This window comes from Pyrus communis, chromosome 13, assembly GCF_041283825.1.
Source record: "Pyrus communis isolate YQ-2024b chromosome 13, ASM4128382v1, whole genome shotgun sequence".
NCBI lineage: Eukaryota > Viridiplantae > Streptophyta > Magnoliopsida > Rosales > Rosaceae > Pyrus > Pyrus communis.
This window is the reverse complement of record NC_142577.1, coordinates 28,403,927-28,464,874: the sequence shown is the minus strand read 5'-3', so window position 1 is coordinate 28,464,874 and position 60,948 is coordinate 28,403,927. Positions and strand designations below refer to the sequence as shown.

At 38.5% G+C, this 60,948-nt stretch overlaps 9 protein-coding genes across 13 annotated transcripts; 5 read left to right on the top strand and 4 right to left on the bottom strand.

The window, feature by feature from the left end:
• Positions 1-1,035: 1,035 nt before the first annotated feature.
• LOC137737667 (P-loop containing nucleoside triphosphate hydrolases superfamily protein) lies at positions 1,036-3,494 on the top strand. Its single transcript, XM_068477209.2, has 7 exons — positions 1,036-1,487; positions 1,697-1,840; positions 1,958-2,032; positions 2,126-2,319; positions 2,409-2,580; positions 2,660-3,079; positions 3,200-3,494. The coding sequence occupies exons 1-7, from the start codon at positions 1,251-1,253 to the stop codon at positions 3,329-3,331; spliced, it is 1,374 nt and encodes a 457-aa protein (XP_068333310.2). The 5' UTR covers positions 1,036-1,250; the 3' UTR covers positions 3,332-3,494.
• LOC137737666 (protein CHUP1, chloroplastic) lies at positions 3,483-8,962 on the bottom strand. The gene is made up of 10 exons (XM_068477208.2): positions 8,769-8,962; positions 8,040-8,657; positions 7,728-7,816; positions 6,788-7,558; positions 5,018-6,400; positions 4,773-4,904; positions 4,376-4,557; positions 4,167-4,278; positions 3,908-4,051; positions 3,483-3,760 (listed from the first exon to the last, which is right to left on the bottom strand). Exons 2-10 carry the CDS (start codon positions 8,146-8,148, stop codon positions 3,665-3,667), a joined length of 3,018 nt encoding a protein of 1,005 aa, XP_068333309.2. The 5' UTR covers positions 8,149-8,657; positions 8,769-8,962; the 3' UTR covers positions 3,483-3,664.
• Positions 8,963-10,432: 1,470 nt separating this feature from the next.
• Positions 10,433-14,217, bottom strand: LOC137737906 (uncharacterized). Its single transcript, XM_088682164.1, has 11 exons — positions 13,786-14,217; positions 13,613-13,699; positions 13,267-13,426; positions 13,042-13,135; positions 12,574-12,662; positions 12,372-12,475; positions 12,182-12,281; positions 12,032-12,107; positions 11,801-11,918; positions 11,068-11,599; positions 10,433-10,792 (listed from the first exon to the last, which is right to left on the bottom strand). Exons 1-11 carry the CDS (start codon positions 14,036-14,038, stop codon positions 10,696-10,698), a joined length of 1,710 nt encoding a protein of 569 aa, XP_088538290.1. The 5' UTR covers positions 14,039-14,217; the 3' UTR covers positions 10,433-10,695.
• Positions 14,218-14,713: 496 nt separating this feature from the next.
• On the bottom strand, positions 14,714-16,778 carry LOC137738212 (Cytochrome b561/ferric reductase transmembrane protein family). The gene is made up of 4 exons (XM_068477843.2): positions 16,452-16,778; positions 16,277-16,328; positions 15,833-16,029; positions 14,714-15,190 (listed from the first exon to the last, which is right to left on the bottom strand). The coding sequence occupies exons 1-4, from the start codon at positions 16,605-16,607 to the stop codon at positions 14,861-14,863; spliced, it is 735 nt and encodes a 244-aa protein (XP_068333944.2). The 5' UTR covers positions 16,608-16,778; the 3' UTR covers positions 14,714-14,860.
• A 4,656-nt stretch (positions 16,779-21,434) lies between these two features.
• On the top strand, positions 21,435-23,190 carry LOC137736630 (clavaminate synthase-like protein At3g21360). The gene is made up of 3 exons (XM_068475868.2): positions 21,435-21,961; positions 22,478-22,731; positions 22,820-23,190. Exons 1-3 carry the CDS (start codon positions 21,596-21,598, stop codon positions 23,163-23,165), a joined length of 966 nt encoding a protein of 321 aa, XP_068331969.1. The 5' UTR covers positions 21,435-21,595; the 3' UTR covers positions 23,166-23,190.
• A 507-nt stretch (positions 23,191-23,697) lies between these two features.
• On the top strand, positions 23,698-24,685 carry LOC137736350 (uncharacterized). The gene is made up of 2 exons (XM_068475634.2): positions 23,698-23,831; positions 24,211-24,685. The coding sequence occupies exons 1-2, from the start codon at positions 23,698-23,700 to the stop codon at positions 24,683-24,685; spliced, it is 609 nt and encodes a 202-aa protein (XP_068331735.2).
• A 19,229-nt stretch (positions 24,686-43,914) lies between these two features.
• On the top strand, positions 43,915-45,633 carry LOC137736757 (clavaminate synthase-like protein At3g21360). The gene is made up of 3 exons (XM_068476015.2): positions 43,915-44,300; positions 44,816-45,069; positions 45,158-45,633. The coding sequence occupies exons 1-3, from the start codon at positions 43,935-43,937 to the stop codon at positions 45,501-45,503; spliced, it is 966 nt and encodes a 321-aa protein (XP_068332116.2). The 5' UTR covers positions 43,915-43,934; the 3' UTR covers positions 45,504-45,633.
• Positions 45,634-48,307: 2,674 nt separating this feature from the next.
• On the bottom strand, positions 48,308-52,924 carry DCP5 (decapping 5). Of its 4 annotated transcripts, none has more exons than XM_088682897.1 (9): positions 52,647-52,924; positions 51,635-51,735; positions 51,159-51,230; positions 50,118-51,047; positions 49,493-49,588; positions 49,001-49,192; positions 48,784-48,891; positions 48,536-48,708; positions 48,308-48,405 (listed from the first exon to the last, which is right to left on the bottom strand). In XM_088682897.1, the coding sequence occupies exons 1-8, from the start codon at positions 52,792-52,794 to the stop codon at positions 48,541-48,543; spliced, it is 1,815 nt and encodes a 604-aa protein (XP_088539023.1). In that variant the 5' UTR covers positions 52,795-52,924; the 3' UTR covers positions 48,308-48,405; positions 48,536-48,540. The 4 variants fall into 4 exon arrangements, with proteins under 4 accessions (XP_088539023.1, XP_088539024.1, XP_068332114.2 ...); XM_088682898.1 differs by having other exon boundaries at positions 49,013-49,192; XM_068476013.2 differs by having other exon boundaries at positions 48,308-48,708.
• An 848-nt stretch (positions 52,925-53,772) lies between these two features.
• On the top strand, positions 53,773-59,800 carry LOC137737382 (nuclear matrix constituent protein 1). Of its 2 annotated transcripts, none has more exons than XM_068476836.2 (8): positions 53,773-54,305; positions 54,427-54,636; positions 54,715-54,968; positions 55,141-55,411; positions 55,510-55,593; positions 55,857-57,964; positions 58,988-59,192; positions 59,302-59,800. In XM_068476836.2, exons 1-8 carry the CDS (start codon positions 54,009-54,011, stop codon positions 59,521-59,523), a joined length of 3,651 nt encoding a protein of 1,216 aa, XP_068332937.2. In that variant the 5' UTR covers positions 53,773-54,008; the 3' UTR covers positions 59,524-59,800. The 2 variants fall into 2 exon arrangements, 1 of the variants encoding a protein (XP_068332937.2); XR_015954867.1 differs by having other exon boundaries at positions 53,792-54,305; positions 58,993-59,192.
• The last annotated feature ends 1,148 nt before the right edge of the window (positions 59,801-60,948 follow it).

The window sequence follows — 60,948 nt, the reverse complement described above, 5'->3', positions numbered from 1 at the left end:
GCAACAAGGCAATTCCACTCGTCTCCAAAAATAAAGGGGAAGAAGTTGAAGCAGTGGATGATGGGTTTGGAGAAGGAGGGGTGTGGCAGAGGTCAATTTTGATGGGAGAAAAGTGCCAGCCACCTGAATTTTCAGGTGTGATATATTATGATGAGTGTGGAAAACAGCTTTCTGAGCTGCCACCAAGGTCACCTAGGGTCGCCAGTCCCTTGCCAAACTTTTTCTCTCCTGCGGCTAGAGATATGCGACCTTGCTAGCTATAGGTGATCAATTCAAATCCTATATGTACAGTACCATATATATGTTTCATATACTATAAGAAACTCAAACTTTATTGGTGTTTCAACTTTATATTTGCACATTTTGACAGCTTCATTCTTTAGTTGCACTGTGTAGGATTGGAGATTGAAGACGATAAAGGCATGAATGGGAACTTGGTGGAGGCGGCTAAGCAGCTAAGTAGAAGATTTAGAAGTTTTGTATGTCGTTGGCACTTGGATCCTCCGTGGCTGATGCCGTTTTTGGAGGTGGAGACGGAGCCACAGAGTCGATGATTTCTTGTGATGGCAAGTAGAGATCTTTTTTCTTTTCGATGGATTTTTCCACCTTGGAAATTTTCAAATCAAAAGGTTTTTTTAGTAGTCCATGTTTGTCATATTTTCTTTTTCTTGTTGGTTCATACTACATCTATGTATTACTTTTTAATGGTTGGGAATGAAATTCATCTTTAACGATATAAAAAAACTGTGTAAGATTATTTTCTATATGTATGATATCAACAGCATCGGGAAGGTGTGAAATGTAATAAAACCATTTATTATGGTAAACATGTTTTTTTCCCTTTTAAACAGTAAGTTTAAATGTCAAAATGGTCTCTGCGTTTTGTTCTATAGCCAATTTAGTCTATGTGCTTTCAATTTGACAAAATTACTATTCGTGTTTACATCTACTAGCTAATTCAAGATAATTCATTTAAAGACCGTTAAAATTAACATGTGCATGACATATAAAAGAATAAAAACGTAATTTTAATATGGAAGAATAACCGAATCCGTATTATTAATTCTATCCGAGCTGCCAGACAAGACCCGTTAAAAATAGGGAGATGTGCACATGGAAACCAAGTATCATCCATTGATGATGGCAAGTAAAATGTCTCTAACAAATTCACCCTTCTCTCTGATGCTCACTCATAAAAACCAGCTCCCACCCTTCTTCTTCTGTCTGTCTCACCTACTTTGACTCCTCCAATGGCTTTGCTTCTCCTTCCTAACTCCTTCTCTTTGTCCCTTCTTCGAAACCCTACTGCTCCGCCGACAGGACATACAACAAGAAGAACAAGACACCGGTTTCTCGCATTGGCAGCGTCTTCCTCGGACTCGGAGGATGACAAGAATAATGCTTCTTCTCAGAAGTCAACCAAGTTGGTCACTTTCTTGGGGAAAGGTGGGTCCGGAAAGACCACCTCCGCCGTTTTCGCCGCCCAGGTATCTCTGTAATGTGTCTGAGTTAAAACTAAAGAAACAAACGATGCCCAATTTAACGTTAATGTGAAATTTTGTTGGAATTATGGTTGTGGGCAAAGTTTTAATCATGAAAAGATTGAATTTTTTAATGATTTGAATGCTTTTCAATTGGGAAATTTGACCACCAAGCATATGAATTTAGCTGATTGATTATATGTTGGGTTTTTCAGCATTTTGCAACGGCAGGGTTTAGCACATGCTTGGTGATACACACACAAGATCCCACTGCTGAGTTCCTTCTAAACCGAAAAATCGGAACTTCTCCTACATTGTGCAGCCCCAATCTTTCTGCTCTTAGATTTGAAACCACCAAAGTATGTTTTCGGAATCCGTTTTTGGTTTTTTGCATTTTCCCTTCCAATAATTAATGTATGTCAAGAAATATGCTGCAAGTTACCTAGACCCAAATTGGATCTTTCTTGATAATGTAGATGCTTCTAGGACCTTTGAAACAGCTAAAGCAAGCGGATGCGCGCCTTAATATGACACAAGGAGTTCTCGAAGGGGTAGGTATGTAACATCGGTTGAGGGGTTTAGTTACACATTAATGGTCTATCTGTGGGGGGATTGGTGATGCTTCTGTCTTTTCGATTGAGCAGATTGTCGGAGAAGAGCTTGGGGTGCTCCCTGGGATGGACCCTATTTTTTCCGCATTAGCGCTTGAGAGGCTTGTTCAATTCTTTAGGAATGTGGCACAAAGATACCGCAACGAAGATAATTTTGATGTTATAATATATGATGGTATGAGCTCTGAGGAAATGCTGCGGATGATTGGTGCAGCTAGAAAAGCAAGGTCAATGAACACACCCCACACGCGCACGCTCACACACGCACATGAACAAACATTCATATATTGACATGAATCACATGATCTGTGCATAGGTTGTACTTGAAATACATGCGGAACACGGCTGAGAAAACTGACCTTGGGAGGTTTGCCGGCCCTTCAGTTCTGAGACTTGTGGACGAAGCCATGAGTATAAGCAGCAGTACTCCTCGTCTCAATGGGAAAATGAGTGCAGAAATATGGGACAGTCTGGAACAAATGTTGGAGGTAAGTATCAGCATATTTCCTGTAACTGCAGTTTGTTTGTAAATCCAATGAGATCCTGCAATTGTTATGTGTTGCGCAGAGAGGGTCATCTGCTTTCTCAGAACCTGAAAAATTTGGCTGCTTCCTAGTGATTGACCCAGACAACCCAGTGTCTGTTCATGCTGCATTACGCTATTGGGGTTGCACAATCCAAGCTGGTGCACAGGTTTCCGGAGCCTTTGCTATTGCTTCACGACATAAAAACACAGAATCAGAGGAAAGACTCAAGAAAAACTTTTCACCCTTGCCTTTTGCTAGCATTCCAAATATTTCCTTGGGTTCCCCTCTAGATTGGAATGCGATCATACAGGACATGTTCAGTGAAAGTGCACGAAATCTGCTTTCTATGACAGGAAGTGGCAGTGGTAACCTAACGCCCTCAGTAAAGTTTGATGCAGCCAGAAAATCAGTAACCCTTTTCATGCCAGGTTTTGACAAGTCAGAGATCAAGCTATACCAAGTATGCTGATAACCATTTTCATTTTACTATTATGCTCAATTTTTTTTTTATGGCTTTTGACGTGCACATTTTCGGCATCTTTGGTGTGATATTGAACATACAAAAATCTGTGAAATGCAGTATAGGGGAGGATCTGAGTTGCTGGTGGAAGCAGGGGATCAAAGACGCGTAATTCATCTGCCTTCGAAAATTCAAGGGAAGGTTGGAGGTGCCAAGTTCATGGACAGAAATCTTGTAATCACAATGCGATAGCGTATTCAAGTCCTAATGATTTCGTATATTTTATAATTAATTGAGATGTCTCTGTGAGAGAGTAGGGAAGCTGATTTCATTACAATTTCAACAAAGGTGGTTCTGACTTGTGTATTTTACCAAGCATATGAAATAAAGCTCACACAGCAACTTCCAGAAATAACTCTTCGTATGATTGATCTTTCTAACTTAACTTCCTTTTGGCTTGAAATGGATTATTGATCGTAATACACGCTTGATACATATGAACATACATTCTACGACGTTAAGCGGCCAAAGATGAAATTTACAGCAGAAAATAGAGACGAGAACAGAGAAAGAAATTCGAATGAATCATGATTCCTGATTAGTTTCTTCTGTTTGTCCATGGACACGGCCCCTTAGCTCTTCGAACGCCTTCATGCTCTCTGCATCAAAGCCTCCAGCAAACTGGAAACAGTTCCAAGTTAGCATTCGAATTCTATATGTTTTTCACTAAGATTTCAAATCCTTCACATTTGAAAACTCTTGAGTAATGGGAATTTTCTAATTCTACCGTCTATTTTTACATAAAGAATGAGAAAAAATCAGTTATACCTGATGAACTCGGAAAGCAAAACGCACGCCTTGAAGTAGTATAAACTCTCTGTTTGGTTCCTTCTCAGGTCCACTCAATGCATCAAGTTCCGAAGCTACACGTTTCATATACTTTCTTGCCAATTGCACAGATGAGAGCTTGATCTGCAGTGGTAAAAATCTTACATGAGCTCAAGTTTGCGAGATGATACATAACATAATCATACAAAATATTAGCAGCAGTAAGCACAGTATAGTTTTTTTGAGTTTTGAAGCATACCTTGCCGACAACCCCTGAATCCAATAACCAATCGACTGGAATTCCAAACTCCTTGCACCGTGAAATAGCCATGTCTCTTGTACGCAAGAGAGCATATACACTCTGTTCCACCCTAGAAGAAAAATAATAGATCACTTGAGAATAAAGAAAAAAATTGAAAAAGCATTTCTTCTAAGCAGCACTTCCATGCATGAAAAGAAAGTTCATACTTCTCAAGCAACGAATACATCTTCTTCAGAGCAGCTTCACATGGGAGTTTGGGATCATCAACAAAAGTGGAGACTTGCTTCTCCAATTTCATCAAGTCTTGGTACTCAAAAGCTGCTTCTCTTAGCGCATCCACTTTTCCTTCAGGCCAATCAAAGTGCTTGAGGACAGCCCTTTCGTCAACCTACCAAAGGCAGCAAGAGATGGCTAAGTGAGGGTGGAAGGAGGTTTTGTGAGTATACAATATCGAAAAGCATGCAATACAGAAGGAGTTCAGATTTAATGGTTTAGCAGTTGAGCCTGCTAGCCATCTGATGAGTGAAATGTTATCCCTTGTTTGTATAATTGAAAGGAACCTTTGAGGGGAATATATGATCGAGTAGAACATTAATGGCATACCAAGAAGGAGAGCTCTTCATCTAGCCAGTTCACAAATGCTACAAGATCTTCTATGTTTGTGAAGGAAGCTGCTCGAACTTCTGCTGCCAACGACATGACAAAATCACCTTGAGCTTCTACATCAGCTTTCACCTGTATCCAACGCATAAATTTTCAATCTTTGAAACATTTGAGTACTAAGAACCATATTTCATGCCTCAGATAAGAAGATAAAAGATATAAAAAACAAACAAAGTTCTACTCACAGCTAAAAGGAATGATGATTTATTCTCAATCTCCCCAATCATATTGCTCCTCGCATCGGATACATTAGATGATGAAGATATTAAAGACGATGTATCCTTCTTTGCTTCACGTTTCATCAATGACTGATAGAATTCAACCAGCTCAGGAGCACGGTGTACTTTATCACCACCGCTTGCCCCCTTAGGCAGGCTTCCTGGTGGAGGTGGGGGACGAGGTGGTCCACCAGGTGGTGGTGGCGGTGGCGGTGGGCCACCAGGTGGAGGAGGTGGTACTCCACTTGGGGGACCGGGAATTGTACCAACAGGGGCACCTCCAGATGCCTTAGGAGGCGGGCGAGGTACCCGAGGAGGCCTTTTCTCAATTTGGGCAAGTTTCATCTTGGTTATTGCTTGAGGATCAACAGCATTACCATCGGCGTTACCATCATTACTTTGGTTGCTTGAATTGCTAGAAATAACTGCCTTTTCCTTGATATGGGCAAGTTTTGGTGGTAAAGCTACTGATCTCTCCTTTTCAGCCTTGGCTCTGGGCTCGTAGCTCAAACTTACACTTGATTTGTCACCAAACTTCTCTACCCTTGCTTGCTCTGCCCTTTCCTTAATTTGCTTCTCTCTCTCTAAGGCCAACTTATGCCGGTCTTTGTAAGCAGGATATTTCTCATCTAAAACTCCTTCAACTGACTTCGACATCAACTGGAAAGATGATGCCACAGAATTAGGTGAGTCGCTAGAAGACATCTGTGTTCTAATGTTCGGAAGAGTGGGAGTTTGAGGGGAGTCATTTTCCTGATCCACCTTTCCAAATGTGGTGATGGCAACACTGTCGCTTGCATTCCTTATCATCAAGGATTCCAACGGACCCCTTGGTCGAACGCTCATACTTGGTCTACTTGGAGAGCCTCCAGACAAAGATCTAGCTGGTGATGAACGAACACTAGAATCGTCTTTGCTTTTCCCCCACCTTTTCAGCTTTTGCATTATCCCAGGTTTCTTGCTGAGACTACTATATCGACTCGTGGAACTATCAATAGAAACATTGTCAAAATCTTCACTTCCAGGGGAGGACGGATGAGAGAAGTTGCTCTCAAGATCTGTATCCCCTTGCCCACGTTCTGATCCTGCATACTCCAACATCAGATGTTTGGCCTTCTCCTGCGATTTGGGGCTCAGATTCTTGTTTAGATCACGAGCTGATACCTTTCCTTGGGGTGTCTGATAGTTCCGGAGCTCATACCTCAAGCATGCATTTACCCAACGGAGGTACACTAGCTCTTCAACTTCGCTGAACCTATTCATTTGAAGACCTTCCACCTGCTTCGATAGGTCCTCATTCGCATGCTTTAAATTATTAACCTCCTCTCTTACATTAGCAACCTTTTCAGTCTGAAACATGTGAGGGAAAGCATTGTAAGTATGAAATCACACGAACATGTTTACAAGCACTGAAGCCACTTGATTAAAACTTGTTTCATTCATAATACTTGCTAAATCGCCGGTGCAATTTCCACCAGCTTGCTGAATCCTTTTTGATAAACAAAGAAACTATTCAATCTTGGCATCTCTAGGTTTCTAGTCTCAAGTTTCAACTCAGAATAGTCAGGGGCTAAGTCCTAAACTGAAATAGCCGACGCCAAAAGAGAAACTACATGTTTGGAAAAAGAAAACAAGAAACTTACATGCCAATGTTTTAAATCTTCTCTCTTCTTCTCATATGAAAAACGTAAAGAAAAGAAAGACATGCACGTAATCCAAGAAAGCAGAAAGACTGACCTCCGTCATGTTGGAGAGGGTTGCTACTCTTGCTTCAGCAGCATTCAACTTAATAGTTAGTTCTCTCTTTTCGATTTGAAGTTCTTTGTTCTTTCTCTTAAGCTCCACGACTTCCACCTCTAATTGATTCGCAGCTTTCAGCTTCTTTTCAATTTCAGCATCTTTCTTGACGGCTTCTTCCTCTTTTGCCTGCAAATTAGTAACTTGTTGTTTGAGCAACAGTAACTGGCCTTTTGTCTGGTTAGCATCGAGCTGAATCTGCCTCTGCAATTCCTTGATTTTGTACCTGGCTGCCTCTAGCTCCTTCTTGGCGGAAGCTCCCCGTGTAAGCTCTTCTTGAAGCTTCTTCCTCTCAGACTGCAGAGAGTTAATAGTAATATTGAGCATGCCAATCTCCACTGTCTTAATCTTGAGTTGCCGTTGTAATTCATCAACGTCTGATTCTTGTTCCTTCAATCCATAGTACTCAAGTAATTCACCTTCAAGCTTTACTTCTCTTTCCTCCAATTCCTTGACCAGATTACGCAACCGTTCCAGCTCACTAGCATTATTTGCCATCTCAGCTTCATATATGTCCTTCTCTTTTGTATCTGTCTTGTTAACAGGTAATGGGATTTCAATCTCCCCAGATAAAAGATCTTCAAATTCAGGTAAAATATCTTCATCTCCGATATCACCAGGTGAAATATCACTAGCACGGTTAAATACGCTGCTAATTAACTTAACCTCTTCCTCGTCTTCCTCCTCCTCCTCCTCCTCTTCTTCTTCTTTCTGCAATATGTACCACTCTTAGTTAACTAAAAACAGATTTTTTTTTTTTTTTTTTAAACTAAAAGAATTCTAAAACCTATAGGTAAAGGAAGGGAACATAAAATTTGCTGCCAATTTTACGATGTTGCAAAAGAGATGGGACTCTGATAGAAGTTTGTTATGCACTTACATGCTTTTCCCTGAGGCTATCATCAGAATATGTAAGTTGCTCTTCGTCTTCCTTCTCGCTTTGATGGTTACTGTTTGCTTTACCATTTTCTAAGTTACAATATCACCAGAAGAATTATAAGAACTAAGATTATAAAAATTTTGCAATAAGGGGGCGTAAATTTTAACTCGTCTCTGAAACAATATTTACTAAATATGGCTCAGTTGCACTATATCAACGGATAAAAGAGCTGTAACCATTTTTGTACAATATAATTGTGTTCCAATAAATTAATAAACAAGTGACATTTCTGGAACTCATAGAGATGAATACCTGAATGCCTGCCTGTTGAGGCTGATGAACCAGAGTTTTTTATGCTGTGCTGCCTTGCTGCAATCGCTGCAATGGTAGCAGCAACCAGGAGGCTTAACCTGACTATCATGAAGGTATTGCAAATGGGGAAAACTCAAGCTCTCACTTATCTATAAAGATAACCAAATTCGGAAACACCCCACCGCCTGCTTCCAACCCACCCCATCGCCGATAATTCAAACCATTTAAGCCCCTAAAATGCAGAAACAGCAACCCAAAATCTGTAATTCCCAAGAGAGATTAAGAAAAGAATCCCTTTCCGATATCCATATCCAACTGTACACATCCCAGACCGTTCAAAGAACTCACATATATAGGTATATTAGTAGGCAAATCTAACTATGAAGTACAAACATTCCCGACATCATCAGCTATCATCTTCTGAGGTTTGTAGACCAAACATTAAAGAAGGCTTGCTTGGGCCGGAAGTTCTTGATAAGTAAGCATTCCAGCACAACTCTTAGTGCTAAGAGCTATAGCAACCACCAATAACTAGTGGCCAATCTTCTCCGAAAGGATTGAAAGTTCACAATTTGGTGGGTCCAAACATGTCACCGCAACGATTTTAAGGAACATTAGCTGTTAAACAAGCCAAAAACCAAAGCTGAAAAGTCAGAAAATGTAAATTTTAACTGCAGTTACACTATTTCTGTTAACTGTTCTTGCAGCTAACAGTTTGGCTTTGCTCACCTAATTGAGTCAGGCTTTAGATTGATCAGAAGCTCAAAAGACAAAATATGACCAATCATTGCCACCTGATCCATTTGACAAACTTGGTATATGCAGAAATCAAACACTGATGAAGAAATCAATTTGATATAAGGTGGTGGGTCCAGAATTCCCAAATCAAAGGACTCCTATTTCAAGTAAGCAATTTTTTGTTTGGCCGAAATTTTAATCCTCAGAGGTAGCCAAATACAAAGCAAACTAAACCATACTTTTGGGGGTGATTGACCTAAAAACCCACTTGCTTTCCTTTTTGGCATATCCCAAAAAGCTTGTATCTTTTTGATTGGTTTTGCGTGCAATCGGAAGCAAGTGTTGCATATCATGGGTTGAGCATGCAAGACATGATTTTTTATCAATTAGCCTGTTCACATAGCATAAAAGTATACTCTTTTTAAGGGCATGTTTGGGATTGCTTCTAGGAAGGCTAAAAGTGTTTCTTGCAACCAAAAAAGGCTTTGCTTATGAGTCATAGAAGCGCTTTCTAGAAAAGCACGAAGCATGAGAATTCTCAATAAACATTCAACATGCTTTTACTAAAAACACTTATAGCATAAATACTAACAAAAGTGCATCCGTAGAAGCACTCCCAAAGCGTAAAATTATGGCAGGATGCCCACAAGAACTTGTAGATAAGATTTTGGAAACTGAGATTTGTAGTGGGAAGTGTGGCCAGCAAAGTTACCCACAACATAACAAAGAATCATCCATTGAATTGAAAACGAGTTGTTTGGCGGAGGAATTTGAGATTGTGAACTTATCAAAGAGGATATAATATTCGAGAAGAAAATTGCAGACGTGCGAATGAAAAGCCACGGAAAATTACAAGAAAAATAGTTTTCTGGGTTATAAATTATGTGGGCTCCACAACTTACACCAGAAGCCAAATTCCATTATCCAAACATGGATTTTGGGGCTCTAGTTGCTCCATATGCCTCAGAGAAGAGGAAGCTACAACATACGTACAAATTCTACTGTGCTCCGGTATATATCAGGATTAATGAGCTCCGATGTATTTTATATACCAGGGTTTTCGGCCTTTAAATATTGCTCATTGGATCATTGATGAAGAATTTAACGGCAAAAAACCTGGTGCATACTAGAAGATTTTCAAGATACAACTAGAATATGCATTTTCACCAGATGAAATACGAACTGTGGTCACTTCCAGTTGATAAATAATTAGATGAAAAGGGAAAACAACATGTACATTTGGAGGTGGGTAAAAAAGAATACCATCTGGGCTTCAGCTGTGGGATTTTTCACCGGAGAGACACTGCAGTAAATTGCAGTAACTTTTTGACCGGCTTTGCGTTTCTACTTTTGTCCTCAGAAAACGGCTGACTGAATTTTGACCGACGCATGTGAGTGGATTTACCGCTTTACCCCATCTGGATGTGGCTGTAATTTTCCATTCCATGGTGATGCTGTTTCGAAATTACGGGTCCGGTTGCGTTTGTTTATCCAAAAAACACTTCTGTTAATAAAAGCTTTTGTTAGAAGTGCTTCTACTAGATACATTTTCATAAGCAATTTTGCTTGAAGCACTTGAATTGGTGTTTCTATGACCCAAAAAGTAATACTTTTAAGCTGCCCAATGGAGAAAAAGAAACGAAAAAATCTGAGAGTTGCATGAAACATCACTTCAAGAGCTTCCATATCACATTTGCATTACACATTCCGTGAAAGAAAAGACTCGATCCTCATCTCCTCGATTGCTAACTTTTGTCGATACATAAGACGCTATACTTTATGCACAAATCTTTAACATTGCTCATGCCAATGGCATTCTGCATTTGAAATTGTACAAGCCTACACAGAATAACAATCAGATGTGCATCGCTCCACTCGTGACCTTAAAAAAACAAGGATTAAAAATCTCTGCATCGCGTCAAGGGGCCTGGTTATCCCATTTCCACCTTTGTCCTACCTCCTCGAGCACCTTGGCACGAGCTTGGCTTTTTCTTGCTTCATCCTCTACCCAAGATCTGCATCATTGTGCAAAATTATTAGAATCGTATATAAATATATCCATGCCATTTCATTAAATGATTAAAGTTTTCGGTCTTTGATGAAGCTTCATGACAATGTCCTGTTGTATGTAACAGAAAAGTTATAGCTAATTTATGCAAAACATGCTTTAGAAAGAAAAGGTCAAGAGCCATAAAGTTAACCTAAACTCGAAATGTTACATTTTAACACCCACTCTAGTAATATGTGCCTATGCATTATTAACAATAATTGCAGTGATGATGAGTGATACCTAAGAATCCGAATAGCTTCTATCTCAGCTTCAAGTATAGATTTCGTATCAAGCATACTTTCCTGCTTCGTCTCTAAATCATTGAGCGTGTCCTGCAAATCACACTTCTCAGCAACATAAGTAGACCTCTTGGACGCAAGCTTTTCTGACATCTCATTGACCTCTTCCTTGAGACTGAGAAGTAAATGCCTCTGAGAGTCCATAGCTGCCTTCTCCTTTAACATCTCAGCAAAATTCTTTTCTTGGAAAATTTTCTCCTGTTCCAAATCCTGAAGGGCAGCAAGATAAGCATTCTCCACCTCAAGACCATGTGCTTTCTCTGCATTCATTTTCTCATCCCAAAACTTTTGTATGTCTTCCCTGTCAAGCAATTCTGACCTGATAACTTCCATCTCAGCCCTTCTTGCAGAATTTTCAGCTTTTATTCTCAACAATTCAGAGGCAACTGATTCCGCGATCCTGCCACTTGTCAACGCCACTGCTGCTTGTGCTTTTGTTGAAGGTTTGTTTGGCTGAAGCCGCTTGCACTGTCCTGCAAGAGAATATGCCATGGCGTTCTTAGAATAAACCTCATACCATACATAGAAAAACATAAACATTCATACATGAGCCTACATATCTGCTTGTTAGTTTTCAAAGTGTGGAAACACAAGTTATTCATCAAATTTGTGCTGATGTGTGCACGGTTGGAAATTTTAAGTTACTTTAGAGTAGACACGGAAACTGGGAATACCAAAAACTTTTCTGAGTATGCTACTTTCCTCTGTCAGCATGTCAATATATAGTCCTGCTGGTGCATCTGAATTTATCCCTTTCACATCCATAAAACCTACTGTTGTTGTGGTTGATATCTGGACTGTAAATAAGTCAGATTTTCAAACCAATGACTTAGGAGGCATGGTTTACACTTGGGGAAAAATCAGAAAAATCACGGATTGATGATTATGTTTGTGGTCTTCCTTACCTTCTCTATTACTCCTGGCAAAAAGTCATACTCTAAATGGGCTTTCCAATCAATTAGATCTTGTCGAGAGATAAACCTGCAGCACCGTGTACTATTTGAGCATAAAAGGAAACTCAAGATATTAAGAAAAACATCAAACATACTTTCTACCTCTCAGGTGAAAATTTGATATTTCCATAGCCATTTAGACCGTCATAACTGGAGCTCTTCTGTGATAACTTGCTAGGAATGACACCAGCCTCTGCAAGAGCTTAGGGACAGGAAGCAGAAGCAAAGATTAAAATACAATCTTTATAGAGCAAATACCAATCAAATTGCAGATAAAAGAATCAATCCTCACCTTGAATGGACCCAAAATCTGGGTCTTCAACACACACATCATCAAATGCAGAAATTATGGATCCAGCAAGTGAAACTGATGGGATAAGCAGGTGCTTTGCATTCCTATAAAGTAAATTAAAAATATGTAAGGAAAGACCATCCTGAAGATCTAATAAAAAAATATATAATTTATTTCAAGGTGTGTACGTATAAATTAGTACCTTTCCAATGATGAGTTTAATTGAACTAGCCATCTTGCATATTCCCTTCTAGTACACAACTCATCAGCCTTGACATCATCTTCAATGATCTGTGTACCTTAATTACAGTTGAGAAATTCATGCTCAGAACTCGACCCAGAGTTTCAGTCATATAAGAACACTAAATGTACAGACAAGAACATTTCACAAGTCCAAAATTTCAAGACTGTAAAACGTCACTGATAGTAAGAAGTAAATAAATCCTACATTAAAAAAAACAGATTGAAAGTTCCATGGGGATTCAAAATTATATTTAAAAATTTTGTTCCAGAAACTTGCTATCAGTGAGCATGCCACCCAAATCTCAGAACCGGTTTAGTCAGTAAGCTTATGTCTTTAGTCCTTACTTCGAAAATGCAGATAAGACATAAATATCAGCATCTTAAAAGACCCAATAAAGATTTGACAGCACTCAATAAAGACGTAAACCTTCAGTTTCTTCAAAACTGCTAGAGCTTCCTGTTGAGTAGAATCCACAGCAACAGGGATTATAATGCGTTCAAGCTTCTCCACATATGCTGAATTAAAAATAGAAGATACGTAAGAAAACCTCTGCGAATTCATCAGTATAAAGACAATTTAGACATAAAAATAAAATAAAATAATAGGGTATTTCTTAATACCTTAAGAAATGTTCAATTTAATGTATCTGAAGTAACATTGTCGCTATCAACAACAGGTACAGTCCCTGGACTTGCCTCAGGGACCGCGGCATCCTCATCCAATGCTACTTGGTTAGCAGATTCAGTATCAGATCCCTGACTCAATATCCCGTGAAAAGAATGCAATGGACTCGTAATTTGAAACTTAAAACCTACAAAAATAGAACAATGTAGTACGCCCAACACACAATTTAGCAAATGTCCGACCATACAAAACCACTAGAGCTGTTATCCTAAAATAAAGTAACCAAATCAACCCAATTGGAACAGCAATTCACTACAAAGGAAACTTAATCACTAGTAACCCATCAAAAGAGCCAATAAGTGAAAATGCAGACCTCTTTTCGACCGCGAAAAGTGAGAAATGGCGGCAACTATTACCGCCAGTGAAGCCCCAATGCCCCCAATCACAAATTTAGGTAACCCTGCAACAACCAACAAATTAAAACAAAAGTCTTAAACTTTTATGTGAGGTTGTGCGAAATTCATTAAATTCATGATTAATTCAGACCTGGACTTCTGCGGGGAAGCGGAGAATCGACAATTTCCCAACCGCCATAGTCGCCGTCGGCGGATTGGTCCGATGGGAACCATGAAATGTCGAGGTTTCGCTGGGCGAGCGAAGCAGAGAGGCGCAGTCTGGGCCTTGTGGATTTGGGTTTCAAGAGAATTAGGGTCGGGGAGAGAGTACGGCGTCGTATAAGTAAGGAAGTGTATGTGGGAAGGAAGATGGAGGAAGAAGGAGGTGCACAAGAAGAGCACATGATTATTGATAGCTGAACGAGATTTGGGGATGAGGGTTTTGAATTTGCGGTGGGAGGTGAGAAATGATGAAGCTTTGTAATTGCAGAGAGAGAGAGAGAGAGTGTGTGTGTGTTTGGGGTCGGAGAGTGGGAGGTGGGAAGTAGGAGGTGGCAGTGGAATCCGTTTGTTTGGTGTACCCAATTTATGACATATCTAATCACGTCGTCCGTAACGCAGTTTTCACACAAATATAAAAGTGTTTGGCCTATCCAATTTAAGTTGATTGACCACGTCATCTGTAGCGCAGTTTTCATTAAAAATATAACACAAGTATTTGGTCTAGCAGTGCCTATCGAAGTTTTTCTCATTAATTAGTTGCTACAAGACCAAACTAGGATTAGTCGCCATTGAACTCGTGATTGATTCCTAGGCATTGATGTAATTGGACTTCAATGTTGATGCACGACTAATTCTAGCAGCCCTCATAGTAAGAAGGCGAACTTCGCCTTGGTCCTTTTTTCTTTTTTTTTTGGCATAGGATTGAAGTGAATGATTTTTTCATAACATAAGATTGAAATGGATAAATTTTTCTAATAAGTAATCCATCTTCTGCCACAATTCTTTCGTTTCTTCTTTCCACTAACTTCGAACGATAGTCAGTTATCCAATTCAATCTAATCCTTGACACCGAGACCGAAAATGTTTTGTCAACTGGGTTAATTCATACACCAACGTGGATCAAACATTTACCATCCCCAACAAAATAACATTTACAGAGTAAAAACACAAACCAAGATTGCATCGTTGCAAAGATCACTAGATGAGTAAAAAAAAAAATTGGACTAAGAAGACATGGACTTTTTGCTGTCTGATGAGTAAATGAGTTTACTTTGCAGGGCTTGGTATTTAGGCGACACTGCAGCCAAAATTACAATGCCGCTGACCAATGCCAGCCCCAGTCCCAAACTATTCACAACCATCGACTCGGTACAGTGTTTAGACACATTCCTCTTCGTTTGTAAGAATGTCAACTTCTCCAAAAGCCCCGTTTCTGCAGTTGCCACGGCCAGACCGTACGTGTAGAGTCCAAGGAAGATGTGCCACGGCAACACCCTTAGCCTCACCGAGCGCACTTCCCCTCGATGCCAGAAGCTCAGGAACCCCATCAACCACTGCAAATTGGAAATCTAATAAGTTTTACACTCGGAGCATGAACAAGTATTGAGCTTATTAACCACGGCAACAGTAAGGTCGAGGGATGTTTGTGGCTACTTCTAAGACGAGCAACACTTCTGTTTACAACTGCGTCATATTAATATAACCTAAAAACGTACTACATGCGCTTTATGGAGGTGCTAAAATGTTTTTGGATAATAAAAGCGCTTTATAGAGGTGCTACGTTGTGAAGCACTTGAATTTTTATTATCACCTCCATAAAGCGCATTTTTTTTAAAAATTCAAGTGCTTCACAACGTAACACCTTTATAAAGCGCTTTTATTATCACCTCCATAAAGTGCATGTAGTACGTTTTTAGGTTATATTAATAATTGCTTTCCTCTGGCCCATTTGATAAATTATTTCACTGATATGATTGAGGGTTGATGCTACTCTACAGTCAAGATGGCCTACAAGGTTACTAAAACTCCAAATCAGTAATTATCCTAAAATATAATATTGCTTTTGTGATTAAACCGCCATGTTAACATCCCTGTTACATGTAAGTTTCTCGAAGTGTCAAAACAACAATGTAGTTTCCCATAAATCAAATAATTGCATCAAATATGAGTTAAATTTAGAAGTATGAAGAATTTACCTGAGCTCCAAACAAGAGGATGCAGATCATCCCCATCCAAGAATGCAAACTATAGAAATTAGCCACAATGCCCTTCTTCCCTTGAAATTTAGTCCAAATCCCAACTATCCCAGAAGCCAAAGCCATGCCTTGAAGACACAAATGCACTGATTTCTTCAAACTCCTTGAACCAGGCAACCACCTATGGATCAAAATTGCTGCAGAAAATATAACAAAAATAAAAATAAAAAATATTCAAAACCCAACTCATACCGATGGGAAATGATTTCCATACACATTTTCCGTTTATTTCTGTCCGTTGATTCTTCTTTGATTCATTCAATCGAAAGACCAGCGATAAACACGTACGCAAAACGGAGAAAATGGGCGTGTGGAAATCACTCCTCTTATCAATTAAAGGGTTTGCTTCAATTTTTAAACATGTTGCCAAAAAACTTCCATTACCTTCTCCACTAATGAGAATAAACCCAATGACCATGAACAGAGGATGAAGAGCCTGCAAAAACAACAACCACCCTTTTCAAATTTTTTAGCTTCAAGAAATGATCAATTGAGATATTATCTGGGTTTTGAGAGTAAATTAAGAGGTGTGAATAGAAAGAGTGGAGAGGGTTCATACTGAATAGATGAGGGCTTGGTGTTCTTGTGGGGAGGAGTGAGGAAGGAAGCTGGACTTGAAGGAGAAAGCCCAGAAAATGACCAGAGCTGCAACTGCAAGCCCTGAGATTCTGGCAAAGAAGAGGAGTGGAACTAGTGAAGGTGTGACTGTCGCCATGGATTTGATACTTGCAGCTCCAACACTCTGAGAGCGAGAGTTCAGTGCACCGACAGCTGTAGTCTAGATCTAGTTTGGTACAATAATACCAGGCACTTGCGTAAAGTTGCTTTCTTTCTCGAATTCTTTATGCGGAAAAAACAGATGCTTTCACTCAAAGACTGTCCCACTGCATGTTCTTTTTAAGGAAAATCAATTAAAATAGTTTAGAATTTTTGAATTTTAATGATAAAAATAAAATAAAGGATAAAGTAAACAGTATCAGTATTGACTTTTTCATGTAAAAATATGATTTTTCGTTAAAATAAACAGTACCAAAAATTTTTTTTTTTGTTAAAATTCCCTCCTTTTTAAGGCTTTTTTGTTTTTTATGCAATTTATGTTTGGATAATGCTTGTATTCTCCCATGCAGAATTTCTTTGTTTCACATTATTATTAAATGATGGAACAAGAAGGTTTCACCGTGAAAAAATACAAGCATTATCTTTTATGTTTTCATTTCGTGTATCAAGTTATTCTATTTCGTCAAGTTGGTTGAAAAAAAATTGATAATTTGACACTTACAGAATTAGAGCCATAACAAAGAAAAATGCCAAGATTCAAGCAAACTTGACGAATTAGAGCCATCACAGAGTTGCAAGATCTGTTTTTGTGAATTTGTTACACTATTATTTACAATTTTTGCTACATTGATTAAACCTAATTTCTAATCTATGTGCTTTTATTTTGTGTCTCGTGTTACTCCATTAATTAAAATTTTATTCCTTTTCAATTTTTGATCAAGATCCTTGGGTTTTAATAAACGTTATTAATTATTTCAATAATAAAATATTTTTTATTTCTAATATATTCATTTAGTGTTAGAAATTTTACATTTGGTATATTTATATTTATGGCTAAATTTTTTATCATATATTTTTAGGAAAGTGTTATTGACACTCCAAAAATCACATTCTACACTCCTCACAAGTGTATTTTTCTTTCCTAATATAGAAAGTTTGGAGTGTATAATGAGATTTTTGGAGTGCTAATAACAATTCCCTATTTTTATTATTAGTTTGTACCTATTTTTAATTTGCAACCTTTTTTTTATTTTTATCAATTTTCTTTTCAGTTTTAATTTGTACCCATATATATATATATATATATATATATATATATATATATATATTGTGCCCGTATTTTTTAAAGTTTTATTTGTATTTGCACCCATATTTTTTAAAGTTTTATTTGTATTTGCACCCATATTTTTTAATTTATTTGTACCCTTTTTTTAATTTTGCTAAATGTACCCATGCTAACTATATGTATTTATTTTATGTTTTAAAATATATCAGTAATTATTTTTTAAAATATGTTAATAATTATGTGGGTACATTATTTGTAACATCCCACATCACCCAAGGGAGTGGATCATGTAAGCCTTATATGTATATTCTCATCTCTACCTAGCACGATGCATTTTGGGAGCTCACTGGTTTCAGGTTCCATCGGAACTTCGAAGTTAAGCGAGTTCACGCGAGAGCAATCCCAAGATGGGTGACCCACTGGGAAGTTCTTGTGTGAGTTCCCAGAAACAAAATTGTGAGGGCGTGGTCGAGGCCCAAAACGAACAATATCGTGCTACGGTGGGTCTGGCCCGGGATGTGACAATTTGGTATCAGAGCCAATCTCTGGCCGAGTGTACCGACAAGGACGTCGGGCCCCTAAGGGGGTGGATTGTAACATCCCACATCGCCAAGGGGAGTGGATCATGTAAGCCTTATATATATATATATATATATATATATATATATATATATATATATTCTCATCTCTACCTAGCACGAGGCCTTTTGGGAGCTCATTGACTTCAGGTTCCATCCGAACTCGGAAGTTAAGCGAGTTCACACAAGAGCAATCACACCACATACCGGGCTCGACTCCACCGTAGCACGATATTGTTCGCTTTGGGCCTCGACCACGCCCTCACGCTAAAACTTACATGATCCACTCCCCTGGGCGATGTGGAATGTTACAATCCACCCCCTTAGGGGCCCAACGTCCTCGTCAGTACACTCGGCTAGGGATTGGATCCAATACCAAATTGTCACATCCCGGCCTGGGCCCCCCGTAGCATGATATTGTCTGCTTTGGGCCCCGATCACTCCCTCACGGTTTTGTTTCTGGGAACTCACACGAGAACTTCCCAGTAAGTCACTCATCCTGAGATTGCTCTCGCGCGAACTCGCTTAACTTCGAAGTTCCGATGGAACCTGAATCCAGTGCGCTCCCAAAAGGTCTCGTGCTAGGTAGAGATGAGAATATACATATAAGGCTTATAGGATCCACTCTCTTGGGCGATATGAGATGTTACAATCCACCCCCCTTAGGGGTCCGACGTCCTCGTCGACACACTCGGCTAGGGATTGGCTCTGATACCAAACTGACACACCTCGACCAAAATCAAGGCGTGATGGCCATCACGCCTTGATTTTGGTTGGGGTGTGTCATTATTTTCTTGCTATAATTTTGTGAAGAACAATATTACTCTAATATTTATTTTTAAGTATTTATTATATTTTAAAAATATTATTTGAAGTTGTTTAAATTTCGTAATTTGTGGGACATTAAATGAATTAATGCATGAATTAAATCTCTTAAATGATGTTAAGGATCTCGATCAAAATATTTAAACAAATAAGACTTCAGTCGAACAATTAAATTGATTAGGGACCGAAACCAAAATAATCCTTTAATAAATTACATTTGTGTATTTATTACACTATTATTTACAGATAAAAAATAGTTTCTTACAAATAAAGCAAGAAGCGTCTAACAAATTCTTTGTTTAGATTTTAAATTCTGGTTTCAACTTTAAATAGGATGCTTTGTGTTTTGTCACGTGCCTCGTGTTGTAATTTTGTGAGATTATAAAGTAATTAAGTTAATCTGTGGATGCCATGTGTCAGTTTTCTGTAAACATTGAGTGTTTGCCATTTTGTGCGCGCATGATGCATAAATTTTGAGGTGTGATATCCACACACTTCTTTACACTACTCACACTTTTTTAATTTTTGGCTTTCAAATTGAATGAATAAAAAAAAAATCAAAGAATAAAAATTAATAAGAAGTAAGTGAAAAGTAAAAAAAAAAAAAATGTGGATAGCACACCCCCTAATTTTTCGTTGGCCCTGGATTTTTGTAGAGCTGCTGCCTAGGGACTTTGTCCATGTCAATGGGATGTTAATTAAAAATTTAAATACACTTTCTTAATGTGGTTTTTTAATCATTTATATGTGTTAGCTAGTTTGTCTATTGATGATATAAGAATATTCAGTGTATATATGGGGGGGGGGGGGGCTTTAAGAACAAGATCCTTTTCGGATCTTCATGTCTGAAGCCAACAGATTTAGAGATTTGGACTTTTAAATCTTGCAGTCTTTATTGGTACCAAGACGCACGATGCTTTGATTTTTCAGAATAAGAAGGATGGAGAAAATGCTTCGAGCCAATGTTCGAGTATCAAGCACCATGGCGCTGAAGTAATTCATGTCATACTTTGAGGAAAAGCTTGAACGACCTTCAACAAAATGGTATATGTACTTGGAATCAACATAGGTGGGTTGGTAGCCCATTTCACTGGCTCACCCCACATAAACCAAAAGTCTGAATCTCTCATTCTTTTTGTTCAATGACTTAGATCTCTAAGTCCTTAAATTCCGTACACATAGATCAAAAAGAGGATCGGGACTCACAAAGATAAAAAAAAAAAAAGTAGCATATATCTATATGGCCTATAAAATTGCCAAGTGGAGCATAGGCAGATTTGAAATGCCCCGCGACCAGAAAAGCTTGAAATGTAAAAGCTGGACGGCCGGCTTGATTACATCCTTGTATGCGGACGTAGAGGCATTGTAGAATTTGAAGCAGAAAAAAAAGAGAGGAGAATTTGTCAACTTGTGTTTGGGTTAAGCACTTTGCTTTGTCCATAACGTTATGGAAACGAAAGGAGGTATCAAAATACTCACTCGTACGGGTATACCAAGGCCTTCAGAGATTCCAACAATGGAACGGCAAATCGCAAATTAGATCAAGGTAACTCGAAAGCTCTTTCTGAGATGGCAAACAAAGATTTGTTAGTCTGCTAGCTGTTGCATAAGAAAGATCAATTTACTTTATTAGGGCTGTTATCTGTGTTTTTTTTGTTTTACTGTATGGTTTTTTACTCATCGACTTCTCGGAGTTTGATGGCCGATAACCTTTGTTAACCCTAGCTAGCATACAACCTTGATTTGTAGTAACATGCCAACTAAAGAAAAGGACACTATTCGCCATTTTATATATGCGGAGTCATTCTTACTTGCATGCGAATCTATATCCGATACATATTACCACAGTAATTAAAAGTATGTTTGAGATTGCTTCTAAAAGAGGCTAAAATTACTTTCAAAAAACTAAAAATGCTTCAAAATTTGGGCGAAAAAACTTAAAAGTGTTTCTGGATCGTAGAAGCGCTTTCTAAGTACTCTTTAGGAAACACTTGGAGTTTTACTGAAATTTGTGGCACAAACAGTCCCAAACGAGCCCTAACTCGTTAAATTGATGAACTGTGATATGGCCAAAGTATTTTCCATTGTACAATCAATTTATGTTATACAGCTGGTCTTTACTTTGCATAAAGTATCTATATGCCTTGCTAGGCGCCCTATACAGTATTTTTCTGTATATTATATTGTGTTTGGTGGTGACTGACATAGTAATTATCATTCATTTTTTTATAACTTCTAGTCTCAAATTTGAGGTACCTGCGAACAAAACCAATAAAAAAAGAATTATTGCGTCGTATTTAACAAGCAAAATGACATACAAAACATCTAAAATCAGCCGGTGAGAACCATATCCCAACCACTATATATAACCCCTTCGAATCTAAACACCAACACGCCCATAAACAAATAGCAAGTTAGAGAGAGAGAGAGAGAGAGAGAGAGAGAGAGAGAGAGATTATGGAGCCCTTCACCAAAGACTTCAAAGTAGGAGAGTGCGAAGGCCAGAAGGTAGTGGATGGTGAGACCATGCCACTGGTGCTGCAGCCTCCAGCACCCGAAAACAACGATGTGGAGTCACTTATTTTGGCTCTTCAGAAGAACAAGGACTGGTTTGATCAGATGCTTGTCAAGAACAGCGCTATCCTTCTCCGAGGTTTCAATGTGCAGAACGCTGAGGAGTTCAACGACATCATAGAAACCTTCGGTTGGGATGATATTCGCTATGTAGGACCGGCGCCAAGAACTCATGTGCACAAGCGAGTTTGGACTGCAAATGAAGGACCTCTCTCAGAGTTCATATACTATCACCATGAGATGGTCTTGGTAAGTGCATATATATACAATCACCATGAAAAATCACCTTATCTCTAGGGACATAGGTTGTCAAAAATATTGGAGAAGTCTCCTGGCAGTTTCATTCCTGTTTTCTTAGGTGACAAGGCTCGGCCTAGAATGGTTGTTTCTTGTAACCGAAAAACAAAAGAACGCGTTTTTGTTGCATTAGGATCGGAGAAAGGTATCGAATTCATCGCTAGGAAGTGTGAAATTGATCATGTTTTCTGCGAACATATGCTGTGTCAGTTGCTTCCCTCCCCTGCACCAAAGCACAGAGAGATTAATAAGTTAATTAACTGTCATATATCTTGATTTAAGCAAACATTTTTTACTTGAATTTTTTAAGCCAAGTCAAAACATGGACTCATTCCAACCTTAGTATGTTCCCTGCAAACATGTACCGATGACTCTTGTATCGTAAACTAAAATTCGAAGCGTTGACTCTCTATATTCTAATTAATTAACCCCAATTGACTGTGTCTTAACTAATTAATTAACCTGCAGATTAAGGAATATCCCAAAAAGGTCATCCTATTCTGTGAGATACCTCCACCAGAAGGCGGACAGACCCCATTTGTTCCGAGCTTCCGAGTGACGGAGAGGATGCTGGAGGAGTTCCCGGAAGCTGTGGAAGAATTGGATGCAAGTGGCTTGAAATACACCTTCACAGCACCAAGTAAGAACAGCACAGGTTCTATGAGGGGCAGGGGTTGGGAGGATACTTTTGCCACATCAGTCCGTGCAGAAGCTGAAAAAAAGTAATACATTCATATTTTAGTCCATTATATAACGTGTCGACATCATTGCCACCAGCTAAAATGGACAATGTTTGTTTACTTGTGGCAGGGCTAATGCTTTAGGCATGGACGTCGAGTGGCTAGCAGATGGGGGAATCAAGACGATATTAGGACCGAGGTCGCTGACGAAGGTGTTTGAAGGAAGAAAAGGGAGGAGAATGTGGTTCAACACGATGGTTGGCATGCATGGGAAGGAGATCAGCTCGGCCCTGATGGCGGACGGGACCGAGATTCCGGCAGAGCTGGTGAACAGATGTGAGCAGATAATCGAAGAAGAAAGCGTCCAGTTTAAGTGGGAGAAGGGTGATGTTCTCTTCCTCGATAACCTGGCTTTGCTTCATGGAAGAAGGCCTTCTCTTGCTCCCAGAAGAGTCTTGGTTGCCACATGCAAGTAGAACAACCATCGATCTCATGATATGATTACCACAATATCTTCTACTTTCATCAAAGTTGTATGCAACTATGCATGCTATGCATTTCCGAATAAGCTACTCGATATCGGAGACATTAAAGTACGTATACGTAATAAGATCTCAATTTGTGATTTCAAATTCAATTTGGTGAACTTGAAAGGCATATAGTGAATATGATATGCAATTAATTGGGAAAGAAATAAACAATTAAATTGTGTGCATTCCCTATATCATATCTCAAACTCTTATTTTCACGAGAACATGTGAAACTCTTTCATTTTCACAGCACATAACCTTGTTTAAAACTCACAAGCTTACGGCGCGAGACATAACATAAGTATAAGACTAGGGAGACGTTTTTTATTGCATGATCATTCAACATTACGAGAGAGAGAAACACATAATTATATACGTGCACATATACATTCGGTAAGTTTTAGAGTAGATAAAGAGGGGAGAATTCCGTGAAATTTTTGAAATTTGTATATAAATTGGACAAAAATAGTTACAAGAGATGAAACTACAAGTGCCTTCTTCTCCTTCTCTTTCAAACTCAGCTTATTCTTTGGCAATCAGCGTCTCACTTGCCCGTTTTCCGAAATCATCTTCAGAGTCTGCCAAAGGCGGATCCACAAAGGGACCTAGGAGGTCTTAGGACCCCTCAGTGATCCTAATATGCAGCTAGAAATTTTCCAGGGGACCCCTCAACGAGAACATAGCAGGGCTAGGGGGGAGAAGAAAGAAAACATGGTTTTTTAAAAAGTTGGTCCAAAATGCAATGTTTAGGCCAATTTGTTTAATTTAATTTAATTTTTGTTAAAAACTAATGAGATAAACGGTGCCGTTTGTCAATTGTCCCTGATTCCATATGCCTAGCCTCACATGGGCCATCTTTCCCAAGAGTCTCTTTCCTTTCCCCCGTTTCGTTCCTCTGCTTTTCCCCCTAATCCCCATCTTTCTTATATTCACCCAAAATCCTAAATTTCTAATCCCACCCAATCTCATATTATAATTACATTACTCCAAGAAAGACCAATCGTCATCATTACAAAGTGGAGCTCGTTTTTGAGGTCATTGATTTCCAACTTACAGAATTAGATGATCGCTTCGATGAAAGTAATACCGAATTGCTTATTTGCTTGGCATGTTTAAGTCCAAATGATTCATTTGTAGCTTTTGATAAAGAGAAGCTTGGTCGCCTTGCTCAAATTTATCCTGAAGATTTCACAGATCGAGAGAGATCGGTACTTCAAGATCAACTTGATATTTACATTCATTTTGTGCGTTCTGATAATGATTTTTCTCAATTGCGGGGGATTAATGAGTTTGCTAAGAAAATGATGGATAAAGGGTTGCATCGAACATTTGCATATGTATATTTGCTTGTTCAGTTGGCTTTGGTTTTATCGGTTGCAACTGCTTCAGTGGAGAGGGCATTTTCCGCTATGAATATCATTAAGGGTCCACTTCGCAACAAAATGAGAGATCAATGGTTTGAGTGACAGCTTAGTTGTTTACATTAAAAAAATATGTTTTTTCATGTATTGGTAATTAAGCTATCATGAAACATTTTCAGACTATGAAACCTCGTCGTGGACGTTTGAATTAGGATTTTATAGCTTGTAATGTTGTTTTGTACATGATTTTTGAATGAAATGTATTATATTTAACTTTTCAATGTTATTTTTATTTATAAATTTTTTGACCTTTGTTATTGGGACCAAAGTTTAAAATCCTGGATCTGCCAATGAAGTCTGCACCTCTGGGTTTATCAGCCTTCTTCCTTGTCAGCCATTGCTAATATGTAATCCAAGTCTCTGGTGGCGGTATAAGATGATGCTGCTTTCGGAATGTTGTAGTTTAATAATTCACTTCTACCACCACTTTTGAAGACTTATGGAAGAGCCCTTATAGTAGAAACCTTAAATTCAAGTTTTTTTTTTTTTAAAATTCAAGTAGAACCCTTACAGCAACATTTTCAAATAATTTAAATTACATTGTTGTAAAATATTTTTGTAAATATTCAACAAAAAAAATAAAAATAAATTCATGCATCAATTTTTTTTTCTTCGCAAAAAACATAACTAGAATGACTTCATTATTGGCTTATGTCATGACATGTGTCATGGCTTATGACGTGGTCATTTTTTTTTAAAAGGGGATAACTCATGGGAAGTCACAGTTATCCACTTCTTCTAGGTCCGGAAAGACTCACAAAAGCATTTCAACCTCCGGCCACAAGTCTGGCTTCCTTCAAATTAAAAATTGGAGATCTTAGGTTCGAAACTCGCTGCCGATAGGATTTCAACTCTTTACAATCATTAAATTAAATTTTCCTATCTCAATCTCCTCCATTAGATGTATATTTCTTGTTATCCTTTCACTTATACTAATGTCATGATCAATTCTTTCTTATCAACATAAGATTTCAACTCTTACTCAATTGTTTCTTATCAACATAAGATTTCAACTCTTACAACCATTGGATTAGATTTTCTTATCTCCTTTTTTAGTCTTCCACCATAAGTCTCCATCTCGTTCCCATTCAAACCTATTTCCGGGAATTGGATTTGATAATCTGCCGAGAGAGAGGCCATTGATGGTTGAGCAGTCGCCTGCAAGGTGGACATCGGTGCAGGAGGAGGGGTGGGGTGGTGGTTGGCTAGGGAACACCACACGCATGATACATGCAGAATTATATCCGAGTGACTTTAGCCAGGACCAACGCCGATATCAGCTACGACTTCGGTCGAATGCCAATAGGGTCGTCATTCCAACCCCCGACCGTCAATGGGTGCCATGAATCAATCAACGAGAAGAAACTAAACAGAAGGTTTTCTTTCACTAAACTCGGTGCTTCTTGATTTGGTCAATAAAAAGGAATGTCAAGTCAGGTTGAAGAAACACAAACAGACCGACCGGCAATTTGATACTGAAAAAAAAAAGCATTTACTTCTACTTATTCTCTGGACAAGCATAAATAAAGCAAAAAGCACAACACTAGCATAAGCCCTAAATCTCTTTGCTGTTCTGAAGGGCAAGATGAGGCCTTGAATGTTTACCAATACTAACTCTTGTTGTGCGGAAGCGTCAACCAAGTGTGAGTGAAAAATAAACCACAATAACTGACAAAAGATAAATGGAACAATACCAACAAGAACACCAAGATTTATACTGGTTCGACAATGCCTACATCCAGTTTGGAGACTACGGAGTATTCCACTATAATCAATGAGAACATACAATAGTGTTTATCACTCAATTTCCCAAAGACCCGAATAACCCAAGCTCACACACTTACAATAGGAAGAGAAAACCAAAAATACAAAGCAAGACAATTTGAGAAAATTCTTCTCTATGCCAAATGGCTTCTTGCTATTTTTCTTTCTTCCTTGTTTCCTTGATGTTGTATTTGAGTTATGCCTACACCTCCTTTTATAGGCCAAAGGCCTCTCATCAAGTCAAAAGAATTAGGCATAAATGCATCCATTCTTTGACAACAAATTAGGCATAAGACCATCCATTTTATTTCCCACATGTAGCATGCCAACCATCAATTTTGACCACAAAAGTAGCCAACATCATTTGTTGGTTTTAGACTACATTTGGTTTGAGCCAACAATCAACAATCTCTACCTTGGCGCAAACCCTCTAAGTAGAACTCCCAATAGTCGTCTCCCACTCCCCCATGGGGCAATCAACAAATTTTACAAATGCCAATCAAGTCTAAGCGGTGCTTAAACTTGAGCAACTTAAGCCCGATCGTAAATCGATCAAATTGCTTGTACCATTGTCTTGGAGACTGCTTCAAGCCATACAATGATTTTTCCAATTTGCAAACCCAATTTTCCTTTCCAGCAACCTTAAAACCTTCTGGCTGAGACATATAAATCTCTTCCTCCAAATCACCATGTAAGAACGCAGTCTTGACATCAAGTTGGGCCAACTCAAGATCAAACTGCACAACCAAAGCCAACAGAATACGAATAGAAGAATGTTTTACTACAGGAGAAAATACCTCATTGTAGTCAATGCCTTCTTTCTGAGCATAGCCTTTAGCTACCAATCTGGCTTTGAATCTTACATTGTCTTTTCCCAAAGATTCCATCTTTTTGGCATACACCCATTTACAACCAATTGCTTTCTTCCCCTTTGGTAACTGAACCAGCTTCCAAGTCTTATTTTTATGAAGAGATTTCATCTCCTCATCCATAGATTTCTTCCACAACACGTACTCTGAACTCATGACAGCTTCTTTGTAGGTGGATGGAATATCATCTTCAATAACGGGAAGTGCATATGCCACAATATTAGTAAATCGAGCAGGCTTTCGAATTTCCCTTCTCGATCTTCTAGTTGCAATATAGTCTTGTTGCTGTGGAGGCTCTTGGGTAGGTGCCTCCTCTTCATCATCCTCGTCCTCATCATCATGATTAACTGTAGGACTAGTGTCTGTAACATCAGACCTTACTGGAACAACTGGAGTCTTCAGTAACTCCACCTGCTTTGAGCTACTCATGGTCTCGGTCGTTTCAGTTTCACCTTCATGCTTGTTCTGATTAACCATAGCAGCCTCATCAAAGGTCACATCTCTGCTTACAACAAATTTCTTCTCATCTGGACACCAGAGTCGGTATCCCTTCACGCCAGTGCTAAAGCCCATAAATAGAGCTTTCTTTGCTCTTGGATCCAACTTGCTTTCTCTGACATAATAGTAAGCAGGACAACCAAATATATGTAAAAACTTGTAATCAGTACAAGGTTTACCAGACCATACCTCCATGGGCGTTTTGCCCTCATTCGCAACAGCTGGCAATCGATTAATGAGATGGCTTGCATAAGTAATTGCCTCAGCCCAAAACGCCTTGCCTAATCCAGCATTAGACAACATACACCGAACTTTCTCAAGCAAAGTACGGTTCATGCGCTCCGCCACCCCATTCTGTTGCGGTGTCTCCCTAACCGTGAAGTGCCTCACAATACCCTCATCTTGACAAATTTTCAAGAAAGGATCAGACTTATATTCACCCCCATTGTCTGATCTGAGAGTCTTGATCTTTCGACCGCTTTGCGTTTCAATCATCTTTTTCCACTTCAGGAATATCTTCAAGACTTCATCTTTACGCTTCATGGTGTACACCCATATTCTTCTAGAGAAGTCATCAACAAAGGAGACAAAATAATGGCTACCTCCCCAAGATGCATTCTTGGAAGGTCCCCAAACATCAGTGTGAACGTAATCAAGAATGCCTTTAGTGTGGTGAATAGCAGTGCCAAATTTTACTCTAGTTTGCTTACCCAACACACAATGCTCACAGAATTCCAATTTGCATGCCTTTGCACCTTTCAATAAGCCTTGCTTCACCAATCCTTGCAACGCTTTTTCACCAGCATGCCCAAGACGCATATGCCATAACCTCGTGGTGTCTGTGCTATCTGCGTCAGCAGCTTCGGTGACAGCTGCTTCACCAATAACTGTACTCCCCTTCAAGAAATACAAGTTATTTCGTCTTGTACCTTTCATCACCACCAGTGCCCCGTAAACAGCTTTAAGAACTCCACCATTCATGGTGATCTTGAGACCCTTGGATTCCAATGCACCTAGTGAGATAAGATTTTTCTTCATATCCGGTACATACCGAACATCACTTAATTCTCTGACTGTTCCATCATGCATCTTCAAACAGATTTTGCCTATCCCTTGTGTTTTGCAGGCGTTATCATTACCCATCAAAACAACTCCACCATCCAGCTCCTCGAAGCTAGAAAACCATTCTCGAATGGGACATATATGATAGGTGCAACCTGAATCCAAAATCCACTCCTTGGAGTGACCATCAGCAGATGAACTAGTCAAAGCAAACTCGAAATCATCATCTCCAGATTTTGCAATATTTGCTTCAGAACCCGCTTTCTCCTTCTCTTTGTTCTTCAATTTGGGGCAGTCTCTCTTCCAATGACCCTTTTGGCGGCAAAAGGCACATTCATCTTTAGCAGGAAACCTCCCTCGTGACTTTGAACGAGATTTTCCCCGCTTCCCATATTTTCTTTCCTCTGTTCGACCCCTTGCAACAAGTGCCTCGGTTTGTGAATTGTGAGTCTTTAGTTCCTTCTTTCGACACTCATGATTCACCAATGCCGCAGACACCTCATCAAATTTCACCTCGGATTTTCCATACAACAAAGTAGTTGTCAAATGATCATAATCATCAGGCAATGAATTTAACAAACATAGTGCCTTATCCTCGTCAGGAATTTTCACATCAAGGTTTGCTAAATCAGCAAGTATTTTATTATAATCATTGAGGTGTTCATGCATAGAAATACCTGGACGATACTGAAATCGGAAGAGTCGCTTCTTCAAGAAGAGCCGATTTTCTGCGCTCTTGGTCATATACTTCTCCTCCAATTTTGTCCATAACTCCTTAGCAGAAGTTTCCTTCATATACGGGTATTTCAACTCCTTATCAAGGAATGATCGAATAGCAGCACAAGCATGAAGATTAATTCGTGTCCACTGCTTGTCATCAATATCTTCTGGTTTATCTTCCAGAACCATATCCAACTCTTGTTGATACAACACATCCATAACTTCACATTGCCACATACCAAAATTATTAGAGCCATTGAATTTATCAACCTCTAACCTTGTAGTAGCAATTTGATGTCTATTGGATGTAGACGCCGACGAAGACGATGCCGATTCCTTCCCCTTCACAGATTCATCTTTATCTCCAGCCATCTACTCATCACTATTCACGGGACTGTAGCGCCAACAAATTTTTCACTCCCACGAGAACGCCTAGTCGAAACACTAGGCTCTGATACCACTTGTTGTGCGGAAGCGTCAACCAAGTGTGAGTGAAAAATAAACCACAATAACTGACAAAAGATAAATGGAACAATACCAACAAGAACACCAAGATTTATACTGGTTCGGCAATGCCTACATCCAGTTTGGAGACTACGGAGTATTCCACTATAATCAATGAGAACATACAATAGTGTTTATCACTCAATTTCCCAAAGACCCGAATAACCCAAGCTCACACACTTACAATAGGAAGAGAAAACCAAAAATACAAAGCAAGACAATTTGAGAAAATTCTTCTCTATGCCAAATGGCTTCTTGCTATTTTTCTTTCTTCCTTGTTTCCTTGATGTTGTATTTGAGTTATGCCTACACCTCCTTTTATAGGCCAAAGGCCTCTCATCAAGTCAAAAGAATTAGGCATAAATGCATCCATTCTTTGACAACAAATTAGGCATAAGACCATCCATTTTATTTCCCACATGTAGCATGCCAACCATCAATTTTGACCACAAAAGTAGCCAACATCATTTGTTGGTTTTAGACTACATTTGGTTTGAGCCAACAATCAACAACTCTCATAGGCAGCACGAGTGGGCATGGCCCGGCCACGGCCCCTTGGGACATAGCCGCCACCACCTCCATAACCCCTTCCATAGTAGCCACCACGACCACGGCCACCACGCCCAAGACCACGGCCGCCTCTTCCACCCCGGTACCTTGAAAAAGCGCCAAAAGTCTGCACCCCCAAACAAGCAACCGCATTAATAAAAAAACTCCAATAACTAAGATGACAAAAACAAAAAGGTTGTTACCTCTGTATCTATCTTTATTTGCTCAGAGTATCTTGTCCTTCCATTCTGGTCATGACTCGTAGAATTGCACGAGATGGTATCAAAGAAGTCATCCTTATTGTAGATGGGCTGTGGCACAAAAACAAAATTAAACAAACTCAGATTACAGAAGTAATACAAGGATTATTACTTACAGTAGAATTCATCTAGCTAGAATGATATAGATAGCCAATGCCACCTTGATTTCAACCTTCGATAACTCAGCCTCGTCTTCATCTTCAATGTCATCTTCATCACTGTCATTCCCATCACCCTCTTTGTGAGGTTTGTTACTCTTGCCAAGATGACCCCAAACCTCATCCTTGTTGAACTTCTCATTCATTGCCATGAAATCAAATTCTTCAGTGAATTTTGTTATGGGACGTGAACTCTGCACACCAACATGTTATTTGTTTGGCAATGTCAGTGATGCCAAAAATGCAACAACTTAATTCAGGAGAGTAGGTTCAGTCCAATCAGGGGGGGATATTGACTGCAGATAATTTGGGATTTATCATATATGTCACTTACTATAGATTAGAAGTAGTCGAGAGAATAAAAACACTTCTTCTGACTAAACACTTCCAATCAAGAAATTTCAATTTCAGTTCGCATTTAACAAACCACTGATTTCCAACAAAATTCAAATTGTGGGGGAAAAAGGCTTCCTTACCCCAGTCCCCCGTCCTCTTTCACGTCCCCTATATGTATAACCCTGGCGATTTCGATTTTGGTATGGAGCTCCATTTGGCTGAGAACGCACATAGTCCTATTTATGGAAAGAGGGAGAAGCCAACGTCAGAACTCCATGCAATCGAACCACAGAACACGTAATAAATTAAAAAAAGAGGGAGAATTGGCTGTCCCAGCAACAGAGGAAGTCGTTTGAGATACGCTTGGATAAGGCAAGGTTGGACCAGAAATTGCATGGGGCTTGTTAGAGATTGGTGGCACAACACTTATATCTGGGCTTGATGTAGCCAGAGAAGATAGTGGTGGCAAGCTTGCACTAAGCATGGCTGCCGAAGGTGCAGAGGGGGCAGAACTAGGTGCTTTGTCAGGCATTGAGCTTGGTAGAGTTTCAAGAGATAATGTTGTAGAAGGCACTGGAGGCAGAGTTGTTGGCAATGTTGACGGGGATAAAGAAGTAGCAGTCAAACTAGAGGAACTAATACTAGCAGCAGGAAGCAAAGGTGGTGGAACTTCAGGCAAGTTTGAGGGCATGTTTGAAGCTCCAGTAGGTACGGAGGGAGTAAAATTGGCGTACTGCAGTGGCTGCTGCAGTGAAGAAGGCATTGACAGCCCAGGTGGTGGTCGAAGCAATGACTGCTGGTGTAAATGAGGTAGCCCATTTGGAGGGCCATAGTATCCTTGCCAATACATTGGCATACCATTTGCACTTGGAGGAGGCGGCGTACCACCCCATGACGCTAAATTGCCTCCAGGTTGATATAAAGGCAAACTACCTTGGAAATTTGGACCAGGGAGTCCCATCTGTGGAGCATGGGAATTAATATCCGTCAAAGATCCACTAGCTGGGGCAGGCAAGCTCGATGTTGAAGGAGCTGGGCGGGAATAGTGAGACTGCGAGAGAGAGAGAGAGAGAGAGAGAGAGAGAGAGAGAGAGAGAATAAATTAGCAAAGGTTGGCTAGATGCATCCCAAAAGTTAAAATTCCTTCTCTTACCTGGATAATAGCTGGATCATTGTTTATAGGTGGTGTAGGCTGAACAGGTGGAGATAGAAGACTTAACCTGTAAATCCTGAAAACAAAGATAATAACGAAAGACTTAGGGTCTCGATATTTACATGAAAATATAACCAGAAGTAAATCTGGGCTACATTGTTCAAAACTGGTCACCTCATTAAACTTACATTTTCATCAAATATCATTATTACCATATACTTCAGTTGCCATATTTGAGCTTCAGTTTTAGCATCAGAGAGTAGTCAACACCAATTGCAACATTATAGGTTCTATTTTTACTCTTATTAAACAACCAAAGTCCATGCTACGATTGAAGAAAAATACCATCATCGTAATTTAAACTCATAAAGTTGGCACATTTTGGGATTTTTATTTTTTATTTTTAACTTTCAGACAAAAATATAAAATACTCGTTGTGAAATCCAATCTGAGGCATCTCAGTACCAACCTTGATGTCACTCCCGCGAATTAAAATATACTCATAAACTTTGTCTCCCGGTGGGATTTGTGGTCGGTCCTTCTTTCTTCCTTCTGTTCCAAAAGATCGCACTGCCGTGTGAAAAGTAACAAATTAGCATCAATACATCCATCCATATCTCAACAATAGCACTTGATGATACAATATATGTACATTTATTATCCACGTCACATAAACTATTCATACAGCTCTTCCTAACCCTGTGAAGCAGTTTTTTGGGAGCAAGGGGAAACAATTTTATAAAGAAAACCATGTAACCCTTCCAAATACAGAAACGATAAACCATTTAGAATCAAATTTTGTACTTTTCTACGGAAATCCCAAAGCTTGACGAATTATGCAATATGTACATAGAAGCGCAATGAGCCATATCAATTCTTCGCTATATCGTACTTTCAAACTCAATTCTAAGAACACACTAATTCCTGAATCTCATACTTTACACACTCACATGCATACATGTCTTCACAATTCACAATTGAGTAAAATTTCAAAAATTCAAATTCCTAAATCAAGAATAATTAAACCAAAACGCCAATCGAGACGACTGGACTATTAATAAACTAACAAATCAATTTGATTTAAACAAATGGTACATACAGAAAAATGAAAGGTTCCATAAAAAAAACCATTTATTCCTTGCAAAATATAGAAAAGATGTAGAATCACAAAATTCTACATTTTCACAAGGAGTCACAAAAATTTGCAATAAAATACAAAGAAGCACATTGAGCCACTGACAGTCAGATTCAATAGCAAATTCACAGTTGCCGAAAATTTAAAAAATCTGAAATCATTAATAATTAAACCCTAAAAATGCCAATCTAGACGAATTAACTAGTGATAAACTAAAATTAAATTAATCAAATTGACCAAGATAACAAGACCTAAATGGAATCCAGACAACAATAATCAAAATTAAAAATCGAGAGAGTAAAATTGCTGCAGACAACAATAATCCTTGAACCAGGCAACCACCTATGGATCAAAATTGCTGCAGAAAATATAACAAAAAAAACATATTCAAAACCCAACTCATAAAAGTATCTCCTTTATCAATGGGAAATGATTTCCGTACACTTTTCCCATTTATTTATGTCCGTTGATTCTTCTTTGATTCATTCAATCGAAAGACTAAAGATAAACACGTACGCAAAACAGAGAAAATGGGCGTGTGGAAATCACTCCTCTTATCAATTAAAGGGTTTGCTTCAATCTTTAAACATGTTGCTAAAAAACTTCCATTACCTTCTCCACTAATGAGAATAAACCCCATGACCATGAATAGAGGATGAAGAGCCTGCAAAAACAACAACCACCCTTTTCAAATTTTTTAGCTTCAAGAAATGATCAATTGAGATATTATCTGGGTTTTGAGAGTAAATTAAGAGGTGTGAATAGAAAGAGTGGAGAGGGTTCATACTAAATAGATGAGCCTTGGTGTTCTTGTGGGGAATAGTGAGGAAAGAAGCTGGACTTGAAGGAGAAAGCCCAGAAAATGACTAGAGCTGCAACTGCAAGCCCTGAGATTCTGGCAAAGAAGAGGAGTCGAACTAGTGAATGTGTTGTAAACCATCAGAGTTTATTGAAGAAGAAGGTTATACAGACGCAAGAAAAAAGAAAGGAATAGAGAGAAGTAGAAGATGGAGATATTAGAGAGAGAAATCTGTTAAGAATTATAGTATATTTTCTTATCTATTTACAATGGTTTGTTACAAGCTATTTATAATAGCATTTGGTAGCTTACACTCTAAGTAACAATATAACCAACTTAACTAACTTTATAATCTTTTGACACTTGTCCATTTCATAACCATTGGATCTTAATACTCCTAACATCCCCCCTCAAGCTCAGGGGCATATAATTTGAGCTTGAGATTGACACAATGTATCTGAAAAAGAGGAGCAGACAATCCTTTGGTCAGTATATCAGCAAACTGCTCATTTGAAGACACAAAATGCACCTGCAATTGCTGTTTTGCTACCGTCTCTCGAACAAAATGCACATCAATCTCTATGTGTTTCATACATTGATGCTGGATTGGATTTAAAGTCAGTGCTATGGTAGATAAATTGTCACATAAGAGAAGTGGCTTTTTTTATAATTGGAATATGCAGAAAATGCAACAATTGCTTGATCCAATCAAGTTCAGCAGTTGTAGTTGATAGAGCCAGATATTCAACTTCAGTGGATGAGCGAGAGACATTATTTTGCTTCTTAGATGACCACGAAATGGGATTAGACCCCAAAAATACAACCATTCCAGTAGTTGATCTTCTATCATTAGGATCCCAGCCCAATCTACATCACTATATGTAGTAATATCCAGTGAACTCTTGACATAATGAATTCCACAACCTTGATTAGCTCTTAAGTATCAAAGGATCCGTTTAACTGCCATGAAATGTGACTTCATAGGGTTTTGCATAAACTGACAGACCTGATGCACTGCAAAGGCAATGTCAAGTCTAGTAAATGTCGAGTATTGTAGAGCTCCAACTAAACTTCTATAAAAGGCAAGATTATTATAAGGTTTCCCATCATCTTTGAGCAATCTATTGTAGGGCAAACATGGAGTAGCACATGGTTTAGACAGCAACGCTTCAGACTTAGTTAACAAAATTGTCACATATTTGTCTTGAGAGAGAAACAAGCCATCCTTCTTCTGCACAATTTGAATCCCCAGAAAATAGTGTAGTGGTCCCAAGTCTTTGATATCAAACTCCTTGGTAAGTGAATGAATAACTTCAGTGATTGCTTGAGTTGCACTGCCAGTAATAATAATGTCATCCACATGCAAGAGTAAAATTACCACAGAGCTGTCAACAATTTTCACAAACAATGAAGAATCTGCATATGTGGATTTGAACCCCAAAGATGGGTAGAAAAGTGGTGAATCTCTCATTCCAGGCTCATGGTGCCTGTTTCAATCCATATAAAGACTTATGTAATTTGCAAACATAGTCTTCATGTTTGATATCAACAAATCCAGGTGATTGTGCCAATGAAGGAAGGCATTTTTCACATCCAACTGTCTCAATGTCCAACCAAAGTGTGCTGATAAAGCTAAAACCAATTTCACTGTTGTTGGTTTAACAACTGGACTAAAAGTCTCCCCATTAGTCAATCCATTCTTCTTGGTTAAAGCCTTTAGCTACCAGTCATGCCTTATACCTCCCAATTGACCCATCAACATTCTTTTTGATCTTAAAGACCCATTTGTAACCATCTAAGTTCTTGTGTTTTGTCAGGGGAACAAAAGACTATGTACCTTGATTGTGTAATGCTGCAATTCCATCGTTCATAGCCTCATGCCATACTAGAGTTTTGAAGGCAGATTTATATGTTGCAGGTTCTACTTGAGTCAAGTCAACTCCTCCATGTTCATGAACAGCAACAAGGAGAACAATCTTCTTAACAATGCCACTCTTTGACCTTGTCTGCATAGGGTGGAGATTAACTGGAGGAATGGAGAGAACCACTTGCAATTGTTCATGTTGGAATTCAGGTACCACAAGGAGTGTGGAAGACAAGGGTTGTGTTGTTGATGTAGCAATGGATTGACTGCAACTTGAATCTTCTACATCTGAGCTTGAAACTGTAACTGAATTTGTAGGAGATCCTTCTAAGATTTGATTAATGATAGTATTTGGTATGACACTAGGTGGAGGACGTGAACTTAATTATGTTGGACAAGGTTCATAGGGTAGTAATGTTGTGAATTTGGTAAAACAAGAACATTGTTGTGATCTGGAACTGGACTTGGTGTTTGTATGAGTGATGGCAGTGGTGAAGATGAAGTAAACTGATGTATAGTATTCAAAGAATTATAAGGAAACTCTATCTCATCAAATATCACATGTCTAGAGATATAGACTTTGTTTCTAGACACATCATAACAGATATACCCTTTATACTTGGATGCATACCCCAAAAAGACACATTTGGTTGTTCTGGGATCTAATTTAGTGTTGTTGTAAGATCTTAACCAAGGATAACAAGTGCATCAAAAAAATTTCAAATGTTGGATCTCAAGTATAGAATTATGCAACAATTGGAATGGAGACTGGTTGTGCAAAGCAGGAGATGGCATTCTGTTGATTAAGTACACTGAAGTTTGACAAGCAAATGACCAAAACAGGGATGGTAGAGAGACAGTTTGTAACAAACTGATAGATGTTTCAATGATGTGTCTGTGTTTTCTTTCTGCAATGCCATTTTGTTCGGGTGTGAGAGGACATGACATTTGATGATGTATTCCTTTATCAAATAAGAATGTTTGATGACATTTGATTACCATACTTAGGATTGAAGTTAAGAGTGAACCGATTCTTGCCTTTGTTATTATTATTGAAGGACTTGTATGCATTCAAATTGGGACTAGCATGGTTGCCACCAGAAATGGGAAAAGACTGATTCTTGGAAGATAAGCCAGTGCTTTGTGCCATTAATGCAGACAACACAGGTGAATTAGAGCTATTTTCAAGCAAAGTTTCTTTAGCAAGTAATTGAGATCGAAGATCTTTCAATGATATCACAGTTTCACGGCCCCTAATCACAGATCTTATGGTATTGAATTCAACAGGCAAACCATTTAGTGTAAGAATTACAATGTCATCATCATCAAATAATACACCAGCAGAAGACAATAAATCTCTTGCTTCTTTAATTTTCTGCAAATATAATGTGACATAATCATTACCCTTCTTTATGGTCTGAAGCTCGGATTTGAGTTAGAAGATGCTCGTTCTTGTGACTGTAGAAAATTGTTCTTTAAGGCGATTCCACAGTTCTTTGGAGCTAGTGCTTCCAATTACAGTTCTTTGGAGCAGTAAAAACAAAGTTGCAGTAATCAATTGCATTAACACCTTATCATGCATCTTCCATATCTTTTAGTCATCAGATGAAACCCTTGTACAAGAATCACCAGACAAAATTGCCGAATTACCAGAGGAATCTCGACTGAATTGAGCAGGGCAGGGCATTGAACCATCAATGAAACCAATTATGCTATGGCCTTCAAGAAGTAGCTGCATCTGAAAATGCCAAGCCAAATAGTTCGTCTCATCCAATTTCACATTTACCAAACTTGAGACAGATGAAATCAAAGAAGTAATCGGAGACTGTAAGATCTGTAACTGAGCAGCTTTCACCAATGTTGCAGATTGTAGAGAAATCACAAAGAATCTTGACAGAAACCAAATCACAAACAGTTGGTGGGCACCCTTTAGAGATTGAAAAACCAGACTAAGAATTGCAGAGAAAACACCTCAATATACCAGAAACCGATCAGCAATATACCAATATACCAGAAAACAATCACAGTAGCGGCAGCAATTGAAACCAAGATCAACAAACTGTCAAGCTTGTATGCTTGTTCCGGCTCTAATACCATGTAAACCATCAGAGGTTATTAAAGAAGAAGGTTATACAGAAGCAAGAAAGAAGAAAGGAATAAATAAAGAAGTAGAAGATCGAGATATTAGAGAGAGAAATCTGTTGAGAATTGTAGTATATTTTCTTATCTATTTACAATGGCTTGTTACAAGCTATTTATAATAGCATTTGGTAGCTTACACTCTAAGTAACCATATAACCAACTTAACTAACTTTATAATCTTTTGACACTTGTTCATTTCATAACCATTGGATCTTAATACTCCTAACAGGTGTGACTGTCGCCTTGGATTTGATACTTGCAGGTCCAACATTTTGAGAGCAAGAGTTCAATGCACCAATAGCTGAAGTCTAGATCTAGTTTGGTACAATAATACCATGAAATTTGCGTAAAGTTGCTTTCTTTCTCGAATTATTTATGTGGAAAACACAGATGCTTTCACTCAAAGATTGTCCCACTACTTGTTCTTTTTAAGGAAAACCAATTAAAATGGCTTAAAAACTTTGAGTTTTAACGATAAGGACAAAATAAAGGATAAAGTGAATAGTATCATGATTGACTTTTTCGTGTAAAAATGTGATTTTTCGTTAAAATGAACAGTACCGGAAGTTTTTTGTTAAAATTTCCTTCTTTTTAAGGCTTTTTCTTTTTTTTATGCAATTTCTGTTTGGATAATGCTTGTATGAGACCATGCAGAATTTCTTTGTTTCACATTATTATTAAATGATGGAACAAGAAGGTTTGGCCATGAAAAAATACAAGCATTATCTTTTATGTTTTCATTTCGTATCTCAAGTTATTCTATTTCGTCAAGTTGGTTGAAAAAAAATTGATAATTTGACACTTATAGAATTAGAGCCATAACAAAGAAAAATGCCAAGTTTCAAGCAAACTTGACGAATCAGAGCCATCACAGAGTTGCAAGATCTGTTTTTGTGAATTTGTTACACTATTATTTACAATTTTTGCTACATTGATTAAACCTAATTTCTAATCTATGTGCTTTTATTTTGTGTCTCGTGTTATTAATTAAAATTTTATTCCTTTTCAATTTTTTATCAAGATCCTTAGGTTTTAATAAACATCATTAATTATTTCAATAATAAACTATTTTTTATTTCTAATATATTCATTTAGTGTTAATAATTTTACATTTGGTATATTTATATTTATGGTTAAATTTTTTATCATATATTTTTATTATTAGTTTGTACCTATTTTTAATTTGCAACTTTTTTTTTTATTTGTACCAATTTTCTTTTCAGTTTTAATTTGTACCCATATATATATATATATATATATATATATATATATATATATATTTTTTTTTTTTTTTTGTGCCCATATTTTTAAAGTTTTATTTGTATTTGTACCCATATTTTTTTAATTTATTTGTACCCTTTTTTAATTTTGCTAAATGTACCCATGCTAATTATATGTATTTATTTTATGTTTTAAAATATATCGGTAGTTATTTTTAAAAATATGTTAATAAGTATGTGGGTACATTATTTTCTTGCTATAATTTTGTGAAGAACAATATTACTCTAATATTTATTTTTTAAGTATTTATTATATTTTAACAATATTATTTGAAGTTGTTTAAATTTCGTAATTTGTGGGATATTAAATGCATAAATGCATGAGTTAAATATCTTAAATGATATTAAGGACATTGATCAAAATATTTAAACAAATAAGGTTTCAGTCTAACAATTAAATTTATTAGGGACCCAAACTAAAATGATCCTTTAATAAATTGCATTTGTGTATTTATTACACTATTATTTACAGATAAAAAATAGTTTCTTACATATAAAGCAAGAAGCATCTAACAAATTCTTGTTTAGATTTTAAATTCTGGTTTCAACTTTAAATAGGATGCTTTGTGTTTTGTCACGTGCCTCGTGTTGTAATTTTGTGAGGTTATAAAGTAATTAAGTTAATCTGTGGATGCCATGTGTCAGTTTTCTGTAAACATTGAGTGTTTGCTAATGTGCGCACATGACGCATAAATTTTGAGGTGTGATATCCACATCCTTTTTTACATTGCTCACATTTTTTAAAATTTCAGCTATCAAATTGAATGAATAAAAAAAATATCAAAGAATAAAAATTAATAAGAAATAGGTGAAAAGTAAAAAGGAATATGTGGATACCACACCCCCTAATTTTTCCTTGGCCCTGGATTTATGTAGAGCTGCTGCCTAGGGACTTTGTCCGTATCAATGGGATGTTAATTAAAATTTTAAATACACTTTCTTAATGTGGTTTTTTAATCATTTATGTGTGTTGGCTAGCTTGTCTATTGATGATATAAGAATATTCAGTGTATATATTGGGGGCTTTAAGAACAAGATCCTTTTCGGATCTTCATGTCTGAAGCCAACAGATTTAGAGATTTGGACTTTTAAATCTTGCAGTCTTTATTGGTACCAAGACGCACGTTACTCTGATTTTTCAGAATAAGAAGGGATGGAGAAAATGCTTCGAGCCAATGTTCGAGTACCAAGCGCCACGACACTAAAGTAATTCATATCATACTCCGAGTAAAAGCTCGAACGACCTTCAATAAAATGGTATATGTACTTGGAATCAACATAGATGGGTAGGTAACCCATTTCATTGGCTCACCTCACATAAACTAAAAATCTGAATCTCTTATTCTCTTTATTCAAGGACTTAGATCTCTAAGTCCTTAAACCCTGTACATAAACATCCAAAAGAGGATCGGGACACACAAAGATTAACAAAAAAAATAAGTAGCATATATCTATATGGCCTATAAAATTGCCAAGTGGAGCATAGGCAGATGCGAAATGCCCCGCGACCAGAAAAGCTTGAAATGTAAAAGCTGGACGGCCGGCTTGATTACATCCTTGTATGCGGACGTAGAGGGCCAGAGGCATTGTAGCATTTGAAGCAGAAAAAAAAAAAAAAAAGAGGAGAATTTGTCAACTTGTGTTTGTGTTAAGCACTTTGCTTCGTCCATAACGTTATGGAAACGAAAGGAGGTATCAAAATACTCACTCATACGGATATACCAAGGCCTTCAGAGATTCCAACAATGGAACGGCAAATCACAAATTAGATCAAGGTAACTCGAAAGCTCTTTATGAGATGGCAAACAAAGATTTGTTAGTCTGCTAGCTGTTGCATAACAAAGATCAAGTACTGTATTAGGGTTGTTATCTGTGTTTTTTTTTGTTTTACTTTATGGTTTTTTACTCATCGACTTCTCGGAGTTTGATGGCCGATAACCCTTGTTAACCCTAGCTAACATACAACCTTGATTTGTAGTAACATGCCAACTAAAGAAAAGGACACTATTCGGCATTTTATATGTGCGGAGTCATTCTTACTTGCATACGAATCTATATTCGATACATATTACCACTATGATTAAAAGTATGTTTGCGATTGCTTCTAAAAGGGGCTAAAATTACTTTCAAACAGCTAAAAACGCTTCTGAATTTGTGCAAAAAAACCTAAAAGTGTTTCTGGATCATAGAAGCACTTTCTAAAGGAAACACTTGGAGTTTTACTAAAATTTGTGGAACAAACAGTCCCAAACGAGCCCCAACTCGTTAAATTGATGAACTGTGTTATGGCCGAAGTATTTTCCACTGTACAATCAATTTATGTTATACAACTTGTCTTTACTTTGCATAAAGTATCTATATGCCTTGCTAAGCGCCCTATACAGTATTTTTCTGTATATTATATTGTGTTTAGTGGTGATTGACAGAGTAATTATCATTCATTTTTGGGTAAATATCATTTTACTACCCTCAAGTTTCGTGGTTTTCAACATTTGGTACATGAAGTTTTTTTCGTCCCAGAGTCATACCTAAAGTGTTAATTTTGGGATAATCTCATACATCCGTTAGTTTGACTGTTAAATCAGCCATTAACTAGTGACATGGTGCCCACGTGGATAATGAATGGGTGTCACGTGTCAATCTGGGTCCACGTGAATATTAAAAAATAAAATAAAAACTAAAACAAAAATTTTAAATTTAAAAAACTAAAAACCGAGCCTAAACCTAAAAAATTTAAAATTGCCCTCTTGGCCGTCACCCTCTTCTTCGCATAATTTCCAAACCCAGCTACCAACCCTTCGACCATATCAATCAACTCGAACGGGCTGACCGGGATCTGATTGAAGGAAAACAGTCTGCTGCACAATCTCTTCATCTCCGGAGACAATGTCGCAAGCAGAAGCTCATCTTTACACTCATTCCGACTCTCAGCAAACCCATTAGTGGAATCCTCAAGCTCTCTGAGAGTGTACCAATGTCCCCACCCCAAATGCAAAACCTCCAACGCACGGATCATCCCTTGGTCCCCAGATCGAGCCTCCCTGCTGCCATGCGATGACCCACCGTCATCGCCCTTCTCTGGGTACGAAATCTGGTGGTCATTTCTAATCTCAATGTGAATTCTCTGTCGGCTGCCGCTCCTAGCCGGGCTGTCGTGGTGATCGTCTTGCTTGAGAAACAGGGGCTGGGCTCTGGCAGAATCCGAGTCAGCAACTGGGTCAGGATGGCTCTAGTGGTTAATGGGTTTTGGGTCGGGCTGTGATGGGTTGTTCCGTAAGTCGTCAATTCGGATTTCTTGGATCTCTTTGGAGACGTTTGGGATGGTGGATGAGTTGTGTGTAAAGGTCTTGGCTTTCGAGGAGTTGCTACTGTTGCAGTTGGAAGTGAACCAGAACGAGATGAGGAAGACGACGAGAACAATGGCGGCTCCGACAAAAATTCCCAAAACAACCCACAAATGCAAACCGAAAATGGAGGTCCTTTTCAAAGCAGTTTTCCAAAGGATGATGGCTTACTCAATTTTGGTAGCTTAGGTAGCAGCTTGGGCGGTCTCAGTGGATTGGGAGGAACAAGTGGGTTGGGTTAGGCCGTGCGGCTGATGGCTTTCTGTGTTGGATGGAGACGAAAAAACAGTGAGAGGAAGAAGGTTGGGTGCAAAGGCGGCGGCAACTTTAAATTTTTTAGGTTTAGATTTGGTTTTTAATTTTTTTAATTTAAAATTTTTGTTTTAGTTTTTTTTTCAATTTTTTAATATCCACGTGGACCCCTTAATGACACGTGGCGCCCAGTCATTGTCCACATAGACGCCAGATCATTAGTTAAAGGCATATTTAACAATTTAACTAACGGATGTATGAGACTGCCCCAAAATTTATACTTTAGGTATGACTCTGGGACGAAAAAAACTTGATTTACTAAATGTTGAAAACACAAAACATGAGGGTAGTAAACAGAGATTCATCCTTCAATTTTTTATAACTTCTGGTCCCAAATTTGAGATACCTCCGCAAACAAAACCAATAATAAAAAATAAAAAAAAAGAATTATTGGGTCGTATTACAACATATAACAAGCAAAATGACATACAAAACATCTAAAATCAGACGGTGAGAACCATATCCCCACCACTATATATAACCCCTTCGAATCTAAACACCAAAACGCCCATAAACAAATAGCAAGTTAGAGAGAGAGAGAGATTATGGAGCCCTTCACCAAAGACTTCAAAGTAGGAGAGTGCGAAGGCCAGAAGGTGGTGGATGGTGAGACCATGCCACTGGTGCTGCAGCCTCCAGCACCCGAAAACAACGATGTGGAGTCACTTATTTTGGCTCTTCAGAAGAACAAGGACTGGTTTGATCAGATGCTTGTCAAGAACAGCGCTATCCTTCTCCGAGGTTTCAATGTGCAGAACCCTGAGGAGTTCAACGACATCATAGAAACCTTCGGTTGGGATGATATTCGCTATGTAGGACCGGCGCCAAGAACTCATGTGCACAAGCGAGTTTGGACTGCAAATGAAGGACCTCTCTCAGAGTTCATATACTATCACCATGAGATGGTCTTGGTAAGTGCATATAATACTGTCACCATGAAAAATCACCTTATTTCTAGGGACATAGGTTGTCAAAAATATTGGAGAAGTCTCCTGGCAGTTTCATTCCTGTTTTCTTAGGTGACAAGGCTCGGCCTAGAATGGTTGTTTCTTGTAACCGAAAAACAAAAGAACGCGTTTTTGTTGCATTAGGATCGGAGAAAGGTATCGAATTCATCGCTAGGAAGTGTGAAATTGATCATGTTTTCTGCGAACATATGCTGTGTCAGTTGCTTCCCTCCCCTGCACCAAAGCACAGAGAGATTAATAAGTTAATTAACTGTCATATATCTTGATTTAAGCAAACATTTTTTACTTGAATTTTTTAAGCCAAGTCAAAACATGGACTCATTCCAACCTTAGTATGTTCCCTGCAAACATGTACCGATGACTCTTGTATCGTAAACTAAAATTCGAAGCGTTGACTCTCTATATTCTAATTAATTAACCCCAATTGACTGTGTCTTAACTAATTAATTAACCTGCAGATTAAGGAATATCCCAAAAAGGTCATCCTATTCTGTGAGATACCTCCACCAGAAGGCGGACAGACCCCATTTGTTCCGAGCTTCCGAGTGACGGAGAGGATGCTGGAGGAGTTCCCGGAAGCTGTGGAAGAATTGGATGCAAGTGGCTTGAAATACACCTTCACAGCACCAAGTAAGAACAGCACAGGTTCTATGAGGGGCAGGGGTTGGGAGGATACTTTTGCCACATCAGTCCGTGCAGAAGCTGAAAAAAAGTAATACATTCATATTTTAGTCCATTATATAACGTGTCGACATCATTGCCACCAGCTAAAATGGACAATGTTTGTTTACTTGTGGCAGGGCTAATGCTTTAGGCATGGACGTCGAGTGGCTAGCAGATGGGGGAATCAAGACGATATTAGGACCGAGGTCGCTGACGAAGGTGTTTGAAGGAAGAAAAGGGAGGAGAATGTGGTTCAACACGATGGTTGGCATGCATGGGAAGGAGATCAGCTCGGCCCTGATGGCGGACGGGACCGAGATTCCGGCAGAGCTGGTGAACAGATGTGAGCAGATAATCGAAGAAGAAAGCATCCAGTTTAAGTGGGAGAAGGGTGATGTTCTCTTCCTCGATAACCTGGCTTTGCTTCATGGAAGAAGGCCTTCTCTTGCTCCCAGAAGAGTCTTGGTTGCCACATGCAAGTAGAACAACCATCGATCTCATGATATGATTACCACAATATCTTCTACTTTCATCAAAGTTGTATGCAACTATGCATGCTATGCATTTACGAATAAGCTACTCGATATCGGAGACATTAAAGTACGTATACGTAATAAGATCTCAATTTGTGATTTCAAATTCAATTTGGTGAACTTGAAAGGCATATAGTGAATATGATATGCAATTAATTGGGAAAGAAATAAACAATTAAATTGTGTGCATTCCCTATATCATATCTCAAACTCTTAATTTCACGAGAACATGTGAAACTCTTTCATTTTCACAGCACATAACCTTGTTTAAAACTCACAAGCTTACGGCGCGAGACATAACATAAGTATAAGACTAGGGAGACGTTTTTTATTGCATGATCATTCAACATTACGAGAGAGAGAAACACATAATTATATACGTGCACATATACATTCGGTAAGTTTTAGAGTAGATAAAGAGGGGAGAATTCCGTGAAATTTTTGAAATTTGTATATAAATTGGACAAAAATAGTTACAAGAGATGAAACTACAAGTGCCTTCTTCTCCTTCTCTTTCAAACTCAGCTTATTCTTTGGCAATCAGCGTCTCACTTGCCCGTTTTCCGAAATCATCTTCAGAGTCTGCCAAAGGCGGATCCACAAAGGGACCTAGGAGGTCTTAGGACCCCTCAGCGATCCTAATATGCAGCTAGAAATTTTCCAGGGGACCCCTCAACGAGAACATAGCAGGGCAAGGGGGGAGAAGAAAGAAAACATGGTTTTTTAAAAAGTTGGTCCAAAATGCAATGTTTAGGCCAATTTGTTTAATTTAATTTAATTTTTGTGAAAAACTAATGAGATAAACGGTGCCGTTTGTCAATTGTCCCTGATTCCATATGCCTAGCCTCACATGGGCCATCTTTCCCAAGAGTCCCTTTCCTTTCCCCCGTTCCGTTCCTCTGCTTTTCCCCCTAATCCCCATCTTTCTTATATTCACCCAAAACCCTAAATTTCTAATCCCACCCAATCTCATATTATAATTACATTACTCCAAGAAAGACCAATCGTCATCATTACAAAGTGGAGCTCGTTTTTGAGGTCATTCATTTCCAACTTACAGAATTAGATGATCGCTTCGATGAAAGTAATACCGAATTGCTTATTTGCTTGGCATGTTTAAGTCCAAATGATTCATTTGTAGCTTTTGATAAAGAGAAGCTTGGTCGCCTTGCTCAAATTTATCCTGAAGATTTCACAGATCGAGAGAGATCGGTACTTCAAGATCAACTTGATATTTGCATTCATTTTGTGCGTTCTGATAATGATTTTTCTCAATTGCGGGGGATTAATGAGCTTGCTAAGAAAATGATGGATAAAGGGTTGCATCGAACATTTGCATATGTATATTTGCTTGTTCAGTTGGCTTTGGTTTTATCAGTTGCAACTGCTTCAGTGGAGAGGGCATTTTCCGCTATGAATATCATTAAGGGTCCACTTCGCAACAAAATAAGAGATCAATGGTTTGAGTGACAGCTTAGTTGTTTACATTAAAAATTATGTTTTTTCATGTATTGGTAATTAAGCTATCATGAAACATTTTCAGACTATGAAACCTCGTCGTGGACGTTTGAATTAGGATTTTATAGCTTGTAATGTTGTTTTGCACATGATTTTTGAATGAAATGTATTATATTTAACTTTTCAATGTTATTTTTATTTATAAATTTTTTGACCTTTGTTATTGGGACCAAAGTTTAAAATCCTGAATCTGCCATCTGCACCTCTGGGTTTATCAGCCTTCTTCCTTGTCAGCCATTGCTAATATGTAATCCAAGTCTCTGGTGGCGGTATAAGATGATGCTGCTTTCGGAATGTTGTAGTTTAATAATTCACTTCTACCACCACTTTTGAAGACTTGTGGAAGAGCCCTTATAGTAGAAACCTTAAATTCAAGTTTTTTTTTTTTAAATTCAAGTAGAACCCTTACAGCAACATTTTCAAATAATTTAAATTACATTGTTGTAAAATATTTTTGTAAATATTCAACAAAAAAAATAAAAATAAATTCATACATCAATTTTTTTTTCTTCGCAAAAAACATAACTAGAATGACTTCATTATTGGCTTATGTCATGACATGTGTCATGGCTTATGACGTGGTCATTTTTTTTAAAAGGGGATAACTCATGGAAAGTCACAGTTATCCACTTCTTCTAGGTCCGGAAAGACTCACAGAAGCATTTCAACCTCTGGCCACAAGTCTGGCTTCCTTCAAATTAAAAACTGGAGATCTTAGGTTCGAAACTCGCTGCCGATAGGATTTCAACTCTTTACAATCATTAAATTAAATTTTCCTATCTCAATCTCCTCCATTAGATGTATATTTCTTGTTATCCTTTCACTTATATTAATGTCATGATCAATTCTTTCTTATCAACATAAGATTTCAACTCTTACAACCATTGGATTAGATTTTCTCATCTCCTTTTTTAGTCTTCCACCATAAGTCTCCATCTCGTTCCCATTCAAACCTATTTCCGGGAATTGGATTTGATAATCTGCCGAGAGAGAGGCCATTGATGGTTGAGCAGTCGCCTGCAAGGCGGACATCAGTGCAGGAGGAGGGGTGGGGTGGTGGTTGGGTAGGGAACACCACACACATGATACATGCAGAATTCTATCCGAGTGACTTTAGCCAGGACCAACGCCGATATCAGCTACGACTTCGGTCGAATGCCAATAGGGTCGTCATTCCAACCCCCGACCGTCAACGGGTGCCATGAATCAATCAACGAGAAGAAACTAAACAGAAGGTTTTCTTTCACTAAACTCGGTGCTTCTTGATTTGGTCAATAAAAAGGAATGTCAAGTCAGGTTGAAGAAACACATACAGACCGACCGGCAATTTGATACTGAAAAAAAAAAGCATTTACTTCTACTTACTCTCTGGACAAGCATAAATAAAGCAAAAAGCACAACATTAGCATAAGCCCTAAATCTCTTTGCTGTTCTGAAGGGCAAGATGAGGCTTTGAATGTTTACCAATACTAACTCTCATAGGCAGCACGAGTGGGCATGGCCCGGCCACGGCCCCTTGGGACATAGGCGCCACCACCTCCATAACCCCTTCCATAGTAGCCACCACGACCACGGCCACCACGCCCAAGACCACGGCCGCCTCTTCCACCCCGGTACCTTGAAAAAGCGCCAAAAGTCTGCACCCCAAACAAGCAACCGCATTAATAAAAAAACTCCAATAACTAAGATGACAAAAACAAAAAGGTTGTTACCTCTGTATCTATCTTTATTTGCTCAGAGTATCTTGTCCTTCCATTCTGGTCATGACTCATAGAATTGCACGAGATGGTATCAAAGAAGTCATCCTTATCGTAGACGGGCTGTGGCACAAAAACAAAATTAAACAAACTCAGATTACAGAAGTAATACAAGGATTATTACTTACAGTAGAATTCATCTAGCTAGAATGATAAAGATAGCCAATGCCACCTTGATTTCAACCTTCGATAACTCAGCCTCGTCTTCATCTTCAATGTCATCTTCATCACTGTCATTCCCATCACCCTCTTTGTGAGGTTTCTTACTCTTGCCAAGATGACCCCAAACCTCATCCTTGTTGAACTTCTCATTCATTGCCATGAAATCAAATTCTTCAGTGAATTTTGTTATGGGACGTGAACTCTGCACACCAACATGATATTTATTTGGCAATGTCAGTGATGCCAAAAACGCAATAACTTAATTCAAGAGAGTAAATTCAGTCCAATCAGAGGGGGGGCGGGGGTGTGGGGTGGGATATTGGCTGCAGATAATTTGGGATTTATCAATATGTCAATTACTATAGATTAGAAGTAGTCAAAAGAATAAAAACACTTCTTCTGACTAAACACTTCCAATCAAGAAATTTCATTTTTAGTTCGCATTTAACAAACCACTGATATCCAACAAAATTCAAATTGTTGGGGAAAAAGGCTTCCTTACCCCAGTCCCCCGTCCTCTTTCACGTCCCCTATATGTATAACCCTGGCGATTTTGATTTTGGTATGGAGCTCCATTTGGCTGAGAACGCACATAGTCCTATTTATGGAAAAGAGGGAGAAGCCAACGTCAGAACTCCTTGCAATCAAACCACAGAACACATAATAAATTAAAAAAAAACAAGAAACTTGAAGTCCTAAACCCTGACTACTAGACTAAACCGAGTTGGTGGAATAAGAGAAACCACCAATCCACAACAATTCAGTCATTTAAAAGGCTGGATCAAATTCAGGCTGACACCAGACATATGCAAATAAATCTAACAAAAAGAAATTCAAACAAAGAGCCTGCCCGACAATTCAGATTTTCATGGGGGTGAACACCCACACCATCTAATCCTGAATAATAACTCCCACACCATCTAATCCTGAATAATAGCAACTCAATCTAATAAGCATGTTGATAACTAAGTTGAAAACCACCCCACTGAATCACAATCCGCTTTTTTTTGTTGCACCCAGCCCACATATACAAGGAGTCACAAAAACTAACTAGTCCAGAGGCATGCAAGAATCTGTGTGCGCGCGCGCGCGTGAGCGTGTAACACATGCATGTACGACAAAACAACCTTTTGACCAGCCTGTGCAGGTTGTTGAGGAAGTGGCAATATTGGTGGCTGAGGTTCTGCTGAAAGTGGAACCAATGGTTCTGATGAGGTTGATGATGAAACTTGTACAACCTCCACATCCTTGTGAGCTGTTTGCAGAGATTGAGATGAAGAGACTGTAGCGGATCCCGACTGCAAAAGCTGGCCTGGGGTTACCAAAGAAGGCACTAGTGTTTCCATGCGTAAAGAATTGGCTGTCCCAGCAACAGAGGAAGTCGTTTGAGATACGCTTGGATAAGGCAAGGTTGGACCAGAAATTGCATGAGGCTTGTTAGAGATTGGTGGCACAACACTTATATCTGGGCTTGAAGTAGCCACAGAAGATAGTGGTGCTTTGTCAGAGGGGGCAGAACAAGGTGCTTTGTCAGGCATTGAGCTTGGTAGAGTTTCAAGAGATAATGTTGTAGAAGGCACTGGAGGCAGAGTTGTTGGCAATGTTGACGGGGATAAAGAAGTAGCAGTCAAACTAGAGGAACTAATACTAGCAGCAGGAAGCAAAGGTGGTGGAACTTCAGGCAAGTTTGAGGGCAAGTTTGAAGCTCCAGTAGGTAAGGAGGGAGTAAAATTGGGGTACTGCAGTGGCTGCTGCAGTGAAGAAGGCATTGACAGCCCAGGTGGTGGTCGAAGCAATGACTGCTGGTGTAAATGAGGTAGCCCATTTGGAGAGCCATAGTATCCTTGCCAATACATTGGCATACCATTTGCACTTGGAGGAGGCGGCGTACCACCCCATGACGCTAAATTGCCTCCAGGTTGATATAAAGGTAAACTACCTTGGAAATTTGGACCAGGGAGTCCCATCTGTGGAGCATGGGAATTAATATCCGTCAAAGATCCACTAGCTGGAGCAGGCAAGCTCGATGTTGAAGGAGCTGGGCGGGAATAGTGAGACTGCAAGAGAGGAAAGAGAGTTAGAGAGAGAGAGAGAGAGAGAGAGAGAGAGAGAATAAATTAGCAGAGGTTGGCTAGATGCATCCCAAAAGTTAAAATTCCTTCTCTTACCTGGATAATAGCTGGATCATTGTTTATAGCTGGTGTAGGCTGAACAGGTGGAGAAGATTTAACCTGTAAATCCTGAAAACAAAGATAATAATGAAAGACTTAGGGTCTGGATATTTACATGAAAATATAACCAGAAGTAAATCTAGGCTACATAGTTAAAAACTGGCACCTCATTAAAGTTACATTTTCATCAAATATCATTATTACCATATACTTCAGTTGCCATATTTGAGCTTCAGTTTTAGCATCAGAGTGTAGTCAACACCAATTGCAACATTACATGTTCTATTTTTACTCTTACTAAACAACCAAAGTCCATGCTACGATTGAAGAAAAATACCATCACCGTAATTTAAACTCATAAAGTCGGCACATTTTGAGGCTTTTTTTTTTTTTTTTTTTTAAAAAAAAAAACTATCAGACAAAAATATAGAACACTCGTTGTGAAGTCCAATCTGAGGCATCTCAGTACCAACCTTGATGTCACTCCCGCGAAATAAAATATACTCATAAACTTTGTCTCCCGGTGGGATTTGTGGTCCATCCTTCTTTCTTCCTTCTGTTCCAAAAGATCGCACTGCCGTGTGAAAAGTAACAAATGAGCATCAATACATCCATCCATATCTCAACAATAGCACTTGATGATACAATATATGTACATTTATTATCCATGTCACATATACATTTATTATCCATGTCGCATAAACTATTCATACAGCTCTTCCTAACCCTTTGAAGCAATTGTTTGGTCATAAAGCAAAGGGAAACAATTTTATAAAGAAAACCATGTAACCCTTCCAAATACATAAACGATAAACCATTTAGAATCAAATTTTGTACTTTTCTACAGAAATCCCCAAGCTTGATGAATTGTGCAATATGTACATAGAAGCGCATTGAGCCATATCAATTCTTCGCTATATCGTACTTTCAAACTCAATTCTAAGAACACACTAATTCCTGAATCGCATACTTTACATACTCACATGCATACATGTCTTCACAATTCACAATTGAGTAAACTTTCAAAACTTCAAATTCCAAAATCAAGAATAATTAAACCAAAATGCCAATCGAGACGACTGAACTAGTAATAAACTAACAAATCAATTTGATTTAAACAAATGGTACATACAGAAAAATGAAAGGTTCCATAAAAAAAAACCATTTATTCCTTGCGAAATATAGAAAAGATGAACCATTTAGAATCACAAAATTCTACATTTTCACAAGGAGTCACAAAAATTTGCAATAAAATACAAAGAAGCACATTGAGGCACTGACAGTCAGATTCAACAGCAAATTCACAGTTGCCGAAAATTTAAAAAATCTGAAATCATTAATAATTAAACCCTAAAAATGCCAATCTAGACGAATTAACTAGTGATAAACTAAAATTAAATTAATCAAATTGACCTAGATAACAAGACCTAAACGGAATCCAGACAACAATAATCAAAATTAAAAATCGAGAGAGTAAAACGGTACCATTTCTGAGTCCAATACTGGACTCTTCGGTGTTGATGTTATAAAGCACGCCTTCATATCTGATCTCACTCTTGGAAGTCAAACTAATCAAGCTCCCTATGTACGAATCGGCCGCCGAGCTCGATCTCGCAGCAGTCTCCGTAGCCATGGACTCCGATTTTGAAACCCTAGCGCATACAGATTACAGAGTGAAAGGGAGGGGAGAGAGAGTAGGGTTTTGGTTTTGGGGGTGCCTTTGAGATTATCGGGTTCTCTCTCTTTTCGTGGGAGATTTAAGCCCTGTGACTTTTTGCATTTTTGGTAATTTGATGATAATGACGATCTGACCAATGAGGATTTGACACGTGGTGGTTTGGGACTTGTTGGTCTTTTTGGTTGGAAACCGAGGAGAAGTCGGTCCCATTGACGAAAATGTTCATAATTTATGAGTATGGTCTGTTCCTTATGCATAGTTGTATTGTACATTATCTTTGCCGGTGGGCCCGCCAATTAGAGGTGGAATGAATTGCGTAATTTTTCAACGTGCTCAAATACGATGCAAAACACAAAATAAAAATTTTCTCTTAAAAAACAAGCCGAGCGTAAATGTAGATTGTTTCGATTCCAACCACTTCTTTTCATTCCAGCAAACTAATTATTTAATTTAATGACAATGAGTTATTGGCTAATTTATTGAATTTAACTGTAAATAGGATTTTGAAAATGAAGCAACACTAAGTAGTTTAGATTAAACATGTTCTTAAACAAATCTAATTGTGCATAACAGCAAACCAAATTATCAATCAAACGACAATGTCAATTTATCACGATAGATTGAATCAAATTAGATTAGAGTAAAACTCAATTTAAAGAAATGTATAGAATTTTAAAGGAAGAGTTACAGAAAAAAAGAATGGATTGAGGAATTAACAAGAAAAATAAAAACAATAGAATCCATGCTCTTCACCGGTTAGTGTAAATAGTATTGTTTATAAAAAAAAAATTTACAAATTAATATATATTTTTTTATTTGGTCAATGTTCAACTTAAAATCATCTGGATGGCAAACTAACGGACAAATCGGGACATCAACACCGTGATGACGCAAGTACCCTTAAATTTCATGGGCGCCGTCATCAATTAGAGTGTCAGTTGAGGGTAAAATCGCGATAAAAAACCGCAAGCCGAAATCAAAACAGGGAAGGGGAGAGCACTCTTCACTAATTTCCGTTGCGATCGCAGAGTCGAAGGCACTGAGAAAAATCCAAATTTCAATAGCCGTTGTACGGACATTCGAATTAGGGTTTTCAAGAATTCGCCCAATTTAATTTCTTGTATTGCTGCTCATTGTTATACGGAACTAGGGTTTCTTCGTGGCGGGTGATGTTCACGCCACAAAGGAAGGCGTCGACGGCGGCTCTGTCGCTGACGCCGAGGAGCGGCGGCGTCGTTTCGAACCCTAGGAATACTGGGAAGGGTAAAGCGGCGGCGCTTGTCGATGGTCCGCCTCCGCCATTGGGCTCGCTGAGTGAGAACGGGCCTTATACGACTGCTGGATTAGATACCGGTGATATGGACGACTGGAGAGCGTTCAAAGAGGCTGGCTTCCTCGATGAGGCGTCTATGGAGCGCAAGGACCACCAAGCGCTCGCCGAGAAGGTCTCTAAGCTTCAAACAGAGGTTAGCCACTTGATTCTTGGTTTATCGAATGAGATTACAAGAACCGTTATTAATATCTTGTGCAACATTTGTACACAACACAATATTCTGAATATATAATGATATATTTGTTGTTGGGCAGCTTTTTGATTACCAGTATAATATGGGGCTTCTCCTGATTGAGAAGAAAGAGTGGGCATCGAAGAACGAAGAATTGAGTCAAGCATTGGCGGAAACCCAGGAGATTCTTAAACGCGAACAATCTGCACACTTAATTGCAATATCTGAGGTTGAGAAGCGGGAGGAGAATTTACGGAGAGTATTGGTTGCTGAGAAGCAGTGTGTAGCTCAGGTATGCTAGCTTTGTTGTTTGTCAATTTGTGTAATGAAATTTTGTTTGTCAATGTGTATTAATTTTTTGTCACTGCAGCTGGAAAAGACTTTGCGTGAAATGCACGAGGAGCATGCCCAAATAAAGCGCGAGTCTGAAGCAAAGATGGCTGATGCAAATTCATTAGTTGTGGGAATTGAAGAGAAGTCTTTGGAGACAGATGCAAAGTTGTGTGCTGCCGAGGCCAAGCTTGCTGAGGTCAATAGAAAGAGTTCAGAGTTAGAGATGAGATTGGAGGAGGTGGAGGCACGTGAAAGTGTGCTTCGAAGAGAGAAGCTTTCCTTAAGTACAGAGTATGTTTTTACGACCATGACACTTGCATTTAGGATATGCAGGATCCTAATATATATAGTTGTTCTGTTCTTTGCTGAATGCGAGACATCTTCCATTTATGATGTAGTCTGTGTTTATATTCTGGAGCATTTGGCTTTTAAATTTAATTTGACTTGTTCTTAATTTTGTTAGGCAAGAGGTACACAAGACAACTTTTTACAAACAAAGGGAAGACTTGAAAGAATGGGAGAGGAAGCTACAAGAAGGGGAAGAGAGGTTATGCAAGCTTCGGAGAATTTTGAATGAGAAAGAGGAGAAGTCAAATCAAAATGAAATGATTATGAAGCAAAAAGAGAAGGACATCGAAGAAGGGCAAAGGAAGATTGAAGCTTCGAACACTATGTTGAAAGAAAAGGAAGCAGATGTGAATAAACGGCTAGATGACTTAGTATCAAAGGAAAAGGTGTCTCTCGTATAGATGAGTTTATTTATTTATTTTTTTCTTTTCAGAAATGTATATTTGCAGCTTTGTTCATTTGACTGATGTCAATTTGGTTGCAGGAAGCTAATTCTTTGAGGAACGTATTAGAGTTGAAGGAGAGGGAATTACATGAATTTGAGCAAAAACTAAGTTCGAGAGAAAATGTGAGTCCTAACTCTTAAACTCCTGATATTTATTTTTATGTAACTTATGACTCATAAAATTATATCTTCTGTTTTTCAAAGGGTTATATGTTTGTTTTCTAAATGGGTACGTTTCTGTAAAACATATTGAATGAATGCAATGTAAATGGGCTACATTTATGAGACCTGATGCCACTTGTAAAAAAAAAAAAAATTCTGTTTAGAAGGGCTTGAATGTTTATTTTCATACAATTTGTCTAGAAATCTGATATGGTCTCTCACAGGTGGAGATTCAGGAGGTGCTGGACAAGCACAGATCTGTTCTCAATACAAAAATGCAGGACTTTGAGTTGGAAATGGAAGAAAGGAGGGAGTCCCAGAACAAGGAACTAAGGATCAAGGTTGACGGGGTGGAACAAAAGGAGCTGGAAATCAGCCACAGGGAAGAAAAGTTGTTGAAGAGGGAACAAGCACTGCATGAGAAATCAGAGAGGTTGAATGAGAAAAATAAGGAACTTGAAACAAAGCTGAAAACTTTGAAGGCGAACGAGAAAACCATCAAAGTTGATGAGAAAACTTTAGAGGTGGAAAGGCAACAACTACTTGCTGATATAGAGTGTCTTCAGAATCTTAGAGATGAAATTCAGAAGATAAAGGATGAAAACCTTCAACTGGAGCTCCATATTCGTGAAGGGAGAAAGAAGCAGGTAATTACTCAGGAAGAGAGGTCAGAGCACCTCCGTTTGCAGTCGGAATTGCAGCAGGAAATAAAGACTTATAGACTTCAAAATGAGTTGCTCTTGAAGGAAGCTGAAGATTTAAAGCAGCAGAGGGAAAAGTTTGAGGAAGAGTGGGAGGATTTGGATGAGAGAAAAGCTGAAATTAGCAGAGATCTGAAGAAAATTGTTGAAGAGAAAGAAAAATTAGAAAAATTACAAGGCATGGAGGAAGAAAGGCTGAAAAAGGAGAAAGATGCAATGCAAAATTACATACAGAGGGAGCGGGACAGTCTCAAGCTTGAGAAAGAATCATTTGCGTCTCAGATGAGGAATGAGCAGTTAGCGTTAGCTGAAAAGGCCCAATTTGAACATAGTCAAATGGTTCAAGATTTTGAGTCACAGAAGAGGGATCTTGAGGCAGATATGGAGAATAGGGAGCAGGAAATTAAGAAACGCCTGCAGGAAATGGAGAGAGCATTTGAGGAGGAGAAGGATAGAGAACATGCTAAAATTATTTACTTGAAGGGAGTCACTGATGAGCAAAGGGAAGAATTAAGATCTGAAAGGCATAGAATGGAAAAGGAAAGGGAAGAACTTGCTCTGAACAAGAAGCAACAAGAAGTTAATCAACTTGAAATGCGCAAAGACATTGGTCAGCTTGCTATGCTTAGCAAGAAGATCAAGCAGCAGCGGGAACAGCTTATTGAGGAAAGACGACACTTCCTTTCTTTTGTTGAGAAGCTTAAAAGTTGCAAGGACTGTGGAGAAATGACAAGGGAATTTGTACTTTCTGATCTCCAAGTACCGGGAATGTACCAAGTTGAGGCTGTTTCTCTGCCAAGGCTCAATGATGAACTTTTAAAGAACTCTTCGGCTGATTTAGGTGTTCCTGATTTGGAATACACAGAATCAGGATGGGGAACGTCTTTGCTGCGCAAATGCAAGGCAATGGTTTCTAAAGTTTCTCCAATAAAAAAAATGGAGTATATTACTGATGCAGGGTCTTCGGAGTTGCCCCCACTATCCGCTATTCAGGTTAATGTTGAAGAGAAAATAATCGAATCTAATATGCTTATGAATGAGGGAGAAAGAGGGCACATCGGTCATGAAGACGAGCCTGGGCCATCTTTTAGGATGCTTAATGACTCTAGTGCTCAACCACTACCATCTGATAACACCACCAAGGAAGTGGATGATGGGTATGCTCCATCAATTGATGATCATAGCTTCATTGACAGTGAGGTTAAAGATGTTCCAGATGATTCCGGGCAATCTGAGATAAAGAGTGGTCGGCAACAACCGGCTAGGGGACGCAAGTCCAGACTGTCTAGGACACGCACAGTGAAGGCAACAGTTGAAGAGGCAAAGAAATTTCTCGGAAATACTCCAGAAGAACCATCAAATGCAAGTATGCTGCCTAATGATAGTAGTTACAATTATGAAGAAATTCAGGGAGCGTCCAGTTTTGCTGAGAAAGCAAATAGTAGCATTGGGAGAAAACGAAGGCGTGCTCAGAGCTCTAGGATTACTGAAAGTGAGCAAGATGATTGTGACAGCGAAGGACGTTCGGGCAGTGTCACAACAGCTGGTGGGCGCAGGAAGAGGCGACAATCCATTGCTTCTTCCGTACAAACACCTGGAGAGCAGCGATATAACCTCAGACATCGCAAGACGTAAGTTGCTTAATGTGTGTATGAAATTATATGGCATGGTGACGGCAAAATGTGGAAGTAAATAATAAATTAGTGTTTGCAGTTTCTGTGGCGTGATCATAATATTAGGGCCAACTTGGGTCAAGGTTGTATATCTATATAGACTTGTTGTCAGTCTCTCATTCTTCATGCATCGTTGCATTTGTTTTCAATCAACTTAAGGTTTAACGACAACTGGATATCAACATGGTTGAACGCTGGATATATCTTTTTGCTTTGGGTGCTTATGTTTATATAAAATTGTTGGGCTTTTTTTTCCCTTATCAATTTTAGTTTGAGAATATTGATATTTTGATGGATACACCAAGTACGGATTTGAATGTCAAACTTCTGGTAAATCTTATCACTGTAGTCTATTTGATTCTTTTCCTTTTTGGGTTACAAAGAACCGTTCTTTGACCCATTTCTGTTCTTGCCATGGAATATTAGCTGAGCACTTCAATTGTCCAGGTCCTTTCAGTTAATGCATGAAATAAAATGTTTGTTAGATCCCAGAATAATCTATCCAATAGTCTTCACTAGGTGCACGTTCTGTTGTCCAGACAAATGATTTCTTAACCAGCTTCGGGTTAGTCCTGGAGTGACAATTTCACTGACCGTTATTCTGAAATTATTGTTCCTTGATCGGGGAAAATCATTCGGAAGTTATGTCTAAAAAGAGAAATTTTTAGTTCAGTTATTTGTACTTATATTGGTATGGAGAATACATTTGGTTCTTTCTGATAGTTTGGGAATGTATATAATCGTAGAAAAAAATTAAAGGAAGATGGTAAACAGGGATAAACTTATACAGCTAATCATTGAACTACCGAAGTATCTGTATGTGGAAGACGTGAATTTTTACGGTTTTACTTGTGACCTCATCTGTCATAAACTGTCCAAATCAAGGGATCTTGCACGATGTGTCGAGTGTGGGCATTTTCTATGCTGTACCATGTGAGGAAGTGTTTGGTTTTTCTAAATTTATCTATGAATGTTGATCAGTACAGGATCAGTCACAGCAGCACCAGCCGCGGCTGACCTGAAGAAGAGAAGCAAGGAAGAAACTGGAGGTGGTGATGTAGAACCAATTCCTGAATCTGTTTCTGTGTCATCGTTGGGGACGGCTGGTGAGAATGGGCAAACTAAACAATTGATGCAGGTCTCTACATTAAAAGGTGCAGAATTCTCACAGGAGCGGGTTGTGAGGGTAATGTCCCCCTTACCTTTTACGGTGTCTTGTACTTTGTGACGGTTATATCTGAAACGTCTAGAACTATGTGAATAAGGTCTGTTAACCTCTGTTTCTTGTACTGCAGTTTAGAACACCAACAGCCACCGTTGGTGACAATGCTGAAGCCGATGCAGCCAAATCAGTTGAAAATACAGATATGAGCGTGGAAGATATTGGTACACCGGAATCTGGTGGCGGCAACAATACAAATGGCAAGAGCGACGATGACTATGATGATGAGGACATTGAAGAGCGTCCTGGCGAGAAGTCAATAGGAAAAAAGATCTGGACTTTCTTAACGACGTGATGGCGAAAACCAGTTTCTATTTACCATTTTACCGAAAACTTTGTAATGACTAGCTTCAGTTTGTGTGATTTCTTAGCTGCTTTTTGTTTTCTCATTTTCGTTGTAATTCCAATGTTGAAATGGCGATTTCTTAGCCCTTTTGAAGTCTTTTTAGTTTTTGCTCTTCTTTTGGACGGGTGGAAACATGGCTGAAGATATTATTACCAGCTTGTAACGGGTTTACTGCTAAATAGCGCCTCGAATCTCGATTCAATAATATAATGTCATGTCAGGTAAACCTCAGCCGAGTAAGATCTTACCGTCCCTCTACCAACACAAACTAAGGAAAAAAAAACCCGTATAATTATTCAATAATTACAATCCTCAAATGAATACCAATAAAGAAAGTCTCTAACTATTAATTATGAAGTCTAATTTAATGGGATTAGTGAAAACAAACAAGAAAGATGAAACTACAAATCAAAGACCCATATCTCTCTACTCTTCACATTTACCTACAAAAGCTTGCGCAGAAAAGGACTTATCATCCTATTGTACTAGGCCTGCCCAGAAAACAATTAAGTAGAGTTCGGCCTATGCCTTCTGATAGCTCTCCATTTCTCAGACATGGATTGTCTGCCCTTTCACTTTCGGTGTCTTCCCGTGCCCTTCTGTTTTGTGTGATCATGGTTAAGCCACATCAACATTTTATATTATTTTTTTTATAGAGATAATAAGACAAAAATGAATAATAATATAAAATGTTAACGTGGCTTAATCGTGACTATACAAACAGAATGGTACGGGAGGGCAGACAATCCTTGTCCCCATTTCTCTCCCTCCGTCCCTCCCTGTATCCCCACTCTCTCTAGTCAGACACTCTGGTCCTCTTCCCCTCCTCTGCTCCCCTTAAAAACCCTGCTTTTATTTTAAGAAATTTTAACGAAAAACTCCCAGTACTATTTATTTTAACGAAAAATCATATTTTTACACTAAAAAGTCAATCATGTACTATTCACTTTACCCTTTATTTTGTATTCATCATTAAAACTCAAAATTTTCAAACCATTTTCATTAGTTTTTCTTTTATTTTATGGCTTTTTAATGGTCATGAGATTGACATAACCTGGTTATTGAGATTTAAAATCGATAGAAGTCGTCATTGAGTTTGTCCACTATCAATCATTTTGATCCTTTAAAAATCTCTATTAAATAAGAATAAAATAATAAAAATATTCTCAATTTTTATCAAATCATTTTGCCCATTGTTTATTAGATTGAAGGTAATTTTGTCATTTGATCCTTATTTAACAGAGATTTTTCACGGAATGGCCAAAATAATTAATGGTGAATAAAATCACTTCTATATATTTCAAATCTCAGAAACCAAAATGAAGAGTTATGCCAATCAAGAACCGTTTTGTCTAAAATGCCCTTTATTTAATT

What these genes read in the sequence shown, in the direction of transcription:
- LOC137737667 (XM_068477209.2), top strand. Translation starts at nt 1,251, where the DNA reads ATGGCTTTGCTTCTCCTTCCTAACTCCTTCTCTTTGTCCCTTCTTCGA. An exon ending in TTAGATTTGAAACCACCAAA is followed by an intron (nt 1,841 to 1,957) that starts GTATGTTTTCGG and finishes TTGATAATGTAG; the next exon opens with ATGCTTCTAGGACCTTTGAA. An exon ending in GGTGCAGCTAGAAAAGCAAG is followed by an intron (nt 2,320 to 2,408) that starts GTCAATGAACAC and finishes ATCTGTGCATAG; the next exon opens with GTTGTACTTGAAATACATGC.
- LOC137737666 (XM_068477208.2), bottom strand. Translation starts at nt 8,148, where the DNA reads ATGATAGTCAGGTTAAGCCTCCTGGTTGCTGCTACCATTGCAGCGATT. An exon ending in CTCAACAGGCAGGCATTCAG is followed by an intron (nt 7,817 to 8,039) that starts GTATTCATCTCT and finishes ATTGTAACTTAG; the next exon opens with AAAATGGTAAAGCAAACAGT. An exon ending in CCCTCTCCAACATGACGGAG is followed by an intron (nt 6,401 to 6,787) that starts GTCAGTCTTTCT and finishes CACATGTTTCAG; the next exon opens with ACTGAAAAGGTTGCTAATGT.
- LOC137737906 (XM_088682164.1), bottom strand. Translation starts at nt 14,038, where the DNA reads ATGTGCTCTTCTTGTGCACCTCCTTCTTCCTCCATCTTCCTTCCCACA. An exon ending in TTAAACTCATCATTGGAAAG is followed by an intron (nt 12,476 to 12,573) that starts GTACTAATTTAT and finishes TTTACTTTATAG; the next exon opens with GAATGCAAAGCACCTGCTTA. An exon ending in CATACTCAGAAAAGTTTTTG is followed by an intron (nt 11,600 to 11,800) that starts GTATTCCCAGTT and finishes ATTCTCTTGCAG; the next exon opens with GACAGTGCAAGCGGCTTCAG.
- LOC137738212 (XM_068477843.2), bottom strand. Translation starts at nt 16,607, where the DNA reads ATGGCGACAGTCACACCTTCACTAGTTCCACTCCTCTTCTTTGCCAGA. An exon ending in ACCAAGCCCTCATCTATTCA is followed by an intron (nt 16,329 to 16,451) that starts GTATGAACCCTC and finishes TTGTTTTTGCAG; the next exon opens with GCTCTTCATCCTCTGTTCAT. An exon ending in TATTCTCATTAGTGGAGAAG is followed by an intron (nt 16,030 to 16,276) that starts GTAATGGAAGTT and finishes TATTTTCTGCAG; the next exon opens with CAATTTTGATCCATAGGTGG.
- LOC137736630 (XM_068475868.2), top strand. Translation starts at nt 21,596, where the DNA reads ATGGAGCCCTTCACCAAAGACTTCAAAGTAGGAGAGTGCGAAGGCCAG. An exon ending in ATCACCATGAGATGGTCTTG is followed by an intron (nt 21,962 to 22,477) that starts GTAAGTGCATAT and finishes ATTAACCTGCAG; the next exon opens with ATTAAGGAATATCCCAAAAA. An exon ending in CGTGCAGAAGCTGAAAAAAA is followed by an intron (nt 22,732 to 22,819) that starts GTAATACATTCA and finishes TACTTGTGGCAG; the next exon opens with GGCTAATGCTTTAGGCATGG.
- LOC137736350 (XM_068475634.2), top strand. Translation starts at nt 23,698, where the DNA reads ATGAAACTACAAGTGCCTTCTTCTCCTTCTCTTTCAAACTCAGCTTAT. An exon ending in TCCACAAAGGGACCTAGGAG is followed by an intron (nt 23,832 to 24,210) that starts GTCTTAGGACCC and finishes CATTACTCCAAG; the next exon opens with AAAGACCAATCGTCATCATT.
- LOC137736757 (XM_068476015.2), top strand. Translation starts at nt 43,935, where the DNA reads ATGGAGCCCTTCACCAAAGACTTCAAAGTAGGAGAGTGCGAAGGCCAG. An exon ending in ATCACCATGAGATGGTCTTG is followed by an intron (nt 44,301 to 44,815) that starts GTAAGTGCATAT and finishes ATTAACCTGCAG; the next exon opens with ATTAAGGAATATCCCAAAAA. An exon ending in CGTGCAGAAGCTGAAAAAAA is followed by an intron (nt 45,070 to 45,157) that starts GTAATACATTCA and finishes TACTTGTGGCAG; the next exon opens with GGCTAATGCTTTAGGCATGG.
- DCP5 (XM_068476013.2), bottom strand. Translation starts at nt 52,794, where the DNA reads ATGGCTACGGAGACTGCTGCGAGATCGAGCTCGGCGGCCGATTCGTAC. An exon ending in ATGATCCAGCTATTATCCAG is followed by an intron (nt 51,048 to 51,158) that starts GTAAGAGAAGGA and finishes CCTCTCTTGCAG; the next exon opens with TCTCACTATTCCCGCCCAGC. An exon ending in CTGCACAGGCTGGTCAAAAG is followed by an intron (nt 49,589 to 50,117) that starts GTTGTTTTGTCG and finishes TTCCATAAATAG; the next exon opens with GACTATGTGCGTTCTCAGCC.
- LOC137737382 (XM_068476836.2), top strand. Translation starts at nt 54,009, where the DNA reads ATGTTCACGCCACAAAGGAAGGCGTCGACGGCGGCTCTGTCGCTGACG. An exon ending in TCTCTAAGCTTCAAACAGAG is followed by an intron (nt 54,306 to 54,426) that starts GTTAGCCACTTG and finishes GTTGTTGGGCAG; the next exon opens with CTTTTTGATTACCAGTATAA. An exon ending in CACAGGAGCGGGTTGTGAGG is followed by an intron (nt 59,193 to 59,301) that starts GTAATGTCCCCC and finishes CTTGTACTGCAG; the next exon opens with TTTAGAACACCAACAGCCAC.